The 71,929-nt window shown below is 42.9% G+C and overlaps 1 protein-coding gene, 2 long non-coding RNA genes and 1 pseudogene across 3 annotated transcripts; 2 read left to right on the top strand and 2 right to left on the bottom strand.

Annotated features, from left to right (window-relative positions):
• Window positions 1-412: 412 nt before the first annotated feature.
• On the bottom strand, window positions 413-4,824 carry LOC116599387. The gene is made up of 3 exons (XR_004289352.1): window positions 4,813-4,824; window positions 3,923-3,927; window positions 413-490 (listed from the first exon to the last, which is right to left on the bottom strand). It is a non-coding gene; the product is annotated as an uncharacterized LOC116599387 (long non-coding RNA).
• A 14,215-nt stretch (window positions 4,825-19,039) lies between these two features.
• Window positions 19,040-44,798, top strand: LOC116599386. Its single transcript, XR_004289351.1, has 3 exons — window positions 19,040-20,304; window positions 20,942-21,034; window positions 44,610-44,798. It is a non-coding gene; the product is annotated as an uncharacterized LOC116599386 (long non-coding RNA).
• A 4,684-nt stretch (window positions 44,799-49,482) lies between these two features.
• FAM181B (family with sequence similarity 181 member B) lies at window positions 49,483-51,104 on the top strand. The gene has a single exon (XM_032359627.1). It carries the CDS (start codon window positions 49,677-49,679, stop codon window positions 50,955-50,957), a length of 1,281 nt encoding a protein of 426 aa, XP_032215518.1. The 5' UTR covers window positions 49,483-49,676; the 3' UTR covers window positions 50,958-51,104.
• A 12,691-nt stretch (window positions 51,105-63,795) lies between these two features.
• LOC116599729 lies at window positions 63,796-64,335 on the bottom strand (annotated as a pseudogene).
• Between the last annotated feature and the right edge of the window lie 7,594 nt (window positions 64,336-71,929).

Here is a 71,929-nt window from a genome sequence, read left to right on the forward strand (position 1 = left end):
TGTTTTTATGGTTTGTGTTTTAATTGATTATTAAGATATCATGATCTTTAAATATTTTTCCCTTGGAGAAATGTCTGTTTGGGGTTATTTTCTTTGTTTGTTTGGTCCTTCGTTAATCAGGTTATTTGGTTTTTTGCTATTGATTTGTAAAAGTTTCTTAAAATTTTAAATGTTACCCCTTATCAGATGTATGTAGATATTTTCTCCTGTCCATAGGCTGCCTTTTCATTTTGTGGATTGTTTCTTTTGCTGTGCAGAAACTTCTTGTTTGTTTGTTTCTTTGATGTAGTCCCATCTGTTGATTTTTGCTTTTATTGCTTGCGCTTTTGGTGTCATAACAAAAAAATCATTGCCAAGGCCAATCCCAAGAAACTTTTCTCCTGTATTTTCTTCAAGGAATTTTATAGTTTCGGGTCTAGTGGTGATGAACTCTTTTAGCTTTTGCTCTTCTGGAAAACTCTTTTTGTGTTCTTCAATTCTGAAGAACTACCTAGCTGTAGGTATGCCAAGACCTGGCAGTATCCCAAAGGGTAAGATCAAGTTCAGCAACCAGATGAAGGCTAATTAGAAGCTGGACCCTCAGGCAGCTACTGGGCAAGTATGTATTTAACCGCTTCCAGGTTTTTGCTTGCTTCCTCAGTACTTGGCCCAGTGTATAGCCACAGGGGTGTACTCCTGCACTTGTTAAGAACTGTGTCTTTGTTTGCTTCAGTCCTGTGAGACTAGCGAATGCAAGGCCTGTTGGCTATCAAAGGCAGATGATATGGGAACACATCTCTTAGGTGGTGGCTGCAAAACTGGGCACAGGCATGAGTATACCCCATTCCAGGTTGATACTGGTGACTTGGAGCAGGCTAGAGAGAGAAAGTGGGGATGGTGTCCACTGTGGTAAATTAGAAGCCTGCCCTTAAGCAGCAGCTTTCAAAAGTATACTGATGGACTCCTTTCGGAGAAAGACTAGAAAATAGGCATTTTTGCCACTCCTTCTGTACTGATCCCTGGAGGCAAAGCTGTAGTGAGAAACTGTGCACCCATTAAGAACTGCTTCTTTGTTTACTTTAGTTCTGTGGGACTTGTGAATGCCATCCCTGCTGGCTTTCAGAGCTAGGTGTTTTGGAGACCCATCACTCAGGAGTCTTAAAAGTTAGAGCACTAAAAATGGGATTCAAACGCTGTGGACTTTAGGGAGAAGCCAGGACTTGGAATTTCCTTCCCAGTAGCATGGCACTGCCCGGGAGGTGGAGTCTACAATGAGAGTGTGTCTCAGCCCTTCTTACCTGTTTCAATGTGGGCATTTTTTCGTCTGCCTGATGTGTAAGAGTTGCTCAGCTAGTTTCTGCATTTCTTTCAGAAGAAATTGCTCTGACTAGCTGTATATTCAGTGTGTCTGTGCGAGGAGGGGAGCTCAAAAGCCCCTCTGTTGCTATCTTGGTCAATCTCCTGAATGTCCTAAAGGTTTAAAAAAAAAATGGTGGGTGATGTGAGGGGAAACATGTATATATGTATTTTGACTGGAAGGTGAAGTGGTGTGTGTGTGTGTGTTAGGGGAAGGGGAAGAGGAAGGTGGTGGGTATGTATAAAAGATTTCCTTTTTATTCAGAGAGTTGTTGTGATCATAATAATGTTTTTACCATACTATGGAAACTGTTAAGTGCTATTGAAACGTAGTCACTGTTAGTGCTCGGAACAATATAATCCAGGCTCTTGGAGGTGGCATCACTTTGAGCCAAGCACTAGGATTTTCTCCTCTAACCCCTTCAAGCTTTGTTTCCTCTGTACTACCTTCACAGGGCTTTTCTTGGCTTAGAAGTAGATGGGGCATACAGAAATTATACCTCTTACCTGAGGACTAGTTACTGTTTATCTTGAGAACATGTATGAAATGGATTGCATCTGCTTGGCTCTTGGGTTGCTGGGCTGCCATAATAAAATACTCCAGACTGGGTGCTTTAAAGAACAGGAATTGATTTTCTTACATTTCTAGAGGCTGAAGGTGTTAGCAGGTTTGTTTTACTCTGAGGCATCTCCTTGGCTTGCACATGGCTGCCTTCTCACTGTGTCCTACATGACTTTTCCACTGTGTGCACATCCCTGCTGGCTTTTTATGTGTCCAAATTTCCTCTTCTTGGAAGGCTACTAGTCAGATTGGATTAGGGTGTTCCCTTTAAGTACTTTTACTTTTTATTTTATTTATTATTATTTTTAAGTAGGCTCCTTGCCCAACATGGGACTTGAACTCATGACCCTGAGATTGAGAGTCACATACCCTACTGACTGAGCCACAGGTGTCCTTTAACTTCCTCTTTAAAGGCTCTGTCTCCAAATGCAGTCATATTCTGAGATCACTCAGGTTATGACTTCAACATATGAATTTTTAAGAGAAAAAATTCAGCTCATAGAAAACTATATGAAAGAGTAAGATTTCTTTCTGTCTTTGTAATCTCTTTGTGGATTGATGGCCCCTGATATGCATCATATTCTGGTTCAATGCTTTTTCAATAATAAAAAGTACTGAGGTGGGAACCATGGTCAAAGTTTGAGGTCTGGCTCCCATGGAAAGAGCTGTATGAGTCATTTCCTGTTTGAGGCCTTGCTTTCCCAATCTTGATGGGCAAGTGGGGGGTGGTTTTTGGTTGGGATTCAAGTGGTTTCTTCAAATTCTATTTCCTATGGAAATGAAAGCTCTCAATTCTTTTTCTGATGAAATGCATTGATGATAGTGGTTTGGGGAGAGTAGGGGTGGGGGAAAAGCCCAGAGCAAAAACAGCCTATAGGAGCACAATCTCTGAAAGACAGCTCTTCCAATTGCCTCCAGACCCCTATTGAAATATCTGGGTAAATGAAGTTCTTCTCATTAGCATTCTTCAAGGGGCTCTAAGACTCGTGCAGATTACCCTGGGTCTAAGACTCACTAGCTGTCAGATGGACATAAGTTGATCTCCTCTAAACCAGTTTCCTATTTTCTATCCCTTTTTGACAGAGCACAGAGGGGCAGCACTTTTTTTGTGGGCGGGGGGGTGGGGGGGTGGTTCTGATGCCTTATTCTTACTCTTTCGGTCTCCCTACTGGGTCAAGTATTCATTTGTGCCCTCCTTCATCCAATGCCATGCAGTACATGGAGGACATATGATGAAAAAGAGAAGTACAATGCCAAGAAGCTGCTTTGCATAGCAGTTACCTAACCTTGGGTTCTGGAGCCAGAATGGTTGTGTTCAAATACAAACTGCTACTTTGTGGTTGTGTGACATTGGGCAAACTATTAAGCCTCTCTGAGCTTCTGTTCCTCATTTAAGAAAAGTGGGATGCTAGATAGAACTTACCTTATGGTTTATTATGAGGACCAAAAGAGTTCATTTATGTTACACGCTTAGAACAGTGCCTGACACATAATACGTGTATAAAAGACATCTAACTCACTAAGATGAACCTCAACAATCAGGTTATACAATTTATAAATAAGGAACAATCCATTTTGGGGGAGGCGGTTATTCTACACACTGTAAAGTACTAGAATATTTATATAAATATATACCAGGATATTTAGTAAAGACTTTTCTTAGTAATACTGAAATGGTGAAAAAGAAAGAACAGCTCTATCTATAATGTGCAACTCAGCCTTGTTTCTTATGAGATTAAGTTGGAACATCACCATCTTCCTGCGACCAAGCCCACCTCAGTCATCTTTGACTTCTTCCACTGCCCTCAACCCATGTCCAATCCATTGAAAAGTTCAATCACTTCTGTCATCTGCCTATCCCATCTCTTACAGAATCTCTACTCATACAGCCCATAGTAACTGCCTGATGTCCTTTCACTGATCCTCCCCCTCAGATGGTCTCCCAGCTTCCTTTACTTGGTGAATTGTTACTTGATTTTCAACACTCAGATTGAATTTGGTTCTTTGTTAAATCTGTGCTGAAACTTTCCCTTGAGGGTTACTATCCTGTGTACACTCTACTTCATACTTACCTTTTGTGCACACCTTTTGTAGCCTTTATTATATCACCAAGTGCAATGGACTGAATGTTTGTATTCCCCCACCCACAATTCATGAAATCCTAACCCCCAGTGTGATGCTGTTAGGAAGGTGGGGCCTTTGGTCATGAGAGTGAAGATCCTGTGAACAGGAGCACAGCAAGAAGGTGGTGGCCTGCAACCCAGAAGAGGGCTCTCACCAGAATCTAACGGTGCTAACACCCTGACTTTGGACTTCCAGTCTGCAGAGCTGTGAGAAATAAATTTCTATTGTTTGTAAGTTGCCAGTCTATGCTAATTTGTTACAGCAGCCACAGCTGACTAAGACACTATAGGACTACTTGTTTTTCATATTTGTTGTTTTCCCTAAACTGAAGGGATCCAGACAGGGACTAACTGCCTTTCCCCTTTCTTAACTGTCATTTACTGATTAACTTCTATGTACCAAACACATACTATATAGGAGTTTTACCTATGTTTTCTCATTTCATCGCTCCCTCACCAACTTCTGGAAATAGATATTAGGAAATCCATGTTAGAGGTGAGTTTCCAAGAGCAGAGAATTTAAATGACTTGCTAAGCTGTGATTTGAATGTTTCCTCTCTACATTCTGTATCACCATCCAGCTCCATGACCAGGTGTGTGGCAGATGTTCAATGGTGAGTTATGGACTAAAATTCCTGAATGTTTTAGACACTGCCATTTGAGGAATCCTTCTGTAGCCTAATGTTGCGTCTGTTACACACAAACCCTGATCAGGCCTCTGTTACCACACTCATCACTCTGAATTGTGATCTTTCACCAGACCAATCAGTTTTCAAAGCCTGTTGAGTGGACCAGGTAGATTATGCTTCTCCTCTGGTGAGAGTGAGCAGGGCAGGAATGGGGGGCTGCCCTGCTGAGCCAGTTCAGGAAGAAATGCTCCCAGAGCACCCAGGGCTGAGGCAGTTAATTTGCCCCAGTGGTGAGGAGGAAATTTCTTGTAAAAGCTAGCTCCCCTCAGAACAATGTGGCCTTTTATTTTTTAGCTTTGGAATGGAGCCTAGCTGTCCATGGAAACAAAGAGAGGAGAGAATCACTGAACCAGTCTTGCACATAAAAAACTGACCATGTCTGTCTTTGAAGTCTCCTTTATGTCATTTAGAAAACTTTGGATTATAGGGGTGTTTTTTCCTCCTTTTCTTCCTCAGTTCCTCACCCACCCCAATTTTTTTTTTTTTCCAGAGAAAAGAGAGAACTGGGTGTAAGGGAACCTTTCTTTGAAACAGGGCAGAAGTCATTAATTAAGGCCCCCATTCATTCCTGCTGACACTTGCTCATCAATCAGATTTCCTCTTAGCATTCTGATGACCCTGCTGACCTGGGGTCCTCCATACTGTCTGCCAGACAGAATTGAAACTCAGACCACACACCAGAACAGAGGGAGTGGGCTCTGGCTCCTGGCTTCCTGAGATTGAGGAAAAAGAGTCTGGGGACAAAGCTGGCTGGTCAGGAGCTCTTCTGAGTTGAGGTAAAGGTAAACAGAGAAGATATTTTCTTTGCGGAAGCAAGTGTTGCTCACTTCACTGAAGCAGTGATCTATAGTTGCCCTTCCTTTTCTTCCCCTCACCCAGGGCCAGCCATGGAGCTCGGAGCCCAGCCAGCTGAGCCCGGGAAACCAGGCTAGCAGTTCCCCTTTGCCAACTCGGCACTGCTCAAAGAAGTTAACAACTCTAAGCCTTCTCTCAGGAAAGTACAAGGAGCTGTTCTGGAGATGACAGTGGCATTTGAGGGGAGAGGGGTAGTCAGCCTGAGGTGTAGGACCTTTATTTGATTACTTGTTCATCGTTAACTCATTCAGTTACCGTTTACCTAGCACCCAGTATGTAGTAGGTGTCATGGTAGGTGCTGAGAAGAAGCAGATGCACTCTTTATCCTCATGGAGTTTATAGTCTAGTTGGGAATATACCCGGGACTTCTCTTCAGGAAAAATTAGGGTTAGGCAGACTCACGGTTGTTAGGTGCAATTAAAATTCAATGAATCTTTATGGGTCTCCTTGTAGGTATTAGGCATATGGCTAGGAGCTGGGAATACCAAAAATTAAAAAGAAAAAGAAAATGCCCCTAACCCAGGTCCTCAAGTAATTAACAGAGTAGGCAACAACAGACTGGTAAACAAGCTCATTAGTATTCAGTGTGAGAAGTGTTGTGGTGCATACAGGATTCGGAGAAGAGAAAATAGTTTACTCTATGGAGTTCCTTGGTTCTTATTCTAAAGGAGATGGGAACCCCTAAAGGGTTTTGAGCAGAGGAGTGACAAAATCCGACACATTTGTAAAAGCTTGGAGGTTAGAATAGGAGTTAAGGGACATTGGTTAGGAGGTTTATTGCAATAAACCAGGTTTAGTATCTTGGGCCAAAGAGGTAATGATGTGGGTATGGAGAAGTGGTTGGATTTTATTAATTTTTTTTAATCTTTAAAAAAATTTTGTTTTTATTTTTTATTATTTTTAAGATTTTATTTATTTATTTGACAGAGAGAGAGAGATTACAAGTAGGCAGAGAGGCAGGCAGGGAGAGAAGGGGAAGCAGACTCCCCGCTGAGCAGAGAGCCTGATATGGGTTTTCATCCCAGGACCCTGAGATCATGACCTGAGCTGAAGGCAGAAGCTTAACCCACTGAGCCATCCAGGTACCCCTAAAATTTTTTTAAAAAAGATTTTGTCAGAGAGAGAGCATGCACAAGCAGGGGGAGAGGCAGGCAGAGGAAGAAGCAGGCTCTCCTCTGAGCAGGGAGCCTGATGTGGGACTCGATCCCAGGAGCCTGGAATTATCATCTGGGCCGAAGGCAGACGCTTAATTGACGGAGCCACCCAGACGTCCCAAGAGGTTGGATTTTAGATGCTTTCAAAATACAGTCAGCAGAATTGACTTTAGGTAGGAGCAAAGACCGTTCATTCACAGTAATAGGAGAGGATGTAGAGAATATAGGCACAGACATGTGTGAGGGCTAATGGGATGATGCAGAATTGGAAGTTCTAAGTGACTGTTTCTATTTCTTCTGAGAAAGGGGAAACAATGATCAAAGAAGGAGTGGCAATTTAAAGAGAGGAAACTATATGAAATACTTCCATAAGAAAGCCAGAGAGTGACTAGATCAGGGAGATGATTCCCGAGTAGTTCCAAGAGTCTGCTCCAGTTTAGGAGTCATGAAAATAAAGTCAGTCAGCACAGCTGTTGTGTACCTCCAGCCAGGTTCAGCTTGTCAGAAGAGGCTGGGAGAAGTAGAAGTGAAGAGGTGGCTCCCACTGAGATTGGAGTTTTCAAGGTGAGTACAATGAAGCAAGAAAGGGAAAAGAAAGGTGAAGGTGCGCGTAAGGAGAAACTATTATGACTGAGTGTAGACTCTGAGCTGGGTAAAGTGAGGAGTGAAGCCACAGAAGGGTGCTCGAGTGGGCAATAGTGAAAAAGAGTGGAATCTATAGATTGCAGATTACTGTGTGGTCAGAAATTTCTTGGACTTGGAATACCATGACTGGAAAAATAAGAAGTGGTGGTGATCAGAACGTGGCATGTTTGAAACTGAGACTAGATAAATGCCATTATTGATAGTAAGCTGTAGGATAAGACTAGGCGAATGAGTGGCTAGGTTGAACTGTAGGATAATATCATTGGAGGAGATGAGGTCAAGGAAGACCGAAACCAGGATGTCGGGATAAACATCTATATGATTATTGAAATTATGTCTCAATGAAATTATTGAATTATAACTGAGTAAGAATAAAAGTGAAATACACTCTCCAAGAAATAAGGAGACTTGACTTAGAGGTCAGTAGGTGACAGTGACCAAGAGTGGGTAGTGGGCAGTATGGTATGGTGACATGATTTAAAACTAGGAGTTTTAGGGGAGATGCAGGGGGCATTGTAATAGGCAAGGAGAATCCCCCGCGCCCGGGCTCCATAGTCCAAGGAATTTGGAGATTGAAAAAAAAAACAAACAACCACTTGAGATGGTTGCTGGGGAAGCAATGTCCTCCCAGAAGAGTCAGATTTCTGTTAGAACAAGAAGGCAAAGGGAAAGTATAAGATTGAGGATGTAAGGGGGTGCCTGGGTGGCTCAGTGGGTTAAAGCCTCTGCCTTCAGCTCAGGTCATGATTCCAGCATCCTGGGATCGAGCCTGCATCGGGATCTCTGCTCTGCAGGGAGCCTGCTTCCTTCTCTCTCTGCCTCTCTCTCTGCCTACTTGTGATCTCTGTCTGTCAAATAAATAAATAAAATCTTAAAAAAAAAAAAAAAAGATTGAGGTTGTAAGGGTTTTGCTGATGACCGGCTTTGATTTCCTGGGGGATACAGTGCTTTGAAGGGTTTCCCAAGGTATCTCCTGAGGTCAGTGACATCACAAAAGAGGATATAGAGAACCAAGTGGGAATGAGAGCCCGGAGGATGAGGGTGTCCAGACTCCTTTTGATGTCTGACTCCAGTAGGTATAAAGGGCATATGAGATTAACTCTGATGGTCTCAAGGCAGATGGTAGTATGAGGCTATGGGTGTCGAGCTGGGGGAGGAGAGAGAGGTGAGGGCTCCATCAGGAGCAAAGAATTCTGAGAGAGGTAGCCTCATCTGGATTAACCCAGACTCCACGACAATTTTCCCATATAGCATAAGGTGCTCTGAGGCTTCCTCCTGACTCTACTGGTGGATTTCTTTTTTTCCTAGTGAAACTGGGCAGCGATCACTTGTATAAAACTGTTTGTGTTGGCATTATATAATCTAGTCCTGCCTTAACTTCCCTTTTAAACTGGGGTCTGGGGAAATGGTCTACCTGGCCTACCCCTAAATTGGTTCTAGGAATAATGAATAACTCAGTGCTATGAATTGTGTAAGACTGAAGATTCACAGACCTGTATCTCTGAAGCAAATAATACATTATGTGTAAATAAATAAATAAATAAATGTGAAAAATGAATGACTCAGTTTGGGTGAAGATAATCACTGGATTATTAATAGACCATTTGTGATAGGATAGAAGTCAGGGAGGACATCTTCCATTCTGAGATGTCTGGCAAGACATCAGGGAGTAGCAAGTCATTGAATGTTGGTGATTTCCTTGGGCCAGGGCTGCCAGGAGTGTAAATGCTTTTCTGCAAGGTATACTGAGGATCACACTTTTTAGGCCACTCAGATGAATTTTAATATAAGTTTTATTGTCTTGTGGCTTCTTACTCAGTGACTCGATGTCATTGTCTTTCATTGGAAGGCCAAATGCCATCTAAAGCCAAGATTTTATTTATTTGAGAGAGAGAGAGTGAGCAACAGAACACAGGCTGCAGGAGAGGCAGAGGAGAGAGAGAAGCAGTTTCCCTGCTCAGGAGCCTGATGTGACACAGGGCTCGTCTCCCAGGACCTTGGGATCACGAGCTGAGGACCTTGGGATCACGACCAGGACCTTGGGATCATGACCCCAACCCTAACCCTAACCCTAACCGACTGAGCTGCCAAGGCTCCCCAAGCTGGGCACTTTAGACAGTATGTCACTTAAACTTAACCTTGAATAGGTGTATGCTATTGGCCCTATGTTACACAAAAACTTAGGACAAAGAGACTTGGAGAATAATAGTGTGTCTCATGTCACATAACTGGTAAAAGGCAACACTGGACCCCCAGCCTGTCTGCGTTCAGAGTCTTGTGTTACCTTGCAGCTGCTGTGGTGATCCAATGAGTCTGTTGTCCCAGGCAGCGCTGAAGTTGCTGACTCCTTTGGTCCCACTGGGCAAACATGGTTATACACAGGAAAGAACAGAAGCGAGGGGATGGCAGGATGATGATACACTCAGAGACCAGATAGACTCCAGAGAGTCTTTAGATAGCTTGATAATCACATATACAGTGCATTACACTTCCTAAGGCTCATCCCGTTTCTTAGCCCTCCTCCACGAAAACCTGGAAGTGGGTGTTCATATTATCCTCCTTCTATAGACGGAGGAACCAGGTCTTCAATCACATAAGTTTCCAGAAGGCACATAATGAAAGAGTGGAATGGAGACCTTCAGCCTGTTCTTTTTATTCCCAGAGAGACACACATCATAAGACTCAGCCTTCCTATTTAGACAGAAAGACAGTGGCAAAACATTGTTACCTTCCTTTCTTCTTCCCTGCAAGTGGGATGCAGGCCCCTTGGCCTTCCTCAGGTCCTTATTCTCTGACTGGCCGTGGCCTTTTTGTGTCTGACTGCTGTTCAGGACAAGTGGAGTCTGAATTTTTGACGAGTGATAAATGGCAACAGTTTATGTCCCTCTCTCCAGTCTGAGGGCTGGCCAGTGCTGCAGCTGGGAAGCAGTTGCCCGAGCTGGGGTGCAGTGGGAGAGGGGGACTCTCAAAATGTCTGGCCATAGGTGGATGCGGTGATGCAGCCTTCTGTTTCCAGAGCCTTGAAAGAAGATCCAGCATGAATGCAGACATCTCTGACCAGCTGGCTTGGCACCTTTTCCCCTTTGGTTCTGAAGAGTCAGAGAAGATGAGGGATAAGGGACAAATGCTTTCCTGCTGACTAGAGACCTCGCTTGAATGTCTGAATAAAATGGCTTCCATATTTAAAAAAAAACAAACAAACAAACACAAAACTCTAAATGAATTGTGAACAGAAGAACTGATGCGTCTCTTATCAGTCTGCTGCCTGTTGACTTTGGCTGGGAGATAATCACCATGGTTAATGAGGATCCTGGCAGCCAGTTATTACTCATTCCTGACCATTCTCATTCACCATTGTTTCGGCATATAATACCCTGAAAGAATATGAAATCCCAGTGCTCTGCTGCGTTGTGGTTTCTTTATGAACCACAACCTCCTCATCCTTTCCGCAGCTCTCTCTCCCTTCCTGCTCCCTTCCCCCCACTCCTACCAACTGCGAGGGACTGAGCAGGCCTTCCAGACCTATCGTCCCTCCAACTGCAGGAGCTCTGCTACTATCTGCCTTATGAAATGACTTACTCCAAAGTGTTTCTCTGGGAAATAGTTGAAAATCACATGCTCTCAGAGGTTCATGATGACCAGCTACAACCTCTGACAGGAGTGAGGCAATTGCATGTAGGCTTCCTATTCTCCATCCATTGTATAAGTAAGAGCAAATTATTGTGAGTGTGTGTTAACTGTCCTCTCCCTATCCTGGCACCAGAATGCAGGTGGAGAAATCCCAGCACATCTTGTTTGTACAAGTGTCCAGTTGCTGATCGAATTAATTTTTTTTAGTCAGGCCCGAGACTCTGAAGGCCGAACTGATTTTCCTGGCAAGGAATTGAGTCACCAGTCTCAAGTTCACTTAGTCTTGGTCCAAATTTCGTTTGGTCCTGGGGTCGTTTTGAAGCTCCACAGGTTGACAGTGTCCACATAGTTCTGTTCCTTTAACCGACCAGGGCCACTGACTCAAATGCATGGCAGGAGCAGCAGGCAATCCTGGTCTCTAGAATGAATCTGGACATCACCATGGGCTTATTTAACTCTCATTGACCCCTTGGCTCTCTTCAGTTGACATACTATCTTGAACTCGTTTTTCTGTTACAACATTGGCACTTTCCTTTAAGGTGTATACAATTAAAAGTCACTCTCTGGGTCCATAAATTGCAACTGGGCACAAAAGTGTTTCCTTGCCCAAACCCCTACTCCCACCAGATCTTGGGGGACAAATTCTAAGGCAGGCTCCTGCCTGAATTTTTGTCAAGGAAGAGAAACAGGAATGTGCACATTTAAGGAAAGTCCAGAGGAGAGAGCAAGATCTGTTAGGAATGGGAAATTGAGTTTGTACATAAGTCATGAATCATTACCAGGCTCTGAGGCGGGTAATGAAGACCCAGCTTTTTAAAAAAAAATTTTTAATTTAAATTCAATGTAATTAACATATAGTATATTAATAGTTTCAGGGGTAGAATTTAATGACTCATCAGTTGCATATAACAGGTGGTGCTGATTATATCATGTGCCCTTCTTAATGTCCATCACCCAATTACCCCCTCCTTCACCCCCTCCCCTCAGTTTGATTCCTAGAGTTAAGAGTCTTTTACAGTTTGCCTCTCTCTCTGATTTCATCTTATTTTATTTTTTCTCCCATCCCCTAAGTTCTCTGTTTCTTCTTAAAGTCCACATATGAGTGAAATCATATGGTATCTGAAAGACTCAGCTCTTATCTTCATGGTGCTCACAGGCCAATGCAGGAAGCAGCTTCCAAAGCAAATAATTCTAATACATTTTGTTCAATGTTATCATGGATTTTGTATCAAAAACCAAAGGAAGGAGAGAATAAGTGGTAGACTGTAAGCTCTATGAGAGCAAAGATCCTTTGTATCTTATTCACTGCTATTTGTCTAGAACTCAGCATCATATCTGGGACATGATAGTATTTTATATATATTCGTTAATTGAATTGATTCATTTATACCAGGTATATCCAATGGTTTGGTTGATTCATTCAATTATTTAATCATTCATTTAATCATATTTACTTCTTAAATACTGTTAGCTATTTTTAAGTAGCAAGGCAACTGATCACCACTTAATCTGAATGTGAAGTTATTCTTAAATAACAGTAGGATGAATTTTGATTAAATAGAAATGACAGTTATGACTTTGGACACATCTAGCCTTTACTGGACTGTCACTGTGTGCTAACTCCTCACAAGGTACATGTGTCATTTGTCACAGACAGATAAGGATATAGAATTTTACAGAGCTGAAATAACTTGCCCAGCTCATGTAATGGGGTTCAAATCCAGGCCTGAATGCCTGACTCCAAAGGCTATGATAATTGCCTACGTGACACTGCCTCTACTAGACTGTGTGGGACCTTAACAGCAGGCCCTAGAGAAGTGGATGGAGCTGGATTTAGGCTGGGCTAGGGGCTGTATACTCTGTAAATCTGATCCCTAAGGGAATGGCCAAGAGTCCAAGGGGTTGCGATGAACTTGGTTTGATCTGAGCTGGTATTAGGAGGCAAAGACTTTTATCTGGAAACAGGGCAGGGCATGACTCGGTCCTAGGTAGTGACGATACTTAGAATATTACAAGGAAGGAGGAGGGATATGGCAGCTGGGATTTGATATAGGACTATAGTTAGCCGCAGATTGGAAGATAATGGTGAGAAGAGGCTTCTCAGCAAAGGTTGGGAGGGCCTTGGAACCCAGGTGAAGCAAGGCTGGATTCAGGAAACTAAAGCATAAACTAGGAAACTGTTTGCTGAATTGCCCTGAATGTGCTTTTTGGAACCTACCTCTCATTTCTTCTTTTTGTTGATACTTTTAACACAGCAGCAGTGTGGTTCAGTGAAAAGAGTCTTAGACTTGGGGCTCCTTTCTTTCTACTTGCTGGCTTTGAATGTTTTGTCAAGTGGCCACATCTCTTTGGATTTCATTTTTCTTTTTTTAAACGTGGATTTTTTTAACACCGGCTTCACTTAGAGGTTAACAGGATGATATGAGGGATAGGTTGTGTTTGGATGCTGAGGCTTTGTATCCACGAAGTTTTATTCTTATGTGTTACATTTCCCATGAAACTGGGCTTGAAACTGTGAGAAGACAATAGGCTGGAAAGCAGAAGTTGGAATGGTACATGTCTGTGATTATAGGGAATGTGGCATCGATTAAAAATAGACTGCAGCTTTCTTCGGAAGAGGTAATGGGACTTAATGGAAAGAAACAAGAAATGCTCGTAAAACAGCTCTTTATGCACAAAGGAGCCAGTTGTTGCCTTGTTGCTAAGGTCCCAATTGTTTCCTGGCTGTGTTTTGTGTGTCTGTGTCAGGCCATTCTGTGGGTTCCTTTCAAGAACTGGGTGATATTGGCCTGCAGATAATTAGATCAGTGTCATCACTTTCACTACCCCCTTTTTATTCTGCTGGGACCATTTGCATGAAAATAAAAGTGGGTGCTATTTCTTTTCCATTAACAAGTCTTGATTTCTTACTGGGATATAATTTGGGGGACTCATCACATATAGCAGCTTTGGAAAAAAGTCCCAAGTCACTATGTAAGTGACCTTGCTTTAAAGAGGCTTCTAAGACCCAGTGTTCAGCTAAGCCTTCCACTTCCCAAACTGACCCTTCAAAATCTTCCCCTTGTGATACAGAAGATCTTCATCTGGGGTTAATCAGGGTGCAGCTTGTGTAAGAGAAACTTTTAGGAAAACATTCTGTAGTGAAATTGGTTCTGAAGTTCATAAACATGTGTGTTTCTGTAGGTTTTTCCTCAGCTTAGGGTTTTTCAAAGAGCTAGACCTAAAAGAAACCTCCATTTGCAACAATAAAGTTCAGGAGGAAGATTACATATTTGTCATTAATTTGTTGTAAAGCAATGGAGGCATGGTCGAAAGGATTGATTTAGGTGTCAATCAGAATCAGATTTAAACATTAGTTCTCCCTTATATTAATTGTGTGATCTTGATAACCTTGTTTTCTTGTTCTGTAAAGGCAGTAACAAATCTACCTTGCTACTCATGGTCATATATTAAGATGTGAATTATATGGCAAAGGCCTACTAGTGTAAGAAGCACTATTTGTTGCTCATTAAATGTTAATTCCATTCCTCTTTCCTCTTCCTTTCCTCATATCCCTTAGCAATTGATAAAAAGATAATGGTATCATTTCTGCACCAGTCTTCCTGGATCCACTGTTTTTACACATGAACTGTTTCCAGAGCATGTGAAATCCATGATATAGGCAATTTCTTTTGATGGTTACTTTTCCAGTGGTAAGGAAAAGAAGGGGGGAAAAGAGGGAAATTTTTTGAGCCATTTATGAGGCTAACTTTATTCTTAGGTCAGGATAGCTATGTGAGATATCAGTTGTTTGTTTGTCTGTGCCCCTCCCCCGCCCCCATTTTCTTCCCCAGATAAGCAGATAGCCAATCTTCGTGCTTCTTGCTTCAGGATTTGTGGTAAGATAGAGAGCAGGGGATATTGACATCCTCCTTCCCTGGCTCTTGTTTTCCAAAAGTCCAAGCTTTCAGGAAGGGATCTTGTTATGTGCTCCCCGAGAGGTAGAGGGAGGGAGGTAGCCCTTTGAGATGCAGCAAGGCAAAGAAGAGAGGTTCCAGGAGTCTGAGAAAGGGATAAAGATTTGTGGGTCCCTTGAACAATGACCCTCTGCCCCTTGGCATTCTCTCCCCACCACTCCTGACGGGATAGATGTAAAACTTCAGTGGAGTTTCTAGCCTTGCCCAAGGTTCAAGGCTATAATTAATTAAAAAATAATAGGAGGTAACACTTACATACTGTGTGTCAGGTACTTTTGAAAATGTTACATATTGGCTAAGTATTATCATTCTCCCCATTTTATAGATGAGGAAACTGAAGGTCAGCTTGGAAGGAGTAGAGACAGGGTTTGAACCTAGGAAGTCTATCACCTGAGTCCATTTTTCTTTTTTTTTTTAAAGATTTTATTTATTTGACAGAGAGAGATCACAAGTAGGCAGAGAGGCAGGCAGAGAGAGAGAGGAGGAAGCAGGCTCCCTGCTAAGCAGAGAGCCCGATGTGGGACTCGATCCCAGGACCCTGAGATCATGACCCGAGCCGAAGGCAGCGGCTTAACCCACTGAGCCACCCAGGCGCCCCCTGAGTCCATTTTTCTAACCATTTTTCTCACATCTGGAAAGAACAGAGACTCTGGCTTGAATGGGCCTGCAGATTTTGTGAGACTGTGTCTTAATGAGAGTGACCTATGACTGTTGAATGGAGAATTTATCCTAAAGTTTTAATGCTCTTTTAGACCTCAGAATCTTCCAATACCTGGCAAAAATGTATCCCTGGAGATGACTGAGATTAAATTTTCTCTCTGTAAAGCTGGGGGGAAGTTTGGTGTTGAAGTTAAAATTATTTAGAGAAAATAAAGAAATATAGGGGTTTTTATTTGTTTCTTTTTGTTTTTGTTTTTTTTGTTGTTGTTGCTAAAATTCTTATCTGCTAAACTTTGATTCCAAAATCTGGCAAAAGGAGTATAAAAGAGTACTTGTATCATCTTAAAATATTAACATCAATAAAAACTTGCTCCTAGGGCGCCTGGGTGGCTCAGTGGGTTAAAGCCTCTGCCTTCGGCTCGGGTTGTGATCCCAGGGTCCTGGGATCCAGCCCCACATAGGCTCTCTGCTCAGCAGGGAGCCTGCTTCCCCCCCTCCCCCCGCCTGCCTCTCTGCCTACTTGTGATCTCTGTCTGTCAAATAAATAAATAAAATCTTTAAAAAAAAAAAAAACTTGCTCCTATACATCTCATGTGCCATGAGATGTATATCTTATTTAATCCTTGTGTGGAAAGAATTAACTTTAGGGAAATTAAGTAAGTAGTTGAAGCTCAGATAGCCATTAAGTTGTGGGGTTAGGATTCAGATCAAGGATGATCTGATTTCAAAGCCAATGTTCTTTTCTAGTGTGAAGCACTGTAATGCCTCCATACTGCTGCCACTGCATAGAAATGTCTTTTTTTTTTTTAAGATTTTATTTATTCATTTTGAGAGAAAGAGAGAATGAGCAGGGAGAGAAGCAGAGGGAGAGGGAGAAGCAGGTTCCCTACTGAGCCAGGAGCCCAATGTGGTACTCGATCCCAGGAGCCCAGGCTTATGACCCGAGCTGAAGGCAGACGTTTAACCAAATGAGCCACCCAGGTACCCCTAGAAATGTCTTTAATAAAATAATTGGGTTTAATTTATGACCGTATTAAATGATGAATGTGTCATACAAAATGTAGTTTAATTGTAGAAGTATTAGGCAAATCCAGTAATAGGAAAGGTGATAAAGTAATATATTATAATAATAATAGAAAATAAATGTAATATATTATCACCTGTAAATCACCTTGATAAAAGTTAAGACATTATTAAAAAAGAATTATACACCATGGCCAAATGGAATTTATTCCAGGTGTGCAAGTGTGGTTGAACATTCAAAAAAATATTGATATGATTCATCACATCAATAGGCTAAAGAAAAAGTATGATTATATCATAGATGCAGAAATAAAAATTTCCAATGAAGTCCAACACTCATGCATAATAATAGAAACTCTCAGCAAACTACAAATAGAGGGAACTTCAAGTCTGGGAACAAGATAAGAATGTCCCTTCTGAGGGTGCCTGGGTGGCTCAGTAGGTTAAAGCCTCTATCTTAGGCTCAGGTCATGATCTCAGGGTCCTGGGATCGAGCCCCATATCGGGCTCTCTGCTCAGCGGGGAGCCTGCTTCCCCCCCCATCTCTCTCTGCCTGCCTCTCTGCCTACTTGTGATCTCTGTCTTTAAATAAATAAATAAAATCTAAAAAAAAAAAAGAATGTCCCTTCTCACCACTTCTATTCTATGTTGTACTGGAAGTCCTAGCTAATGCAATAAAATAAGAAAAGGAAATAAAAAGTAGACAGGTTGAGAAGGAAGAAATGAAACTATCTTTCTTTGAGATGATGAAATTGTCTATTTAGAAAACCCTAAAAAATCCCCAAAATACTACTGGAACTAATAAGTGATTACAGGTTAATATAACAAAGGTTAATATGTAATAGTCAATCACTTTGGGGGCACCTGGGTGGCTCAGTGGGTTAAGCCTCTGCCTTCAGCTCTGTTCATGATCACAGGGTCCTTGGATGGAGTCCTGCATCAGGCTCTCTGCTCAGCAGGGAGCCAGCTTACCCCTCCCCCTCTGCCTGCCTCTCTGCCTACTTGTGATCTCTCTCTCTCTCTCTGTCAAATAAATAAATAAATAAATAAATAAATCTTAAAAAAAAAAAAGTCAATTACTTTCTTATATTGCCAGCAATGCACAATTGGAATTTGAGATAAAAAAGTAACGCCTTCGGGACACCTGAGTGGCTCAGTCAGTTAAGTCGCTGCCTTCGGTTGGGGTCATGATCCCGGGGTCCTGGGATGGAGTCCCACATCGGGCTCCTTGTCCATTAGGGAGCCTGCTTCTCTCTCTGCCTCTGCCTGCCACTCTGCCTGTTTGTGCTCTCTCTCTCTGACAAATAAATAAAATCTTTAAAAAAAAAAAAAAAATAACACCCTCTACATCAACACCAAAAAATCAAAATACATAAGTTATAAACATAAACCTAATAAGTAAAATGTCTACATGAGGAAAACTGTAAATCTCTGATGAAAGAAATCAAAGAAAGTCTAAATAAATGGAAAAACATTCCATGTTCATAGATAGGAAGTATTACTATTAAGATGTCAGATCTTCCCAACTTGGTTTATAGATTCAGTGTAATTCCAATCAAAATCCCAGTGAGTTATGTTGTGGATAAAGGGATTCCCAAGTTTATATGTGAAGGCAAAAGAACCAGGATAGTCAACACAATACTGAAAAAGAACAAAGAGCATTGACATTATCTAACTTCAAGACTTACTATAAAGCCATAGTAATTAAGACACTGGCAGAATAATAAACAAACACTTCAGTGGAATAGGACAGAAATCTCAGAAACAGATCCATCCAAATAGAGTCTTTGACAAAGAAGCAAAGGCAAATCAATGGAGAAAGGATAGTCTTTTTAACAAACAGGCCTGAAACAACTGGTCATCCACATGCAAAAACATGAATCTAAATGCAAACCTTACACCTTTCACAAAAATTAACTCAAAATGGATCACTGACTTAAATATGGTACACAAAGCTATACAACTTCTAGAAGGTAACATAGGAGCACTAAAACTCAGAATGCCCTAGGCAAACTGGGAAAAGCATCCCATCAGTTAAAAGTGACTTAGATAAAGAATAGGACTTGATGGCACAAGTAAGTTATATGATTCAGACATTCATGTATCTACTGTTCCTTTGTCAACTTTCCTTAAGCCCATTCCATGGCCTCATGGGGAATTTTCTGTGAACATTTGATTAAGGAAGAAAATTCTAGCCTGGAAGAAAATGTATGGTTCCAAAAAAAAAAAGAAAATGTATGGTTCCACATGTTTTACTGACTCCAGCCAGTAATATACTATAGGAGCAAAAGAACCCAGTTTTGTAGAAGTCTGTTTTTTTCCCCAACCATTCTGATGCTTGCTCAAGGTTGTACATGGGTTTAACAACATTAACAACATGGGGTCCCTCCCCCATTCCATAGAAGACTGAACTACCTGTGATCACATCTGGAAGCCCAACTTGCCAACAGCAAAGGCAAGTGCAATACCCTAGGAGTACCAACCAGCCACCTGGTAACAAGTTGATTTCAATCTTTCAGTTATCGACAGAACAAATTTTCTCACTTGAGTAGTCATTCTGAGTATGGATTAGCTTTTCTTCTCAAATGCTTCTGCCAACCCCGTCTTATAGAATGCCTTATTTGTCATCACAGTATCTCACATTTCATTACTTTTATCCAAGGAAATAATTATTGCCCGCAGAGGGGATGAAGCTATGGGCTCTAGCTTATAGTATTCACTGTTTTTGTTGTGGGATCATGTTGCCTACTATTCAGAAATAGCTGGCTTTGTAGGGTAGTAGATTGGTCCAGTTACATTAGTTGGGAAATAGTTCTTTTGGAGGTTGGATGCTATTCTACAATGTGGAACATGTGCTAATCTAGCAACCAATATACAATTCTGTTTATCTTATAGCTAGAATACACTGGGCTAGAAATTAAGGAGGTAAAGTGTGAATTGCTCCTTTTACTACCCAAAAAAATTCAACATATTTTCTTTCCATCTTTATATATTTGGTCTCTGCTTATTTTAGAGGGCTTAATGCATAAAGAAAGAATGTTTTTGTTAGGAGACATGCAATAGTTCCATTGAATTGGAAGTTGAGACTGTCACCTGGCAATGTTGGTCTCCTCATGTCACTGATCTAATGTACAAAGAAGGGTGTCTGTGGTGGCTGAGGTGGTTGATCCTAATTTCCAAGAGAAAATTAGATTGCTGCTGCACAATGGGGCAAAGAGAACTGTCTGGAAATCAGGGTACTCTCTAGGTGCACTATTGTGACCCAATAAAGTCAGGACTGCTAAAGCTTCAGACCCTTTAAAAATGAAGATTTGGGTTATTTCACAAGCTTGTGAACCTTGATCAATTGAGGTGATAGCTGAAGGAAAGAGGAACAAGTCAGTGAAATAACAAAGTGTAAAACTCAACTATGGCATTGAGATCATTTATAGAAATGAGAACTATAGAAGATAGTATTCTACCCCTTGCTTCTATGTGTATTTTTGTATATGTTAACTATTTTCCTTACTCTTTTTCTCTATTATTTTACATAGGAATTGTTCATTGGGATTAACCTGACAAATTGATATTTAGATTACAAGATATACAGGTGGAATTTGACCAACTAAAACAGAAGTTAACTTCATCCTGGGATGGATATGGTGACTGTTGGGATCTGTCTCTCCTTTTCAGGTGACAGTGTCTTCCTTTCTATAAATGTTAGTTGCGTCTTGTTAGGAGGTAGTCTGAAGTTGTTACTGTTGTTATATGGAAGTTTAGTTATGGGTAAAGGAGTGTGACTGATACTAAGCAGGCTAAGAGTTATATGGTGCATCTCTTTTACTTATCTCTTGTCTTATAGACCTAAGCCCACTATTCTATATTCTGTTCTGAGATCTGGAGGGTGGGACTCTGCAAAATACTTTTCCCAAATTTCCTTGCTATCTGGCTTCCTGCAGTAGGTGGTGTCAATGCGAGACCCTGGTGGGAAGATGGAAAGAGAGAAGAGAGGGGTAGGACGTCCTGCTTTCAGCTCCTGTTGGTGTCCTTCCAGCATCAGGGGACAGCATTTTATGACACTCCTAGTACCAGCTGTACCATGCCCCCTCAGTTTGAACACCAGCTATGTGAAGGCCACTCCTCCACAACCCCAAATTCTGGTAATCCTATCTATTCCCTTTGTTTTTTTCAGTCCCAAGGATGGCCTGCTGCTTCCTTAGGTTACTAATATTTGGCTTCCCTCGCGCGTCCCTTTTGGCTCTTTCATTCAGTTTTCCAACATCACTATAAGCAACTCCTTATATTAAATTCCTGTGTTTAAATTTCCTAGGGTGATTTGTTTTTTCATGATGTGGCCCTGGCTGATGTAAAAAGGATCCAATGGGGAGAGGTGTTTCCTAGTATTAAGAACCGAGTAGGAAAGGTAAGTGGATGATCACAGCAGGCTAACATGAGATAACCATGAATGGCTCAGACATTTTACAAATGAAGATTTGGGTTACCTTACCAAATAAATAACACTGACTAGGTAAGGTGCTAACTGAAGCAAAAGGATCATGGAACATGGAAGAAGGTCATTATAAATACCAACTATTGCCTAGTGACCACTTAGAGAAATGAGAATTGTGGTCGTTATGCATATTGCTTTGTCATGAATAAACTTGTATTTATTAGCCAATTTCCTTTATTCCACTCTTCTTTTCTGTTACTACTTTATATAAGGTATATTGGTGGTGCTTAATTTTATAATTTGGTTCATTAGATTATCAAGATGGGATTGTGGCTGAGGAAGAGAAAAAGATTGTCATCACTAGATGAATACTGAGAGTGGTGGGGCTTTGGGTGTAAACGCTTTTTTTGGATAGAGAATAAGTGCATGTTCATTTGTATGAGGGGTAGCTATATTACATTATGTTATATTGTAGTTGCTATTTTGTTGATTGGAGATTTAAACATGGTAGAAACTGTGTGTCAATATTATGTCCACAAAGGGGTGGAATGCACTATACGTTGTTTACTGGAATTTAGCAGTTGTTTCTACCTCTTCTATGTTCTCAGCCTCTCCTTATATTGCAGATTTTGGAAAGGTAAAAACTTCATTTCACAGACTCACTTGTTAGTAGAATCCTGAATGTAATTTAGGCTTTTCCAATGAGGCACATTTGTGTTAGATTTGGAAGATGGAAGACAGATGGAGGCCATTCTTATTGGGCAGTGGCAGCTGACGTATGGACTTCAGCTGGCAAGAGTTTTTGCAGCAGCCAGATTCCACGTCCTATTGTTCAGCCAACAGCTTTGTGACAGCTGCATTTGTTTCCTTGTTTTCTGAACTTTGGGTAGCAGAAATAATTTCCTGACTATGAACCCTAGTGGTGTTGTGACCTTAATGTGTAGTACTGGCTCCTTGACTTCAAGCCTTGTAATGCCCTTTAAAAAATATTTATGTATGTATGTATGTATGTATGTTTTATTTAAGAGTGAGTGCATGAGCGGTGGGGAGGGACAAAAGGAGAGGGAGAGAATCCTTGAGCCGATTCCCCACTTGGGCATGGAACTCAACAGAGGGCTCTATCCCAGGACCGTGAAATCATGAATGACCTGAGCTGAAACCAAGAGTTGGCTGCTCAACCAATGGAGCCACCCAGGTATTCCCCATTTTAATGATTTTTAAAAAACAGCTTATAGTACACCGGAATCACCAGAGAATAAATCCTTGAACTTGAACATACATCAGTAGAAATCTACAGTGAAATACAAAGAAAACGAAGAAAATAAAACAGAGCATCTGGAGATACAGGGCAATAAAAAATAAGTCTAGCACATTTGTGATTAGAGTCCAACAAGGAAAAGAAATCAGAAGAAATATTTGAAGAGATAATGGTTAAGAAATTTCTATCTCAATTTCTGTTCATCAAGTAAACTACCTTCAACTCTTAGCTATTTCTCCTTCACTGTCCCTGTACATTTTTCATTAATATGCTTAAAATATGTTTATTTTGCAGTTAGAGATATTTTTAACAGATTTATTGAGATATAATTCACATGCCATAGAATTCTTCCATTTAAAGTGTGTGATTCAATGATTTTTGGTGTATTTACAGTGAGTATCACCATATCAATTTTGATCCTTTTTATTAGTTCAAAAAGAAATCCCACATGCCTTAGCCTTCTCCCCTTCTATTAGGGTTTTCCAGAGAAACAGAATGAGTAAGAGGTGTTTCTGTGTTTCTGTGTGTGTGTGTGTGTGTGTGTGTGTGTGTGTGTGTGTGCATGCGCGCGCATGCACTTATTTTACAAAATTGGTTCACACGGTTTTGAGGGCTCACAGGTCTGGTTTGCTGGGATGAGCAGCAAACTGAAAATTTCAGCAGGAGTCATTGTTGAGGTCTTGAGTTCAGAGACATTCTGGAGGCAGAGTTTTTTCCTTGTAATTGTAATGTCATTGTAAATGACTTCAGTGTATTCTTTTAAGAACTTCAGTAGATTGGGTCAGGCCCACTTACATTATAGAGGGTAAACTGCTTTACTTTACTCAAAGTCTACTGATTTAAATGTTGAACACATCTTAAAATGCCTTTAGAGCAACATCTAGACTTTCACCAAGCAACCAGGTACTATAACCTAGCCAAGTTGACACATGGACTTGTGATAATGAGATACAAATGTGGATTCCTTGTAACAAATGTACCACTCTGGTAAATGATATTAATAGTAGGAGGCTGGGGAGAGAGGGAGTGTATGGAAATGCTTTGTATCTTTTTTCTAATGAGCAAAGGGTTTAAGTAAACATTTCTCCAAAGAACATATACAAATGTACAATAATCATATAAAAATGCTAAACATCATTAGCCATTAGCCATCATTAAGCCAAGACTCTAATGAGATACCACTTAACACTCACAGAATGGCTATAATCCAGAAGATAGAAAATAAGTATTTTTGGTGAGGATGTAGGAGAATTTGAGCTCTGATATATAGCTGGGGTGGCGGGGAATGTAAAGGAGTATAGCTGCTTTGGAAAACAGTCTGGCAATTCCTCAAACTACTTCCTCAGAGTTACCACACATTCCAATAAATTTAGTCGCTTTTGGGGTCACTTGGTAAAGGTAGCACACCCAAATGAGAAATAGGTTGACTCCAAAATCAAAAAAGGCACACTAGGCATTACGCCTGTATTTTTGTTGTACGAGTGACCAGATACAGCACTTTCTCCTTAATCTAAGAAGGAATAGCTGTACATGTCCCACACCATTGGACCTCTAGAAATTTCACTGAGGTAGAAGGCCTCTGAATTTTTGTTGGGTTAATTTACCAGTCTCTGACACACAAATATATGACCAATAAGTCTAGAGATGTCACTCCTTCGCTCAGTAGATTTAATCAGCATATTGTCATCTCAGTATAATGGATGCAGTGTGATATATTGTAGAAGAGAAAGATGGTCAGAGTCCCTGCACACTAAATTATGATACATGGCTGGACATTTAGTATACCTCTGAGGTAAGATGGTAAAGGTATATTGCTGGTCTTGACAGCTGAAAGTAAACTGCTTCTTGTTCTAATTCAGAGATTAAGTATAGTATAAGGAGATATGTATGGGTGCCAAGTTGACAAGGGATGGCTGACAATGGTTAATATTATGTGTCAACAAATGTAAAGAGGTGCTCACTCTCTCATACTTAGGGTTACTTGTATGAACTGAGAGTGAGTACCTCCTTCAATTTTGTGCCCTGAGCACTTTGCTCGCCTCACCCATGTCCAGGCCTACTCCTCCTACCTCCAACGTCTCCAATTCCTTCCTAGTTCTATGTGTATGTTCAGGTCAGAAAAGAGGCCCCCATGATCCAGTAGCTATCCCTTTCAGACGTTGTCCCCAGGACTTTGGGAGGGTGGAAATAGCCAACCACGTATATATAAGTCAAGCCATCTCCATCTGCCCAAACTTATCTCCAGTCCTCCAACTCTGTTCTCTTTCTCTTTTAAGGAACATTTCAAATCCAAGGGCCCTGTGAACCCAGTGGTTCTGCCCTGATCTGACCTGCTTCCTCCTTCCCACTCAAAGCACTACTAGCATGCGGGTAAGCTGATCCCATTCCCTGTCCTCCCAGCTGGCGTACCTGTACAAAGGTGGAAGGCACCAGCCTAGGGAAGCCATAGAGCAGTATTTGGAGCTAAATAATAGCTAATAAAGAGACTTATGGTAGAGGTTTGGAAATGGGTAGGGTCTATTTGTGTTGGACTGAGTTGGGCTCCTATCTAGCCCAGGAGTGGAGACCCCTATCCTTTGTAGGCAAGACTTCAGAGCCTCAGTTTCCTGCCCCATACCTTGGAGTTTAGTCCATAGCAATAACTCTTTAGCAGGAACATGTATGCAGAAAAATGAGTTTAGAACCTTAAATCTCTTTCTTTCTCTACCCAGTTCTTGGCCCAGATCCTCACTTCCATGTGGAGGTCACTAAGTCCAGAGAAATCCAATTAGAGTGCAAGTCTGAAGGCTTGTTCCTTCAGCCAAAGGTCCAGTGAATGGACTTGCAGGGAGGGAAAATTCCTGGTGTGACTGAGTCTCAGATCCAGAACAAAAGTGTGCTGTTCCATGTAACAACATCACTGCTCCTCAGAGAACCTTCTCAGAAAAATCTAACATCTTCTATCTGGAACCCAGTATTGAATCAGGAAAAGGAAGAACAATTGTCCATAGCTGGTCAGTTTTCTCTTTCCTCTCACTGTGCCCCCCAAAATGGGCTTTTATGCTCATACGCCTGACAGTGGCAACTCTAACCTGCTACCTTGGGTTTGGCTGAATTTTTCTCATGTTAGATTTAGATTATGTATTTTAGGCAGGAATATCTCAGAAATAATTCTGTATTCTTAATGTATTCCATCTCAGTAGAGTGTGATTTCAATTTCTCCCATTACTGATAATGTTTATTTTGATCATTTGACTAATGTGGTAACTTCCAAGCTTTTTTACTGCGTAAATTTATTCTTTTTTTTTTTTAAGATTTTATTTATTTCACAGGGAGAGAGAGATCACAAGTAGGCAGAGAGGCAAGCAGAGAGAGAGGGGGAAGCAGGCTCCCTGCTGAGCAGAGAGCCCAATGCGGGGCTCAATCCCAGGACCCTGGGATCCTGACCTGAGCTGAAAGCAGAGGCGTAACCCACTGAGCCACCCAGGCACCCCTAAATTTACTCTTTTCTAAGTTATATATAATACATACTTTGTGGGGAGATACTTTAAAGCTATGTAAATTTTCAATTTCTTACCAGATTTTAATTTATCCATTTATCTAAATATATCTGTTTGGACTCATTGTTTTCAGTTTTATTCAATGGTTTATAAACCATTATGATCATTATTAATCTTGATGCTCAAATTGTTTTCTGTTTGGTCAGTGGGAACCCCTTCAAGCTTGCTTCTGGGTCCTTTCGACAGATCTCCATTCGTTCATGGAGCATTTCCTTTCCCTGGCACAAAGAGATATTCTAGACTTATTTTATTTTCCCTCCTCAATACTAGAATCAACTAATTATCCAAGGAGTCTGAGTGCAAAGTATGTTTATTGCTATTGGCCTGTGGCTGCTCCCAGTTCCTCCCAGTAGACAGGATTAGGGAACACACATTTATGTCTATATTTATTTTTATATTTATCTACATGTATTAAAACCCATAAGTTTACATCAAAGCCTCCAGTTCTAATCCAATACCACGGGGCTACTTTTAGCCCCGCTCCCCTTTAAATACTTGAAACTCTCTTCTCTGACAGTAAGAATCCTGGCTCTCAATCCTTAATATATTTAATTTTTGATCAGCCCCCCTATATAAAACCAATTTCTCATCTCTGTCTTTTCTCCTTGTCCTACATGAATGCCTTCCTCAGTCCTCTCCAATATTCTCTGCTGAGCCTTTCATCCATATGGATGCCTTCTTCTCTTATTTGAGCTCTGAGATGTCATACCCCATTCCTCACTGTGCTCTGGCTCTGACACTCAACAGGGAGCTCCCTTCCATGGACCCCTCCCCGCTTCCATACATCAGACTGACAAATGGGTTGATATGCCTTCACTGCTTGGGGATGGAGGCACCTTACAGTGGGCCACTTCAGTTCTTCTACACCCCACTCTGTCCCACTACCTGCACAGATGTTGACTCTGTTCTGCCTCTCCTGGCTGCCTTAGAACTAAATTATTCAGGACAAGAAAAGTAGGGCAAGAAAGAGATAGGAAGAAGGAATGGGAGAGGAAAGAATGCTGTGATTCTCCCTCCTCTTTTTATTCAGTAGATCCGTTAGTGTATTAATCATAGATAAATTCCTGGTCTGAAAATTCCAGTATCCCTGCCATCTATGAGTCTGGTTCTGTTGCCTGCTCTGTCTCTTCAAACTCTTTTTGCCTTTTAGTATGCCTTGTAAATTTTCTTGATAGTTGAACATTATGTACTGGGTAAAAGGAAGTACATATGACTCAGTAATGGGGTGGTGAGGTGTGGGGAGTGGGGAAGCATTTTATAGACCTGTGATTAGGGTTCAGTCTTTCTGTGGACTATGAACTTTGCAAGTGCTTTTCAGGGTTGTTGTTGTTGTTGTTGTTGTTGTTTTTCCCCTCCCCTCAAGTGGGACAAGATGGCTTGTGTGAGCTGGAATCAGATATTTCCCTTTCTCCAGGGAGGTCAGGCTCTGCTTAGTTTTTCCTGAGGGCAGACCTGGTTCAGAACAGAATGCTCTGGCATAGTTCAAGGTGGTTCTTTTTCTCCTGACCTTGCTAGAAGCACAAGGGGAATTTTTCTTCATTATTTACTTTGAGAACTGGTAGAGCTCCAGTAACTGAAACGTACAAAATTTGGGGGAATCCCATGATGACAGGGTCCCCTGAAGTTTTTATTTCTCGGGTTTCTACACTGAGTCCCCAGCATTTTGCAATCACAGTTCAGTTTATCTTACTACAGCACTGGTCCCATGGATGTTTCTGCTCTAGTAAGTTAGATTCTCTGTATTTGCCTTTCCTTCCAGTTTTGGGGGTTTGCCCTGTGACCTTATTTTTCTCATGGATTTAAGAAGAGTTGTTGATCTTTCAGATTCACCTTTTTTACTTATTTGAATGGGGTAGCAACTCCTTATACTTAGGACACAGAAATCTCTTAGCTTTCTGATTATAGCTCTTAGTGAAATTATTTGGTTTCTAAAACAATAAATCTAATTATTTTCCCAAAATGATGTATTTTAAATATGTGAAGAAAGCTATTATGTTGTTTCTAATTTTCCTTGGGCTAGCATCCTCCTTTCCTTGTCTCACATTCCTTTGTTTTTTTCTTCTTCCTTATCTTCCTTTCCCTCCTCTTTCTTTTATTCCCTTGTCAAATAGTTATTAAACGTCTACCTGTCATACTTCCTATTAGGCACTGAGAATAACTTCTTTCCTTTCCTCAGAAGAATTATGCACTGGTAGTGGAAAAAAAAGCACATAAGATTTTATAAATGTTCTAAATCTTACAGAAGTATACCTCCTTCTTTGTTTTGATTTTGATCACCATTGCTTCCCTACTCATTTTCCTTCAGATAAGCTGTAACGTAGTAACATTCTCCTTAATTTGTAATCTGTCTACAGTCAAATCTGTGCAGATTCAGAAAATTCTCTTATCTCTCTCTTTAAGCTAAATACCTATTGAATAATTTAATGTTTGCTTATGACTGGGACAGTGTGTTTGACTGATGCCACATGTAAAAGTTGGACTGATCTAATATGTATTTTCTAATGGGTATTTACTCCATTGCTAAATGTCAAAATGTGATCAGGGCACACAATCCACACAGGATGGCATAGCCTTTTTGGAGTCTGGAGATCTTTAACGGAAAGTGAATGAAACGTTTTGTTTATTCTGATGCAAGTGTAGACCCTAGTCACCATCAAGGCTCACAGTGGCCAAGGTCCATCTTAGAATTTATTCAGATAGGCAGAAGTTTTATTATGAATCTAGAATTTCATGGTGTGGAGAGCCCATGATTTAAATTGGTTGACGTGACTCATTAGCAGTAGATGGACAAAAAATAAAACAATACTATTTACTGAGTCACCATTGTTACTATTGAAAATGAATACATGCACAGATTTATTTTTTTCAACTTCAGAAAATTCTCAAGGTGGCTTTGAATCATCTAATGTAGAATCCTAAAAAATTTAAATTGATGGCTTAGATTTCAAATGAAAAAGTAGGTTTCAGAAAGAGAGCATATAACTTCTTAAAAAGGAAGTTTTGCCTTTTCTATACAGCTTTGCAACTGAAAATCTGTGTTTGGATTCCAGTGACCCTGAACAATAAGGGTGGAAGTGGGCCTTTATTTATTTCACATTGCCTTTCAGGTTTCTCTTTAAATTCCCTGTGATGAGTGACTGTCGTTTTTTGATGGTCAAACGATGCTTAACGATGAAAACAAGAGAAGGCCTTGACTAGGGTAGTGAAGCCTGTAACATACCCACAAGCAGATTCTATATAAAGATTTGAAAGCAGGGAGGATAGGGAAGCCTGTTAAGAAGCATTCCCAGCTCACAGCAGCTTAGTGGAGAAAAGCTAAGATCACCGTATGGTTAATCTATCTGCCAAAGCACAGTGGCTTTTGCTTCTTGTACCTGACAGTTATTGGAAACTGTAACATTCCAGGATGTGTTAGTAGACCTTCTCTCTCACCACGCAAGAAGTTATGTAACTCAGAAAAAGAAGTCGAAGAGAAGGTTCTCTGGAGCACTAAGGCATACTTGTGGAAATCTCAGACGTGAAAGAGAGACTACTGAGTCGGATGTCAAAGCACGAGACTTAAATATGTAACTCCGAGCTGTAGTGGGAAGAGGAGCAATTGGATTCCTCCCAGAGAAATTTCTTATTCCTGAAAGAGAGCAGAAAAACGAAAAAGAATGGTTCTTGGTCCTTTGATTGTTCCAAGAATGAAGGAGAAATCCTGGTCTTAAAATACTTTAAACATCTTAAACAAACAAACAACACTTCTTGTGGCATATTCCTTCTCAAAATGAGATCATTCCTTTGCACCATTTCAGAGCTCGAGACACACTTTGCGATGGTGAACAGAAAGCACCACTATCTCAAGCCCGCATTCTGAGCTTTTATGTCTCAGTGCCTGTCACAAGGAAGCTTCCTGGACATTTTAAACTTTTTAAAAACTTCAGTTCAATAAAAATGAAGATTTTCCTTTTAGGTCACCATTTCTTCTGGCAGACTGAGTCTAAAATGCACTTTATTTCCCTTTAATTTAACAGCTCCAGCAGCTTTTCCAGTTAAATCGACTGTTCATTATTGAGCCCCATTTATGAAGGGGCTGTGCAGTGCAGTTTAATGAATCCTTGGCACAAAGCTCCCTTTCAGGACTGGGAAAGAATAGGGGCTGTTCAGGCCCTGTAGGGCTGTATGTCAAAGCCAGTCCATAATGCCTGTCAGCCAAGGGCAGAAATTCCCACTGATATAAGAATGTGCAAGAAATCAACTTTCACCACCGATGAGCAGATTAAGACACGATCAGGAAATGAGACTGTAGGTTTAGAACAGTGACACCTGTTTGAACAGAGGGATTTTCCCATCCCTTGATCACTGTGTGCCTGGAGTGGGGGCTGGTAGAAGCAGCCACACAGCCGAGGCCTCAAAGCCTTCCAGAGTCTTCTGAGAGGGGAAGGAAAGACCAAAAGACCTTTGTGGGTAGGGGCACCTTTGGGCTAGGTCTTGTGCTAAGTACTTTCACATTTTTTTTTTTTCTACTTTAATCCTCATAAGAAGCCTCTGAGGATTATTTACATGTAGCAGGAAAGGAAACTAAGGCTCACGGGGATTTCATTTCTGGTTCAAGGTTACACTGTTAATTAGCCACCAAATGGCAATGAGAGGATGGAAGGTAAGCCTTCTGGCTCCCAATTGTGTGTCTTTTCTAGTGCTCTGGAGTGAGGCTCATCAGTAGATTTGGTCCTTTGGACATAGCCAAGTTTTCTGGTCATTAGGAATAGTTAAAAAATTTTAATTTCATGGGATTTACACAGATGGCCTACTAGGTGCCAGGCAGATGTGACATACATTGGGATTTCAGGCAGATGAACCACAGCATGGAAGTTTGAGGAATGGGCGTTATGGGCTTCCTAGAGTGCTAGACAGGCCTGGGTTTGGATCCTAGCTCCGATGATACATAACTTGCATACCTTTCAGATCTGGGAAACCTTGGGAAGGTCCCTCTCACTAAACCTAGGCTCTGCTGCTCTTTCCTCACCTCTCCCCCAGCCACCCAGTGGTCAAGGGATGGTGGTTCTGGTGACACTGGTATGCTGACTACTCTCCTGAGGCTAACATGGTCCAGATGATTTCTGCAGAAAGGAGTCCAGGATGCCTTTGTGTAGATACCATGAGATCCCTTAATTATCAAAATGGCTGTGCGGATTGTTTGTGTTTGTTTATTATTATAGGCAGGCTGTAAACCCAGCGTGGAGCCCAAGGCAAGGCTTGATCCCAGGACCCTGAGATTGAGACCTGAGGTGAGATCAAGAGTCAGACGCTTAACCCACTGAGCACCCAGATGCCCCATGTGGATTGGTTTTCTTTCAACATCATGGAGCAGATCAAGCCTGATGAAGTATAATTTTTAAAAAGGTAAAATCTTTAAAAAAAAAAAAAAGGTAAAATCATGACTCTCAGGCAAATATAAATGAACCTATTTAACTCATGAATTAGCAAAGGAACCATTAAAGATGTTATGATTGGTTCAAATAACATTTAAAAGATCAGGTATATACTATTGCAATATTAGGGTAAGTTTATTGGCTTACATAAGAACTGAGCTATAAATCTTTGTGATTCCATGAATAGAAATTTTTTGCATATCTACTAGGCAAAACTCTACCAGGTAATAAGAAATTTTACCGAATCTGGAATCTTCAACTATTGGCAAATGGTGAGAAAAATTAAATTCATTACTCTAGACAATCTCTGGGTGGTCTTTGTGCCTGCATAACACTGAAAGAATGCGAGACTCACTTTTAAGCCTCATTTCTAAGTTTTTCATGATTCTGATAAGCCTTATATCTTATAGACAAGTAAATCTGGACCCACCTAGAGAGAGGAAATGATTTTCCCACATCATAGTGAGTCTTTGGCAAAGCCAGAACTAAAACCCAGGTATCCTCTCTCCCTAAAAGTGTTGTCCCACTTTACTATTGTGGAACGGCATTAACAACCCTCTCCTCCACTGGAGACCAGAGAAGGAAAGGACTCGAACCTTTCAGATTGCAAAGAGTGAAAAGGCACGTGTTTTCTAGGGCTGCTTTTAAATTAAGATCATTTAAATTTTGGAACAGGAAATAAATGCTAACTGATCCATTTTATTAAGATACAAACTAAGAAGTTTATTTTGGGGTTTACTTCTTACTAACAGCACTGAGGTAGTTTGGTTCCTCAGATAGGGATCCCTGGAAACAGACTTGATATGGAGTTATGTGCTGAAGGCTTATTGAGGGAAGACTCTCTTCCCCATCCATAGAGAAGAAAGGAAGTCAAGGTTGGGCAGAAGCGGACCTGCTATCAGCCTCAGCTGATCTTTTGGAAAGCTCTGGATCTAGGGTGGTCCTTCACACTTGACTCAAATTGAAGCGCAGTGGTGGGAGGGGCGGGGTTATCATTAGTTTCTGGTACACCTGGGAAAGAATATGACCTTGGGCAAGGCAGTTTCCCTCAGCTGTGGGCAATGCTTGGTGAGAGTTGTCAGCCATTAGCAGACAGTAAAGTCAGCAGCTGGGGGATGGGTTCATCAGTTCCCAGAAGCGATCTGGGCATAGGATCATGATTTCCACTATGTCTGATTTCTATTACAAGGTTAGCTGTAGTAAAAAGATTTTGACTCAAGGGCCAAAACTGATGCATTAGTAATGTCAAGAGTACTATGCTAAGAAATTTCTAAGTTCATCTGGGCTGGGTGGAAGGAATGTGAGGATTGATTAGTGATGTCTGTAGGACAGTGATTGATGATGTCTTGATTCTTCTTGCATTTAATGCTGGTATAGGGTAGGGTGACAACACCATGCAATCTCCCTAGAACCATCTTGGTTTATGTCTTTGCTTCCAGTGCAATTATTAATAACTAATGCTACTTTTTATTCTCAAAAATGTACTTCCTTGGAAAATCAATGTTATGGTCATCCTAAGAAAGTTCTCAATCTTGCCATTCCTGCTCTCTCTTCTGAAAAGTGCTCCCCTCTCTCTGGACCCTATTTGCGACAAATAGCCTAGTATCATCAGTATGTTTAGACTTTCAAAAACTGGCAGAGAGGGTTTTCTGTAGCAACTTCTGCTTCTGCTTAGCAACACAAAACTCTCCTGAGGCACAGGTACAAACACCCTAGCAACCTTTTTAGAATAGGCAAAGAGTTGGTAGAGGATGGAGATGTGAGGCATAGCACAGGGAGAATAAAACAAATTACAACCATGGAAAATTATTCTGCTACATGGTGGAGCAGAACTTTGTAGATATAGCTGCGATCTGGCCTGGCTAAAGGCATGTTGAACCTGCATTTAAAATCAGAGATTTTTTTAGGGACACCTGGGTGGCTCAGTTGGTTAAGCAGCTGCCTTCGGCTCAGGTCATGATCCCAGCGTCCTGGGATCGAGTCCCACATCGGGATCCTTGCTCCGCAGGGAGCCTGCTTCTCCCTCTGACTCTGCCTTCTACTCTGACTGCCTGTGCTCGCTCTCGCTCGCTCTCTCTCTGACAAATAAATAAATAAAAAATAAATAAAATCAGAGATTTTTTTAAAATGGTTTTTAAGATTTATTTATTTAGGAACACCTGGTTGGCTTAGGTCATGATCCCAGATTCCTGGGATCAAGTACCACATTGGGCTTCTTGCTCAGCAGGGAGCTGCTGTCTGCCGCTCCCCCTTGCTTGTGTGCTCTCTTTCTCTCTGACAAATAAATAAAGTTTTTTTAAAAAAATATTTATTTATTTATTTATTTGAGAGAGAGCATGTGCAGCAGGGGCAGAGGAGGAGGCAGAGGGATAGGGAGAGAGAATCTCAAGCAGAATGTACTAAGTGCAGAGCCTGATGCAAGTCTCAATCTCAGGACCCTGAGATCACAACTTGAGCAGAAATCAAGAGTCAGATGCTTAGCAACTGCACCACCCAGGTGCCCCTAAAATCAGAGCTTCTTAAGTCTGGAAGGGAATGGAGAGATCATCTATCCATTTTATAGATGGGAGTTAGGCCAAGGTTACACTCTAAGTATTTGTAAAGCTGGGATCAGGACACTGGTTCCTTAAATCTCCTCTCTAGGGCTTCTTCTACTGGACCAGCTTCTGTTCGCCGAGGAGTCTGTAGCAATGACAACAACATGGAGGCAGCAATTTGGCCTCGGATAAAAGAGAAAGATCGCTCTCAGACCTGGGATGACTTGGCACAGGGACTGGCAAGAACAATTGCTGTATGCAAGAGCATAGGCATTATTTTTCCTCTGTAAATAGAGCATGGCATCAGGTTGGGGGCCAGAGTCTTCTCTGGTGCCAGGAAAGTGACAAACGCTAAAAACTGCTATCACGGACAAGGCAGTGTGCCACATGCCATGGAACACAAGGATAAATAAGTTCCTCTGCTCGAAAATCTCCAGTGGTTCTCTCTGTTTTCATCAGATCAAGTCTAAGCTCCTCTGCACAGGCATCTGAGGCACGCTTTTTGATCTTATCTCCCTCTGCTCCCTGCCTCACACCTTATATTCCAGCTGCATGGTGCTACCACAACTTCTCTGATGCTGCCTCGCAGTTTTATACCTCCATGTCCTGTCCCATGAGGACTCTTTTAGGATGCTCTTCCCCCCACCTTCTTGAAGAATTATAGTTACTGAAACTCCTTGTCCTTTATGGCACAACTCAGTGGCGTCTTCTTTATGGAGCCTTCTTCCCCTTCTTTGCTCCAGTAACCATCTGCTTGTGCCTCTATGCAAACACTGTCCTTAGGACAGATGGCATTTCTCCATGCCTAGAGCATGGTGTACCTAGGATACTGCGGGTGCTCAGCAAATGTCTGCTGAATGAATAAACTGACATGACAGTTGGACTCAGATAAATTGTTGGGAATATGGCTGTCTTCTTAGGACCAGGACTTAATTATGTGTCTTTTGGTGCTTAGGATGGCGCCTAGCACATAGTGGGTCCCAAAAGCTATTTCCTGAGTGACAGGGCTCGTCAAGTACACCAATAGCGGATCCCCAGCAGACTGGGCATGGGGATGGTATTTTTAGATTTGAAGCTAAACACTGTCCATACCAGCTCTTTGACTATTGGCAGGCTACCTAAGCTCTGTGACTTTAGGTGCCTTCAGTGAAATGGGCATGATATTAACTATCTGAGAGGGTTATTGTGAACAATGAACAAGGAACAATGAAGGTCCCTGCTATGCTTCAGATATACAGTTGATGGCTCATAAATGCTGGGTGAGTGAATGGATGAATGAAGAAAAAAGTGCCATCAAAGACATTGAGGTAAAGTGTCAGGAAAGCAGGAGGGAAGGAGATAGAGCAGCCTGAATCGGTGGTAACAAAAACCTGGGCGGCCTTTTTGAGAAAGTTAACAATCGAAAGCAGAATAGGTTTCAGAAAGGGCAATGGGATTAGTGATACCCTGGTTCTGCCATAGAGAAATATAATCTAGTGTGTTCTCTGCCACCCCAAATAATATGCCTGATGAAAGTCACTTTAATAATGATGAGGAAAGACCAAGCATAATGTAGTAAAACAATCCTTAATTAAGAGAACCTTAATTCAGGTTCTCTTTTTGTAAAAGTGATTTTGAGGAGTTGGGGGAGGGAGACTGAAAGGTAGGTATGGAATTCTAAGACTTGAAATCTCCCCCTTAATTCATTTCCTCCTTGATGCTGTCAGGAAATGCTTTCCAGAAAGAACAGGCAGGTTTAATGCAATTACGTTGTGTTGGCCCTCCCCAGCTTGGCCATGTGCTAGGCAACTCCAGCTGGCCTCACACAAGAGAAAACAAACTTCAGCTGCCCCTTAGGCCATTGTTTTAGCACTGTGCAGAGAGGGGTTCCAGCGGCTGATCCGAGCTGCTTAAGCTGTTTAATTGAATGAATTCAACCTCATATAATAGGATCTAGGTCTTTAAGCATTTCTGTCTGGCATACCGGATATTGGGCTGAGGGCTGCTCAAGTTACTCAGGCTTGCTGAGACCCTGAGTGTCTCTGGTGTCCACACTCGCCACATTCTGGTGTAAACCTCGGTCGACTCAGGCGAGCCTTATGTTGTGCCCTGATGGATATGCTCCACACTGATCCAACGTAAGTCTCTAAGAGGGGTATGCACAATCAGGTATTTGAATGAAGTCTGAACAAAAGAAGATTCCACATTCAGGGGCTTGTTAATTTTTCTCACTTTTTTTTTTTTCATAACAGGAATCAGCATGCATACATGCCACCCATTTTTTAAAGATATAATTCATATGCCACAAAAATTCACCCTTTTGAAGTACATGATTCAGTGGGTTTTAGTATATTAAACAAAGCTATGCAACCATCACCACTAATTCCAGAACATTTTTATCATCCCAAAAAGAAAACCCGTAACCATTAATACACATCACCAATTTTAAGTAAATGAAATGAAGTTTTAAAAAATGAAGAAACAGCTTTAAAAAGTAATAAAAAGGTGGGGGAATGGGGTAACTGGGTGATGGATATTAAGGAGGGCACTGGGTATTATATAGGACTGATGAATCACTGATCTCTACCTCTGAAACTAATAATACATTATATTAATTTTTTAAAAAGTAATGAACTCATATGCAGACTTTCACCAATGTGACTATATCCAGATCATTAACAGATTCCTTCAGCTATAGGGTCAGATTCTAATACTAGGTAATTTTTAAAATTCTCTATTTACCCTAAATTAAAAAATTCTAACTCCCAATTATAGCTTATTGGGAATGACAGCCAATGTTTGTTGGTTCTGTTAGAGAGTTCTGGATATTTGGATCAAACAAGGCATCTTCTCCATTATAAGTGGGGGTTTTTGGGTGTTGGGCAGAGATCCCTCCATCTCAGTAAGTGTAGATGCCTAGGCATCTCCGGGGGTAGATTAAAATTGGTCTAAACAAAGGAAGGTAATATCCTTTTCCTTGGTCATTGAGTAGTATAAGGGTAAGCATATAATCTAGTTTTGGCTAATGAGATGTTTTTCTGGGAAGGGCTTCCCTTTATGTATAAAATCATAAGGCCTTCTGAGGAAAAGGCCCTTTGCCCTTTTCGAATAGTGGTGTGATTTGGAAATGAATCAGCTGTCTTGCAACCGTGAAGCACCCACGTTAAGGATGACAACTGACACATTAGGAAAAAGGGAGCAGAGGAATAAGTCTGGGATCACAGTGGTAACAACAGCTGAACCAGTGCAGAAATTTGCTCACATTAGGATCTCTTTCTCTTATCTAACTATCTATCTATCTATCATCTACCTCCCTATCTACCTATTTAGTTTTCTATGACTATCAGCCCAATTGTAAAGACCTAGAGATTACAAAAAGATTTTTAACTCAACATCCCATCAGATGTTAATTTTACAACTATAACATACTTGAATATTTTAATTTGTGAAATAACAGTGCATGGACTTCCAGTTTTAATTTTAGCTGCATTTAGTTCTAGAAAGTACTTTTCAATACTCCATTGCAGTATGTTGATATAGTTTTGAAATATTTCTCCAAAATGAGCTTTAATTTCTTTCTTGGGTAAGTGAAGAAAATCATCACCTAAAAGGGAAAAATCAGGCTGCTTTAAACCACAGTTTTATTTCTAAAAATCCTGTTATCTTATCCTCAACATAAAATAGTCTTGATATCTCAGCTTGAAATTACTGATTAGGCCTGGCTATTCAGGATACTGAAAATATTGCCAAGGTAAGGCACTTGAGAAATATCGTTGCGCATTATAGTATAATAATTTCTATTTGGAATAAAGTAATTGTGAAAAGCTCATGTAGAATTACTTTTTAAATTTAGATTTTAATGTGTTATTAAAATAAATATGTGCATGGTTTATAAAGGAAAAATATTACTACAATTTTCTTCTCATTATCCCTATTTCCAACCCTCACTTTAAACATTCTTTTTATTTTTTTTTTAAATATCTTATTTATTTATTTGACAGAGATCACAAGTAGGCAGAGAGAGGGGGGAAGCAGGCTCCCTGCTCAGCAGAGAGCCCGATGCGGGGCTTAATCCCAGGACCCTGGGATCATGACCTGAGCCGAAGGCAAAGGCTTTAACCCACTGAGCCACCAGGCACCCCTAAACATTCTTTTTAAAGATTTTATTTATTTATTTGAGAGGGAGAGAGAGGAAGAAAGAGAGTGAGCATAAGCAAGGTGAGGGGCAGAGGGAGAAGCAGGCTCTCTGCTGAGCAGAGCCTGATGCGGGGCTCCATCCGGGGACTCCAGGATAATGACCTCAGTTGAAGGCAGATGCTTAATGACTGAGCCACCCAGGTGCCCTCTCACTTTAAACATTCAAAAACTATTTCTTCTTTCTATTTTTACCCACATATTTCAAAAGAGTCTTATGTGACAGACAGGGAGATACACTGCCCAGATCCCTCTTCAGGAAAGGACTCATTGCCTAGCTGATGCCAGTATGGTGAGCTGGCAGTGTTCAGGGGTTAGCTTGCTCAGGCTTCCTCCTCTTCTAAGCTGATCACACTCACACGGAGGTGACCCCTTCAGATGACGACTGCACAAAGTGCTGATGCAAAGGCCTATCTACTTCTGCCTAGTGTATTTCTCCTTTCATGAGTCGTCTTAGCAGCAGACATCTCCTGCAGTTTTGCAGAGACTTCTGTCAGATCACCAAACTGTCTGAGGCCCTTCCTGCTGGGCTTGGCTTCCTCTTTGCTTTCCTTTCAGAGGTCTCAGATCTGCATTGGAGTCTGATGGCTCCCCTTGTCCAGTTCTGCTTTCTCTTCCTTTTATCTTTTGTGTTGCCCCTCAAAAGGCCACCTTCCCTGAAACTATTGCTTACAGAACACTTACACCTTTTCCACCTGTGGGGTGCTACCCCTCTAAGTTTCCCAGTCCTTTCATATAGTTCCAGCACAAAGTTGGGTTAAATTCATTTTCAATGATGATTCTATGATATTATATAAGTATTCTTCCCAGTTCATGTATATTTTACTGAAATCTCTTGTGCAGTTTTCTGTTTTACCTGAAGTTAATGACTGCCTTCTTTGGTGGTGGGAGGGGTAACTTAGTTTTCTATGTACATTTCACTACTTCTTCCCTTAAGGCAGTAACAGAAGGATAACAGCTTCTTAAATTTAGAATGCTTTCGATTGCAAGTAGCATCATGCCCAACTAAGAGTAGAAGAGGTTTATTGTCTCAGTCTTATTTTTAAATTTTTATTATTTATTTGAGACAGAGTACAGAGGGAGAGGAAGAAGAAGCAGCAGACTCCCAGTCGAGCAGAGAGCCCCGAGATCAAGACCTGAGCCAAAGGCAGATGCTTAACCTACTGAGTCACCAAGGCGCCCCTATTATCTCACTCTTAAAGAAGACTGTATGTTTAAAAAAAAAAAAAGGCGGGGGAGGGGGGAGGTGGCAGGTGGCTCAGTTAGCTAAGCATCTGCCTTCAATTCAGTCATGATCCAGGGGTTCTGGGATTGAGTTCTGCACTGGGCTCCTTGTCCAGTGGGGAGTCTGCTTCTCCTTCTGCTCCTCCCCCCTTTGTGCGCTCTCTCTCTCTCTCTCTCTCAAAAACGAATAAGTAAAATCTTAAAATTAAAAAAGAAGTCTATAGATTGGAGTTTGAGGATTGGTTAATTCAGTGACATTATAATGTCATTGAGGATCCAGGTGCTTTTCACATTTCCGGTCTGCCAACCTCACTCAGCAGGTTGATTTTTGCTTTTTAGGCTTTCCCCCTCATGGTTCTAAGATGTCTGCCTATAGCTCCAAGTATCCCTTATATATGAACAAAGGCAGGGTGGGGAACATTTCTTCCTCTCTCTTTCTATTCTCTCCTTTTATCTGTCTTTTTATACGTAGGTAAAGGGGGACTCTCCTAGAATTCTAAGAGTAGTTTCTCCTAATGTCCCATTGGCCAAGATTGGATCTCAAGCCATGCTATAGTTGAAAGGGAGATGCAATTGTCTGTCATACTCAGCTTCCGCAGGAGTAAGTAGGCTCTGTCAGCTAAGAATAGGTGTGGGGTATTGAAAGGAGCGAAGGTATCTGCCACCTCCCACCATCATGGTCAAAACCCCAAGTATATTGATCACTTTCATTTATTTTTCTTGTAGTCATCCCCTCCTTCTCCAGAAATTCTCCATTCTCCTGTTTCAATTTGGACAAATTATCATCACTTGGCCTGCTCTGTGGTTATTATTGTGATACTTCTCTTGGTTATCATCCAGGGAATTCCATTTGATTCTATCTCATGATGGATCCCCTGTTTTCTGGATACTCTTTTCTTCTATCTTTTTCATGAAGCACATTATTCAGTGATTCCCTGAGAAAAGTTTCTTGAGGGACTATAATACTTGAGGGACTATAATACTTGAGGGACTGTAATACTATAAGGTATTACATGTCTGAATATGTTGCTGTTCTACACTCACGCTTGAGTGATCACTGGGTTTGGTATAGAATTCTAAGTAGGAAATAATTTTCTCTAAGATTTTTAAGGTCATTGCTCTGTTGTTTTCCAGGCTTCAGTGTTATTAATGAGAGGTTTGATTTTTTTTTTAATTTTTTTTTTGGGGGGAAAGAGAGCGAGAGTGCAAACAGTGAAGGGGGGTGGTGCAGAGGGAGAGGCAAGAGAATCTTAAACAGACTCTGCAGGCTCAGCACAGAGCTTAGTGTGGGGCTGTATCTCACAACCATGAAATCATGACCTGAGCTGAAATCACAAAACCTTAACTGACTGAGCTACCCAGGAGACTCTAGGTCTGATGTTATTCTGATTCCATTTTTATTTTTATTTTTTGTACATGATGTTTATTTTTCCCTAGGTTCCTTTATTCTTTGATATTCTAAAAATCTGTAATGTGCTTTGGTGTGGGTCTTTCTTTTCATGAAGTTTGCTAGGCATTTAGTTGGTTCTTTTAATTTGGAAATGCATATCTTTCAGTTCTACAAAATTTCCTTGTTTTATTTATTTAATTATTTAATTTATTTTTTCAGTGTTCCAAGATTCATTGTTTCTGCACCACACCCAGTGCTCCATGCAATACATGCCTTCCTGAATACGCACCACCAGGCTCACCTAACCTCCCACCTTCCTCCCCTACTTCTTGTTTTATTTCTTTGATACTACTTTCTTCTCCATTTTGTCTATTCTCTGTTCTGAAATTCCTTTAGGCTTAATGTTGAACATCTCTTTGGCTTTTGTTCTCTCTAGGAGATTTCCTCAACTTTATCTTCCAATTGTTCTATTGACTTTTTAAAATGTATTACCACAAATTTCTAAGAGCTTGTCCTTGTTTTTGATTCCTTTCCCTTTTTTTGGTATCATTAACTCTTGATTCATGATTCCAGTATTTTCTCATATCTTTAACCTTATTTTATATCTTTTAATTATAATTCATATGGAAGTTTTCCTTTATTCTTTGCCTTGTCAGTTTCCTCTAGGATTCTCATTCCCCACAGCTTTTTGTTCTTGTTTTTGTTTTGTTTGTCTCTGCCATCCATGTTGAAGACATAGCCAAAATATTTGATGAACATTGGATGACAGTTCGTTTTTAAGAGTGGATACCTAAAAAGCTTATTGGAAATCTATCCAATTTTTTTCATGTGCTATTAACCCTTCAGAGAAGAGTACTCCAATTTTTCTGACTGAGGAGTAGATAACCTGCTGCAAACATTCTGAAACCAACTTAAAATGTTGAGAGTCATTATTCATAATGTGGGGCTTCATTTAATCCCTCATTGTTCACTCTCCATTGCACAAGGAATCCCCTAGACTGGAAACATACTGGGTCCAAATCCATAGGACATAAAAACCTTGTTTCCAAATCCAATTAGAAGAGAGGTTGTTTTGTGACTGCATGAGATTGGGAAAGGATCTTAGAAACTAACTGCTTCTTACACAGGCTTTCAGCCAATTCCTATTTTCAGTCTCCCTTCTCACTCATGCTTTCTCAAAATCGGAAGCTTTACTGGATCCTGTGGCCCAAATCAGCTAGTTTCCAAATTTCTTCTTCCTTTTTCTTTCCTTTTGCAGTGTTTTATAAATTATTCCACTCGGAGATACATTAATGCCAGCATATACATTTTATATTTTCATTTGTCTTGTTCACTATATATAATAAACAATGTTCTTTATATTTTTCTCACTAATTTAGTACTACAAAAACTTCTTTGAAGCCATTGATCTACTTTCACAGATTTGAGATCCAGACATGTACTATATTAACGAAGAGAATGAAAATATAACTAACAAAAACTGTAATGTGTAAATCACATAAAAATGAAGTGAAAAGCACACCTGTTAACCAAACGGTCACATAATTTAGCTGTAACAAACATATGCAGTCCTTGTAATACATGTGTAACCACTAGGATATGATTATAAAGAATAAATTGTGATTTCTATGAAAGTCATAATTAATTTTTAATTTAAAATTTATGGAATATGTACACAGAATAGCTTCAGCTTTTTCCCTTGAAATCAACTGGGGATCAGCTGAGCAATCATTGATGACAAGCAGGGAGTGGAGGGTACAGTTTAGGAAACATCAACTTAGTGATCGTCTAGGGTAGGAGAATCTAATGTTGATTTTAGGTATGTACTATTTGCTGCCCTGGTTTAGCAATATCTTGGACAGCTAATAGCATTTTTTAAAAAAGTGGACAAAGAGAGACTAGTAGGATGCTTCCCTGTTTGCAGAGTGTTTTCATACCCTTTATCACATTTGAAGTGGGCAAGGCAGAAATTATCTTCCTCAAGAAATATTTCCAAGGTGCTCAATTAGAGTGAAGGCTTTCTGTTTAGTTGCTTTGTTAGGATTTACTGGTGTGTGGGGCTGTTCTTCCACAGTGAGCTATTATTTAGCAAATAGCCAATGAAACTTGTTTCCTAACAAACCATCCCAAAATTTACTGGCTTAAAACCAAAACTTATTATTTCATAACAGTTGTATTGGTTGGCAATATGAATGGTTCTTTTGCAGGTGTTTCCTGGAACCATTCCTGTGACTTTAGTTGTCTGATGATTTGACTGGGTTTGGAGGGTGCAGAATGGCCTCACTGGCATGTCTCGCAGTAGTGCTGGCTGTCCTCAGGGGTAACTTGATTCGCCTGGGATTGTTCACAGTGTGGGGCCTCAGGGTTCCAAGAATATGAAAGCGGAAACTGCCAAATCTCTTAAGTTGGAAATTACAAAGGCTGGAACATGTGTACTGTCTCAAGTACAGATTCGAAGGTGTAGAGAAATAAACTATGGGAAGAGTTCCAGTATCATACTGCAAAGGGGTTTGGATCCAGGGATCAGTGATTCACTGGGGCCATTCTTCCCCCCCACCCCTTTTATTAAGTAGATTGGGAAGTGGAGACCTGACACGAGATCAAGAGGCAGACACTTAACCCACCTGTCCAGGCACCCTGGGGCCATTCTTATAATAATCCACCAACAACTATTGCATATGAAGATCGTTCACTCCATTTTACATTTTCCTCTTCATGAGAACCCTTGAAAGAAATACCTAACTGGCTCTAGTACGAAGGATCCTTCTATTTTTCCTAAGCAATTCATAAGTATACTGGTATTATGAAAGGAGCCCCAGACCAGTAGTTAGTAAATCTTGGTTTTATATTGAAGCTATTCATTGTAGCACTGTTTGTAATATAAAAGGCCTGGAAAAACCCCAGCTAAGTTAATCATAAGAACACTGTTTGAATAAACTGAGGAGATCCACTCAGTGAAATATTAGACAACTGTAAAAGAAAATAAATGAAGATATATTATTGTTGAGTGAAAGAAACAAGGTAGAGGAAAGCATATATAATAAAAATATGATTATCTAACAAAGAATAAACCCAAACAAAACAACAATAATGATTACTTATAGGAAGAGGGGAGAAAATAGGATAGAGGGGCTACAGTGGAAGCTAGCCCTCCCTGAATATTTCTTTGGTGTCATTTTAACTTTGAAACCATGTAAGTTTTTGAAAATTATGAAACAAAGATTTATAAAGTGATTTTTATATAAAGCAAAGTGAAACAAATGAACCTACCTTTTTATTGAATTGGTGGCCTAGCCACATAGGATTTTTGTTTTTTTAAATTTTATTTATTTGTCAGAGAGAGAGTGAGAGCTTACAAGCTCTCACTTGTGAGAGGGGGGAGCAGCAAGCAAAGGGAAAAGCAGGTTCCCCGCTGAGCAAGGAACCTGACATGGAACTTGATCCCAGGACCCCGGGATCCTAACTTGAGTCAAAGGCAGACGCTTTAGCCACTGAGCCACCCAGGCATCCCCACACAGGAATTTTTTTTTTAAGATTTTATTTATTTATTTGACAGACAGAGATCACAAGTAGACAGACAGGCAGGCAGGTGGGGAGGGGGAAGCAGGCTCCCCGCTGAGCAGAGAGCCCGATGCAGGGCTCCATCCCAGAACCCTGGGACCATGACCTGAGCCAAAGGCAGAGGCTTAACCCACTGAGCCACCCAGGTGCCCCCCACCCCACGTAGGATTTTTTTGAGGTGAATTTAAAACATAGTAATTGGACTGTTTCTCACTAGTGGGATATGTTTGGAGGATAAAAGGATGGCAAAAAAAAAAAAAAAGAAGGAAAAAGAATTGTTTGTAGTAATTATGTTATTAGTAAGAATATTGGCATTGTTATTATGAAAGTATTATACATATTGTAGCAGTATTCTATTGTTCTATCCTATTCTATTGTTGTGGATGCATACTACAGAATAAAAAAAAGAACATGAATCTGATCAAGACTCAACATCTACTTCCCATTTATAGGAAACAGGGCCAGAGAAACATGTTAAATGACATTGTGGAAATGGATGCAACTAAGTAAATTAGAATGTGGGAGAGATGACAAGACAATGACCAATTTCTTCAATAAACCAATTGCAGAGAAGACCAAAAAATGGAGGCAATAAAGATGAAAAGAGATCAAGAAGCGTACCAAACAATTCTTTGCTATTTCTTCCATTGAGGGTTGGATTCTAATCCCCCCCAACTTGAATCTGAGCTGGCCTTAGTGACTAGCTTGACCAGTAGAATATCGTGAAAATGACATCCTGAGAGTTCTGGGACTATTTCATAAAAAGCCTGGGAATTGCCAGATGGGGCCACTTGCAGCATTGTCTCTGCGATTCCTGAGCCTCCATGTAGGAAGTCTGAGTACTCTTCGATCGGTATGTTGCAGAGGCCAGAACATGCAGGCACAGGAGCAGTCATGTGAAGGACACCATCTTGGATCTTCCAGACCAGCCATAGTCGATGTGGAATGGACCAGAAGGACCACTCAGCCAAGGACTGCTCAAATTACTAATCCTCAATATGGTGCGATGCAATAAAATGTTGTTTGTTTTTAGTTACTCAGTTTTGGAGTAGTTTGCGCTACAATTATAGATAACCAGAATAACATCTAATATTTTAAGATGGACATTAAGATCTAGTGTTAATAGAATGTTTGTTTCTAGGAGTTTGTAGGAGGTTTGTAGGAGGAAAGGATGAGAAAGAAAACAAGAAATACTTTTTGGGTGTGCACAATTTGTGAGGTAATGTTATTTCATGATGAAAATGATAATGTAGTAAATACTGTGGTGAAACAGAGGAATTGATTTATTTTACTTGAGGTTTCAAAAATAGCTATAGGAAATCGGTAAGGGGGGAGAAGAGAGAAAGAGGAGAGATGCATAATTATTTTTCCCTTTATGAATGTGCATTCCTGACATCTCTGAGGACTAAGATTGTCCTGCAGGGAGTATGATTAAAGTTACAAAGAGGGAAACAAAATAAGTAAATCAGCTCTTGGTCCTGCTGCTATATTTACCCACAAGAAAGGAGGCAGCTCTCAGGTGGGCTTTTGTCTAAGTAATGTCCTGAAATCCAAGTGTAAAAGAACAATATGAAATCTCAATTCTCCCAAACGGTTTGGGGTAGTTCAGCCCTTGAGCCCCTGGGGGGCTTGGTTCCCAAGGAGACTAATCCCCCTTGCTTAGCATTAGGTATCACTGGGGCAAAAGAGCTCTACTTCAGAGCTGTGCAGGGAGGCCCTCGTGCATGCTGGAGCTGGGTCCCTCTGCCCCATAGGAAGTGAAATGTATTGATGTCAAAGCCATTCAAGTGAGTGTGCTCACTCTGGGTGTAGAAGGAGGGGCCGATGGGCCTGGCAGGGGCTGGCCACTGACCGCTGAAACTAATTTCATCCCAGAAAGAGCTCTTCCCAAAGGAAAGGAGATCAAGGGGGAAAGCATCTCAGACCATGAAGTGGGGTCTCCATGTAAAATTTAGTTGGATATAGTCAATCTAATGATTTATTTTGGCCTCAGGTACTAGTTATTTCAAGTAGAAGTTGTTCTTTGTTGCTTTATTATCTATAGTTTTCCATAAACACCCTTACTTTCATATGACCACGACTCTGCCCAGGCTGTTCCCACAGATACAGCTTGCTTGCTCGGTATGCCCAAATGCATCATTTAAGTCTTAGCTCAAATGCTACCTTCTGGTAGCATTTGGTACCTTTCTTGATCTCTTTTAATCTTTATTTCCATTTTTTGTTTTCTCTGCTTCATGTATAACAATTCCCATTTTTTTTCAGATCAGGCTTCCCTGACTTTTCTAAGCAGACTTGAGGGTCCTCTGATCCCATCAACTATTGCACCTTGAAGTTACTTCACTGAGACACGTATTGCATCGTATTACAATGACTTGTTTGTGAATCAGGCCACAGAACTTCTAAGCCACAAATATCTTATATGTGGATATAGAGCTTTACGGTTGACAAAGAACTTCCTTTTGCATTAGCTCATTGATTTTCACAATAGCTTTATCAGATCGGTTCACACTGTTATTTCCATATTATAGATGGGTACATTGGACTTTTCTATAATCAGTTGGCTAATAAAAGGCAGGACTGGACTCCAGTGTTCATCTCAGGCTCTAATTTCAGCTCTCCTTCTGCTACATTGTATTGCCTTTTTCTAAGTTTCTATAGCCAGCAAGTGGAGCTGCCCTCTTGCATTTGAAAATAGTCACTTTGTTGGGGGAAAGGGCAGATGATGCTGATTTTATAGAGTGATGTGTTGGTAAGAAATTGGTGAGGCCTAAGGAATCAAAAAAGTGGATATTTCTTGAGCTGCTGTTTTATACCGGGAACTTACACATAACCAACTCACAAAATCTTTGAGGAGTTGAAAAGACTCAGAGGTATTATTTTCCTGTTATATCATATATTTTGCACATAGAGTCTGAGAACAGTTATAACCATTCCCATTTTTTTCAGATCAAAAAACTGAGCCTTGAGAAGACAAACTGACTTGTCCAAGGACTTTTTCCTAGTAAGTGGCATGCCAGAATTTGAACCTGGTCTCATCTAATTCCAAATCAGCTCTGAGCTTAACATTCTAATGATCTGGAAATGAAATGACTTCTACATATGACACCTTTTATATTCTACTTATGTTGAATATGATTATGTTAGGGCTTAGTTAACTCTCTGAAGATTAAGAGAAATTTTTCAGACTAAAAGTAACAGTTAAATATAAAGCCCTGTGCTGTCTGTGTCTGGGGATTTGTACTGCTCAGTTAAAAGAAGGTGAAAAAAAGAGTGCTCTTAGCTGCCAGAGCTGGAGGCCTATGGAATGGTCCTGTCAAAAAGGGGAAGGTAAGTACTGACATCCACATCTGACGGGTGAGAAATATAATTCACACAACTTTCTTAGTGCAAATGTCACCAAGAGTAAAACAGATAGTCTAATGATGGAAGACAAAATCCTGCGTGTAAGTTTAATGAAAGATACATTATACCTGAACCACCTTAATTAAAAAATAATAAAAAGTTTGATTCAGCTCTGTTGGCTTGGGAAGTGTCTACTTCATCTCCTAAATGGAGAGTGCTCACCTGGCTTCTCTTTGGTCAGTCTGTGCCTTTAGGGTGCTCAAAAACCATCTTGCTACATCCTGAAAAATAAAACTTAAGAAAGTTTTAATTGGAAAGCAAAAAAAAAAAAAAAAAAAAAGGTTTATAAGAGACCATCTGGATCTCCCTGAGGCAGACTCTGCATCTGAACTATCATAACTTAATTATTTCTTTTTAAAGATTTATTCGTTTATTTTGGGGAAGAGGGAGAGAGAGAGAAGCTCAAGCAGAGTCCCTGCTGAGCGAGGAGCACACTCTCACAACCCTGAGATAATGAACGGAGCTGAAATCAAGAGTCCGTTGCTTAACCAACTGAGCCACCCAGGCGCCCCATCATAACTTATTTAGAGATTACCGTGTCACACACCTTATATGTCTTTTCTATCGCTGCATCTTGATATATGTGATTTCATTGAATACTCATGAACACCCTGTGACAGAAAAGACACATGAGGGAATACAGTCACTTTTTTGTGTCTTAGAGAAGTGAGGGGGAATACTCACACAGGGTATGCATGAGTCAACAGAGAAGGATTTTTCACAGGATGTTTCCTTTAAATATGACAGGTGCCCCCAAGAGGTGGGCAACCTTACCTGCATTTACTATGAGTAAATTAAGGCAGAGAGAGGTTGGCTGGTTTGGCCAAAGCCATGTACTTATCAGAATATGGATTTTAACCCAAATCACAGAGCTACTGAGTGGCAGAGCTACGACAGAATGGGGAACAGACCCATCTTCTCTGAATCATCTTCCATGGTCTACTATATTGCTCAGTTTCTCTATTCCATGCCCGGGTGAAACTGGGTCCAAGTGAACTTCATGGCTATCATTGAAATGCAACAGAAGTTCCAGGAGGACAACTTAAATGGGATGTGAGTAGGGGAGAGGTTCCCATCCATACTTTGTCCTAAGACGCTGAAAGTTTTATACACACACAGGATTTGTGTGCTCTCTCAAGCACCAGCTGGCTTAGGGCTTAGGGCTCCATTCTCCTTTGCCTCCTGCTCTCTATTTACAATATTAAAAGATGAGCCAAGTGTATGCTTCAGTTTACTAGGGGCTAACTGTTACTTCTAGTAATAGAAGAGTATAATAGAAATAGGGTAGAAGAAAGAGCACCGGTCTCGAGAGTCCCGCAGAAAACTCCAGTTAGACTTCTTCGGAGCAGGTCTACGGCTTGAAGAGACAGCAGTTTTCTTCTCTCAACACATAGATGAGGAGCGGGCCAAGAGACAGCACAGGTTCTGTCAAGGACTCAGGAATGGCTTCGGAGTTGAAATGGACTGGATGCGGCTTAGGCCAATTCACCAAACGTCTCTGAGGCTGTTTCTTCATTTGTTAGATGGTGATAAGAATATGCACTTACTATTAATAAGACGTACTGTTAAAAAGTTAATGTGATAATGTACACACAGAGCCTGGCATAAGCAAGCCCCCAGGAGCTGGTGACTACTGTTGTTACCAGAGCAGGGGGCTGAACCCACCTCTCCGGACTCTTGCCTTCTCAGCCTCAGGGAGAGTCTCCCGCGCCAGAGCGTGATGGCACAGGAACTGGAGTTTGAGAACAGGCCGTCTTATCCTCGGCTCTTGCTGCTGCAGCTGGCCAACAGAAACGTCGCAGGGAAACGAAGGGGTTAAAGTTATGAGCTTGAGAAAGCCCAGAAAGTTAGAAAAACGACCCCCTAACCCCCGCCCCCGGCCTGGCTAAGTAAGCCCCTCCCCTCCGCCACCGGGGCGGTAGCCTCGCACTCCCTCCCTCCGCCCCTCGCTTACAAGACCTAATGAGCTCCCCCGCGAGGCCGAGCGCCGAGCCCGGCCCAGAGAGAGGACGCTGCGCCGCGCGCGCCGCGCGGGTGCGGGAGCCGGGCCTGGGTCGCGGGCGGGAATCGGCCGGGGGCTCACCCGCCGCGCGGCGGGCCGCTCGGAAGTCGCGGCGATGGCGGTGCAGGCGGCGCTCCTCAGCACGCACCCGTTCGTCCCCTTCGGCTTCGGGGGCTCCCCGGACGGGCTGGGGGGCGCCTTCGGAGCCCTGGACAAGGGTTGCTGTTTCGAGGATGATGAGACCGGGACACCAGCGGGCGCGCTGCTGGCGGGCGCCGAGGGCGGGGACGTGCGCGAGGCCACCCGCGACCTGCTCAGCTTCATCGACTCGGCGTCCAGCAACATCAAGCTGGCACTGGACAAGCCCGGCAAGTCGAAGCGGAAGGTGAACCACCGCAAGTACCTGCAGAAGCAGATCAAGCGCTGCAGCGGCCTCATGGGCACCGCGGCCCCCGGCCCGCCCTCTCCAGGCGCTGCGGATACACCGGCCAAGCGGCCGCTTGCCGCCCCGGGCGCCCAGACCGTCGCGGTCCCGCCCCACGGCAAGGCGGCTCCTCGGCGGGAGGCGTCGCAGGCCGCGGCTGCCGCCAGCCTGCAGAGCCGGAGCCTCGCCGCGCTCTTCGACTCGCTGCGCCACGTCCCCGGGGGCGACGAGCGGGCCGGGGGTTCGGTGGCGGCGCGGGTGGCCGGGCTCGGTGGAGCGGGCGCTGGGGGCTCGGGAGGGGACGCGGCCGGCTCCGCGGGAGGTACGGCAGTCCCCGGCGCCAGGAAGGTCCCGTTGCGAGCCCGCAACCTGCCCCCGTCCTTCTTCACCGAGCCGTCCAGGGCGGGCGGCAGCGGCTGCGGCCCGTCGGGGCCCGGCGTGAGCTTGGGCGATTTGGAGAAGGGCGCGGAAGCCGTGGAGTTCTTCGAGCTGCTGGGTCCCGACTACGGCGCCGGCACCGAGGCGAGTGTCTTGCTCGCCGCGGAGCCTCTCGATGTTTTTCCCACGGGAGCTGCCGTCTTGCGGGGTCCCCCGGAGCTGGAGCCAGGTCTCTTTGAGCCGCCACCGGCGATGGTGGGGAGCCTACTGTACTCCGAGTCCTGGAGCGCCCCAGGCTGCCCTCCGACCAAGAAACCGCCGCTGGCCGCCCCCCGCGGCGGCTTGACCTTGAACGAGCCCTTGCGCCCCCTGTACCCCACTGCGGCGGACTCTCCCGGCGGCGAGGATGCGCCCGGCCTCTTGGCGTCTTTCGCCCCCTTCTTCTCAGACTGCGCACTGCCCCCGCCACCGCCGCCGCATCAGGTGTCCTACGATTACAGCGCGGGCTACAGCCGCACGGCTTACTCCAGCCTCTGGAGACCGGACGGGGTTTGGGAAGGGGCGCCCGGGGAGGAGGGGGCGCACCGGGACTGAGGGAGAGGTGCCGTTGCGGGTTTTGAGACTGCTGTGGGGAGCTCCCGCCTCCGGGTTTCTCCTATGCCTAAGAACGCTGGAAAGTGCACGTGGAGATGAAACGGGGTTTTAAAATATTCAATTAATAAAAGAAACTTAAGAAAAAGATGAAGAGCAGTTGGGGGTTGTTTTAATTATAGCTTCAAGTGTTGAAAGAAAGAAAGAAAGAAAGAAAGCCATAAAAAAAGCCGTTGGTAGGTTCTTACTGGACCCGGCAACCAAGAAACCAAGCTGGGCTTTGGGAAATGGGGTGGGCATGGTGGAAGGGGCAAGCGGTGGCTTCTGTAGCCACCGGACACTTCTCCAACTTTTCAGCGAAAGGTCAGTGTGTTTAGTTTAATTGCCCCTTCCCAACAGTGCTCTGGTCCCTCCCTTTCCTTCCCCTTTGAGTGCATTATTAATTAAAGCCTATATTGAAAAGCCTGGAGCGAAGATACGTTATTGATTGGGGTGTTTTCTTAGAGGATGGTTTTCGCTTTGGTCTTCTTGCCTTGCTGTGTTATTGAGGACAGGAGGCCAGTGGTCCACCGCTGACCTCTGCTGTGTTGGTCCTTGTGCGGGGGACTCTTCTCTGACACTGGAAGTGTTCTGCTCTCTTCTTCCCATCTCATTATCCTTCTTCCATTTCTTAACACTCTTACCAGTGCTGTTGCTTACTTTCCTTCTGTTTCTCTGGTCTCTTGTTGCTCTCGCGATATTCAGATATATATATATCTGATCTCTTGTTGCTCTCGCGAGATATATATATATATATATATATTTTTTTTTTTTTTTCCTGTCAGCTTTTCTTGATGTAGGAGGCTTAAATTTGGCAAACCTGGGGGTCCGTTTCTCTCCTTTTCCCATTCTTCAACCACTTTGCTAAGGTGGCACTGGGCAAGTTATAACCTCTTTGTATCTAAGTTTCCTTATAAGAGAGGAAGGGCATAATATTCCTTCTCTTATCATTTCTTCATAGCTTGCTGGGTAGCTCTGAGGGGAAATATATAAAACTTGGGGCTGCTTAACTGGTTCTGCACATATACCTATTTTATATACACTTGTCAATAGTTTGTACATACCAAAGCCATTAGAGTTGTGAGTCTCGTGCTCTCTTTGGGCTGATGCCTGGTGATTGCCCTTTCCCCTACAAGCTGTAAACGCTGTCTCCCCTTTCTCCTCCTGTTCCACTCGCCACCCCAGTTCCTCCTTGCTTGGTTTCTGTCCCCCTGGTGTCCTCACTCCCTATACCCGCACTTTCCCAATGGAAGGGAATAGTGAGGGTACGAGTTTCCTAAGGAGTCTCTGTTCCCTAAATAACAGGTTTGATTAATGGAATCTGAAGAAGCTCGGAAGGGTCTGATCTGTCATTTGAGAGACGTTTGGGGGAAAAGTCAGATAAATGTTTTAACCGGCCATGATGTAGCGGAACACATGACATCATCAGCATGGTTGAGGGACAGAGCACGAAAGACTGGGTGGGGAGTGAGCAGCTGGAAAGAAAAGAAGGAGCCCTTTAGTTCTGCAGACCTGCCATGAAAATGCATGAAGGCCAACATTCAGGAAGTGTAAGGAGATGTCATTTACTGATTAATGACATTGCAAAGAGAGCTGCCTTGGTTCAAGGCAGATTCTAAGAATATCTACATGAGTGAAAGTAGAAACCCCCGTGTTACTACAAAAGACGTTAAAATCCAGATTAATGTTTGTACAAATCTAAGTGCTGTGATATTTTCAGAAAGGAATTTGTCAAGAAACAAATGGGTATCAAGTCATGGCAGACAGCTTTAAGGGCTATTACTGAGTCTCTTTACTCTGTATAAAACCTTTCTTCAGTTAGCACCACAGGAAATATAGCAATGAGTCTTGTTAATGATGAGAACTTTTCCAATTCCAGAAACTTGGTGTCTCTCTGATTTCTTTCAAAGTGATAAAAAGTGATTAATTCCACTGTGTTGGCAGAATATTATTCAACTGTCATTTAATTTCTCTGAACTACTTTGTGAGGACTATTGTCCAGGGTAGAATTTCACAGGAGGAAAACATTAACAACCCTGTGACAATTACTAAGGCTGGCAGTCACTGCAATGTTTCTTTCTTTCTTTCTTTCTTTTTTTTTTTTTTTTTAAGATTTTACCCATTTATTTGACAGAGATCACAAGTAGGAAGAGAGGCAGGCAGAGAGAGGGGGGGAAGCAGGCTCCCCGCTGAGCAGAGAGCCCCATGTGGGGCTCAATCCCAGGACCCTGGGATCATGACCGAGCCAAAGGCAGAGGCTTTAACCCGCTGAGCCACCCGGACGCCTCGCAATGTTTCTTTCTTAATTTCTTCTTTCTTTTTACCGAGTTCAGTAAAACAAACTGTCCTTCTCCCACTATTTTTGCATGCCTTTCATGAACAATGATAATACCAACACTGTGTGTTTCCATGTGCTGGCCCTGAGCTTCTAAACAGTGCCATGAGGTAGGTGCTCTTATTATCCCCGTTTGAAAAGAGGGCCTCAGACAGGTTAAGTAACTTGTTAAAAGCAAGTAATGGGCCCAAGATCCAGATCTGCAAGTACCCTAACAGTGAGACCTGCTGCTGCTTGCAAGGCTCTGATGTGCTTTGCTTGTGTGTATGGTTCCCAGTCCCCTGCGTTCTGCTACCATAAAGCGTTCTCAACCTCACCGCTATTGACATTTTGCACAAGATAATTCATTGTTATGCAGGCTGTCCTGAGCATAATAGAATGTTTAGCAGCATCCCTGGCCTCTACCCACTAGATAACAATAACACTCCCCTAGTCACGACAAGAACATCTCCATTACCACGTGTCCCCTGAGGGGCAAGATGGCTGCCAGTTGAGAACCACTACGCTAGACAAGTATAGAAACAGCATCTGTGGGATGCCTGGTACTTTCACAGCTATGGTCTCATTTAATTCTTTCAAAGTCCTGTGCTGAGGTGTTGTTACTATCCTCGTTATAGGTGAAAAGAAGGCTGAAGGGAGGGGTTAGATCAATCAACTTAGCTATATCTTATCTGTGCAACTTAAGCGAGGTGGACACGTACTTGATGGTATTGAGACACAGTCTTCCCCATGGCAAAAATGGATAACAATCTTCACAACGAGTTATAGTGGGGATTTGGCATAGGGAAAGTGTAAATACCCACCAAGAGGGAAGGTCTGGTTTCTAGTAGCAGGCCTCCATGGCTGGGCATTGCGTCAAGATTCCAACCCACCCTGTTATCCAGGATGCCGAGAACGTGTGCTTGGTCACTACGTAGGCTCCAAATTGCCCCATGTCTGATTCCTCTTCTCCCCACATGGCCTTCCCTGCTGAGCACCTGTGTGTCTGACCATGGTCATGCCACCTGCTGTAATACCATAAGTAGCAGCCGTTAATAATAGTCCTGCCAAGGGCTGATGGTATTGTTACCTCCTCTCGTATGTCATTTTCTAGTGCAGCTTGTTAGAAAGAATTTTTGTCTCTTGTTTGGCCACCTGAGGGGTTGTGGACTTTTTGTTTGTTTGTTTGTTTTTGTTTTTGTTTTTTTAGGTACAATGGTAGATACTTTTAAAGATCAGAAATATTAAAAAAAAGATCAGAAATATAATACACTTGTAATTTTATGACTTTGGACAAGCTACTGATCTTAACCTAGTTGGTACTAGTAAGTACACTATATGCTGCATATTCATGATTCCCCACCTCAGCCCCTGGTGCCTGGAATGTGTTGGAGTGTCTTCCTGCATCCTTTAAATAGCTGTCCTAAGCCTTTGCTCATCTCCATTCAAGCCTCTGTCCTAGCCCTCTCCTCACTCCCACATCCCAACAAGATGGAGAGCATCTGTTGTCATCTCCCTCTATTTCCCAGCCCTTCTTTCACGGTTTTTCTCTCCAGCAGGCAGGACCTTCTCCTGCCTTTGAGGCTCAGCATGCTTCCCCTTCCCCCTTCATGAGAACAAAATGTTGCTGCATCACATCTTTAGTCATCTGTGTCTTCAGCCTCTCCCTCACTTGTACCTCTCCTCCTAGAAATAAACCTTTCGTATGGTTTAAAAATAAGAACGAGGAAGAATAAAGAAGTGGAAACTCTCCTCTAGATATTACTCTATCTTCTGCTCTTTAGAGTTGAGTCTTTCAGGAAAAGAATCCATGCTTTTTGCCTCCACCCCACCTACTTGTTTAAACCTTGCCTATTTGGGGTTCTAACCACCCCAGTTTGTGTGGGGACTGTCTTGTCTTGGTTTTAGCCCTGAAAGTTCCAAGAAGCCCCTCGGTCCTGGGCAAAGTGGTACAGATGGTCGCTCTACTTCTGTCTAGTGTTTCCCAAATTGCTCTCACAGAAGTCCCAGTCACCAACCATGGGGTCTTCAGCCTTCAGCTTCTTTGGCCTCTGAGCTGCATCTCAAGAACTGGGCTCCACTTTGCTAAAGCTTTCCTCCTTGGGTTTGTAGCATATGATTTTCTTTTGGTTTTCTCCTAACTTCCTGGCCATGCCCGCTTCTTACTGGAACTCCCATCCACTCTGTGCCCCTGGCTCCTCCCATTTCCGCCCTTTCCTCTTCATACTCCACACCTTCTTGCCCAGGGATGGTGGCCTTCCGCCATCCCAAGGCTCCAGCCGAGGACCCCCAAATCTAGGCCTGCTTGGCTTCTTTCGTCCATCCTAGACCCATTTCCCCACCTATTTCCTAGACAACTACACTTGGAGGGCTCATAAGCTCTTCCAATTGTACGTCCGAAATTGAGCACATACATAACCGGAGTAGCCCACCGTCAGCCTGGCCAGACTGTTCTTGCAGCAGCTCTCATCCTAACCAAGCAGTTATCTGAGCGTGGTCCGTTCTAGCTTCTAAGTCAGTAAGTCTCAAATACTGTTTTTCATCACCTTGAGAAAAACCCCATCTTATGTTATGTCTCAATATATCCATTCCCTACTTATGTAAGCTCATATCTGTATAAACACTCGCACATTTAGTAATTCAGATATTATTAGATTATTATCTATATTAATATTCAATTATCTATTTTAATAGATCATTGAAAACAATATTTTACAAAGCGCAGATTCTTACTAGGAGCTATGTGAAACACTGATATTTTCTTTTCTATTTAATAAAACCTGGCTATTATCCACTCTATGGTTTTTATGACTCACTAATGAGCTAGGCCTGCTGTTTGAAGGATGTTATTCTAAACCACTCTTGTGTGTCTTCTCCACACTCTTTTGCCAATGTCGCTTCCTTAGTTTGGGCTCTCATCACCTCCCACCTAACCTAGCGTAAGGATCTCCCAATGACTCTCTTGTCTATGAAGTCACGATCCTTTAATCCATCTTTACCATCGCCCCCGAGCTATTATTTCTAAAAAACCACTTTAGTGCCATCATCGCCTTCTTCAAATTCTTTCAGTAGCTCCCTGTCACTTCCAAGGTGAAATTCAAAGTCCTCAGCTTAAACATGTAGCTCCCGCCAGCCTCTCTGGTCTCACTTACCAGTCCTTTATACTACCTGTAGGCTCCAAATTGCCCCATGTCTGATTCTTCTTCTCCCCACATGGCCTTCCCTGCTGAGCACCTGTGTGTCTGACCATGGTCATGCCACCTGCTGTAATACCATAAATAGCAGCCGTTAATAATAGTCCTGCCAAGGGCTGATGGTATTGTTGCCTCCTCTCGTATTTCAGGAATTTAGTGCTAATTATAGATAGTTGCTTGAATACTCCACATCCATATCACTTCCATGAATTTATTCCTGCCCTACTTATACCTAGATTGTACTCCTCATTTTCTCTGCTTGCTAATTTCTGCTAAACCTATTATTCTCAGCTGAAGTCTTGACTTCTTTAGCTTCCCTAGATCAATTAAGCACCTCTACACTGGGATCATCTATGATGCTCCCAAACCCCAGGCTTATCTTCTTATAGCAATTAATTACACTGTTATGACAGTTGTTATTCCTCTGCTTCCTCTATTGGGAACCTCTGCACTCTTATCACTTTCTGGAATTTGGCAATAGTAACATGTAATAAATGATTACTGGATGAAGTTTATAGTGCTTTAGAGATGAAAAAGAAACTTCCCATTCATCCACACATTTGGCCCTCCCCAAACCTGCCAATTGCCCATATGATCATATGACACTATTTGGTAAGAACTTACTGTGCAAAGAAAGCCCCTTTCCGTGAGCACTCTAGTTGTGGCAGGAATTATGTGTATGGAATAACAACCATGTTAGTAATTTTATCAAACCAAAGAGTAGAGCTGTTTTGTCCAGAGCAGTGCATTTGGTGGCAGGCATTAAGGATATTGTAACATGCTTTCAGTCATTTGTCACATGTATAGGGTGTGACCAGAATTTTCTTCTGTGAGATGAGCAATAACTAGAAACCCTGTTCTTTTTTTTTTTTTTTAAAGATTTAATTTATTTATTTGTCAGAGAGCGAGCACAGGCAGACAGAGAGGCAGGCAGAGGCAGAGGGAGAAACAGGCCCCCTGCTGAGCAAGGAGCCCAACGTGGGACTCTATCCCAGGACTCCGGGATCATGACCCGAGCCGAAGGCAGCCGCTTAACCAACTGAGCCACCCAGGTGTCCCTAGAAACCCTGTTCTTAATGAGCCTACCGGTGAGCAGTTGACACAACGAAATGTTCAGTGTCAATAAGGAAGTGAAGAAACAAAGCAACATAATCTAAGAGATGTCACAAAGTACTTGACAGTTTTGTTCCTAAGTGAAGGGCATAGGCAGTTGTTCTTTCCCCCACTTTCAAAAGGTGATATTCCTAGGGGCACCTGGGGCTCAGTTGGTTAAGCAGCCAACTCTCGATTTTGGCTCAGGTCATAATCTTAGGTTCCTGGGATGGCCAGTGCTCAATAGGGAGTCTGCTTGAGGATCCTCTCTCTCTGCCCCTCCCCAACCCTGTGCTCTCTCTCAAATCTTTTTTAAAAAAAGGTAATGTTCCTACAAACATATTCCAAATGAGAAAAATCATTTTTATTTTCCAATGGAACGTAAAGGGTTGGGAGGGAGGAGAAAGAAAGAGAATGGATATGTGGCTAGACTCCTGGCAAGCGGCTCAAGATCCACTTACTACCCATAATAAATATTATGGGTTGAATTGTGTCCCCTCACTAAGATTTGTCGAAGTCTTAACTCCCAGACCCTCAGAATGTGACCTTATTTGGAAAAAAAGGTCTTTACAGAGGTAATGCAGTTAAAATGGGGTCACTAGGGTGGGAGCTATTCAAATACGACTGACATCTTTATAAAAAGGAGAACTTGGGACACATAGATACAGACAGAGGAAGATAGCATGTGATGACATGAAGAGGAAAGAAGCTGTGTGACTGCACTGATGCATGTGCAAGCTAAGGAGAACCAAGGACTATACATCAAACACCAGGAGCTTGAAGAGGCAAGGAAGGATCTTCCTCTAGCAACTTCAGAGACAGTGTGTCCGTACCAACACCTTGATGTCACAGCTCTAGACCCCGGAGCGGCGAGATAATAAATTTCTGTTCCATTAAGCTTCCCAGTTTATGGTACTTTCTCACAACAGCCCTAGGAAACTGATAAAATAATGACCACTGCGGCAACTAAAAATTAATCCTATTCTTTGTGCCACACGAAGTGGTTTTTTGTGCTTGAAACAAGACGTAGGTAAGCAAACCACAGGTATTTATTTATTTCAGGGAATTCTAGGAAAGGGACTCAGTACAGATACAATAAAAACCCTAGAAGCTGTCCACAATTTGAAGGAGGGGCTCTCAGTAGCCAAAAATGCTAAAGTGGCGGGAGCAGTTCGGTTCAAGTCCGGGGTGGCCGGAGGGAGGCGCACCCGGCGCAGTGTTGCGGCTGAGTATTTGCCATCCCAGGCCCTTGTTGAACCTCATCGCATACAGCTGCGCTCAGCGTCTGGACCAGTAAGATCCAACCCTGGCAGCGCCTCCGGAACCTGCTCCTCACCAAGAGGCACGTCTACTGGCCGGGTTGGTACCCCCTGGTGGGGGGGAAGCCGGCAAGCCTGCTCAAGGGGGGCAGCCTTTGGTCTAAACTCCTTGGTGCGTGCTTGATGGGTATGGCACGGTTTTCAGCCTGTCTCCCACTCAAGCTCCGCGGAGTCTGGAGCTCTGTTAGGAAGCCCGGCCCACTTAGCTGGGGCTGGTACCCTTTCTCTTTGTTCAACCTCAAGCTTGTGAGTGCAGGCACTGTGTGTGGTACCTCTGGGGCGATCTGTGTCGGACAGGAGAGGAAAGTCCCGCGCATGCGCAGTGTCTGAGGGCGCTGAGCTTGACCTCCGGGACTACCTGTCTCACATATAGGGTCTCAAACATTTATCCTGGGAACGAATTGCTAGCCCTCTTTGCTACTGGCAAGACTCTGTCCTTCCTTGCTACCAGATTCTCTGCACTTCCAACCTCTGCTTTAAGTAGAATCAAAGATGCCTTGAGATGAGAATCCTGCCTCTTTATATGACCACCAGTCATTGAATTTGACAACCCTGAAGACTCACCTGCCCTTCTCATCCTGTTCTGCCCCTGGCATATACCGGCTCCAAGTCACCCTTGCCTTCAGCACCTCTTGACTATGCTGCTGTTTCTCTTTGACTACATCACCCCTTTCCCAGGCCCGCATAGCACGCCACCTAGAGGACATCCCTGGGCCTGCAGTTTTCCCTGTGGGACGAGAGAACCCAAGGTGGACATCTCGCTTCCCCAGCATTCTGGGATGCTGCCCAAGAGGCCCACTTTGGACTTAAGTTAGAGCTCAGTTAGCAGTTCCACCCAGTTTGGGTTCCCAGCCAATGGGCTATCGCAGCTGTAGATGTTATTCTATGGTCTTTCCCAGATAGGGTGGCAAGCTAGCAGCTCTGTCCAACTACTGAGCTTAGCTTCCAGCCCTGCTCAATGAGAGAGCCTGGCCAGAGGTGTTGGGCAGTCTTGGAGCTGAGTTTACCAACTGCTTGGGCAGGGAGCCAAGCCACCAGCCCTACCTAACTGCAGAGCACAGCTTGTAGCCTCACCCATCCAGGGAGCCTGGGCACCAACCTTGCCCAGTCTCTGCCCAGCCTAGGTTGATTGCTAAGCATAGTCTGCAGCCTCATCCCATGAAGAATCTTGACTAGCAACCTCACCCAACAGGAGAGCATAGCCAGCAGCCTGCATGGAATCCAGTCTGTGGTCCCAGCCAACTACAGGTACAACCTATGGCCCTTCTTGAGCATGCAGTCTAGTCAGCCACATTTTATGAGGCCAGCATTACCCACATACCAAAACCAGATAATGACACTAAAAGAAAAGAAAATTATAGGCCAACATCCCTAAAGAACATAAATGCAAAAAATCCTCATTAGCAAATTGAAGTCACCAGTATATTACAAGGATCATATACCATGAACAAGTGGGATTTATTCCAGGAATGTAAGGATGGTTCAAGATATGCAAATCAATAAATGTGATAAACCACATTAACAAAATGAGGGATAAAAATCATATGATCATTTAATAGATGCAGAAAAAGCATTTGGAAAAATTCAACATCCTCTTATGATGAAAACTCTCAACAGACTAGGTATAGAGGGAAACATACCTGAACATAATAAAGGTGATATATGTTGAACCCACAGCTAACATCATACTCAACAGTGAAAAGCTAAAAGCTTTTCCTTTAAGATCAGGAACAACACAAGGATGCCCACTTTCCCCACTCCTGTTCAACATATTACTGGAGGTCTCAGCTAGAGCAATCAGGCAAGAAAAAGAAAGAAAAGATATTAAATCAGAAAAGAAGTAAAATTCTTTCTATTTGCAGATGAAATATATATATATATATATATATATATATATATATATATATAGCCCTAAAGTCTCCACCAAAAAAACCTGTTAAAACTAATAAACAAAGTCTATAAAACTACAGGGTGCAAAATCAACATATGAAAATCAGTTGTTTCTATACATTAACAGTGAACTATCCATCTAAAAAAGAAAATAATCTCATTTATAATAGCATAAAAAAGAATAAAATACATAGGAATAAAATTAACCAAGGAGATGAAAGATATGTACAGGGGAAACTATAAGACTTTGATGAAAGAAATTGAAGAGGATACAAATAAATGGAAAGATACCCTGTATTCATGAGCCAGAAGAATTAATATTGTTAAAATGTCTATACTACTCAAGACAATTTACAAATTTAATGCAATCCCTATCAAATTTTCAATGGCATTTTTTACAGAAATAGAATCTGAATCAAACGAAAAAACTTCTGCACAGAAAAAAAATCAACACAGTAAAAAAGCAACTATGGAATGGGAGAAAATATTTGCAAGCAATACATCTGGTAAGGGGTAAATATCCAAAATATGTAAGGAACTCCAAGAAGTCAATAACAAAACAATGAATAACTCAATTTAAAAATGGGCAAAAGACCTGAACACATATTTCTCCAGACACACAAGTGGCCAACAGGTATGTGAAAAGGAGCTCAACACCACTAAACATCAGGGAAATGGATATCAAAACTATAGTGAAATACCTCACATCCATTAGAATGGCTAGTGTTCAAGGGGAAGGCCTTTAGGGGTGATGAGGTCCTTAGAGTGGAGCTCTTATGAATGGGGGTCATGCCTTTATCAGAAAAGTCCAGAGAGCTAGCTCACTCTTTCAGTCATGTGAAGACACAAAAAGAAGACAGCTGTCCATAAACCAGGAGAAACACCTTCACCAAGGACACGACCTCACTGGCACCCTGATCTTGGACTTTCAGCCTCTAGAACTATGAGAAATAAATGTCTGTTGTTTGAGCCACCCAGTCTGTGGACTTTGGTCCACAAGCCCGAGCCGACTAAGACTGGGGCTCCTTACTTTTCAGGGGGAGCAGCTCCCTTGATGTTTCTAATTTATTTCTTGTTCCTGTCTGCCCTAGTCCCTGCCCACCTTCTGGTACGACCCACTGGGGGTGGGTCCTGGCTACACAAGTCAGGTGGTCTGAATGTTGAGGGACATTTTTGGAGCCTCCTTAGTCCGACAGAGCTGACCGTTCCTGCCTTTCTCTTTTAGTTGTGTGCCCTTGGGCAGATTACCAAACCAGAACCTCAGTTTTTCCCTCTGTTGCATGGCAATGATGATATCACATGGTGCTGTGGGTATGTCACAGAGACCCTAGCATTGTACAAAGATCCCTTCTAAAGGGCAACTATTATGGTTGCCGTTATTGCCCAAAGAGACCTCAGCAGAGAGCTGGGACTTCCCAGTCCCCTCCCTTCTCTGCATCCAGTGAGGAAGGGCTCTGGATGCCCCTAGATTTTCATCTCAGGGTGTGAAAGGTCATGGGAAGTTCTGGCACTGAGAAGGGCCCATCCCCCCACCATGACTCCATCGGTGACGAACCAGTCCCCTCGCATGAGCTGGTTCATAGAGGAGCGATGGCAGAGTGAGGCTTCACGCTGAAGATCAGACAAAGGGCTCCCGACAGCAGCAGGAGGGAGTGTGCGTCTTTTCAGCTCTGTGTGGCTGGCCTTTCTCCTGGCAGGGAGCAGGCCCCCGCCTGAGGGCCCGTGGTGGACGGTCAGTGCTGTTCCCAGGGGGCCCCTGGACGCCCGAAGCCTGGGTGCAGAAAGCTGCTCAGAATCTGATCTCTTAATCAATTCTGTCCATAACAACAGGACTTCAATGCAGGGCAGGGGATAAAATGGCCGAGAGAAACTCGGGACGCATTTGAACAGTAGCCCAGAACTCAGGCAGAATCTGAATCACCTTGGCACAGGCCTGGGTCTCGGCTGCTGCCAGAACATTGTAAGAAAAGCCTCTCTTGCCCACACAATGGCCTGAGGGAACAGGAAGAGGGGTGGCCTGACTTTATTACTAGCCTCTCTAGGAGCAGGGCCACGACTCCGTGCACGGGCCTTACCTTTGCTCCTGTGCGAGCGCACACCTAGTGCTGAGAGCAAGCTGGAAGACGGTGGGAGATGGGAAAAAGCCCAATGTGATGAGAGTGGTGGCCCTGGCGTTGCCACACTGTGCTCAGCACAGACCAGGCTGACCTGTGCCGAACTCTGCAGCTGTCTTTCCCCAGGGATGCCACTGGAAGAGGAATGGGACTTTTCCAAGTGTTGGTTTTCTCACCCGGAGAGTAGGAGTTCGAATTTCCTTGCTTTCCAAGGTCGGTATGATGATTAGAAATCACAGATATAGCTACTGGCAAAGGGCCAGGCAAGGGTGAGTATTGTTATTTCTAACACTTGGAGGAAAACAACCCTGTTACTCATAAGCGTGGAGTGAGTCAGGCCCTTGACCATTTTTGAGAGAGTGTTCTCTTCATTGATCAAATGGGAGCGCTGCTGTCTCCGCACGGTGGTCGTAAGAAGAACTAAATACCAACAGTCTCCACCGTAGTGTCTCTCACGTGCGAGGCACCGGTAACTATTAGCAGGATCTGAAAATCCTGTGGTCAGAGAACACAATCCCCTCTTTAGCTGTGAACTTTTTTCTGTTTCATCTGGAGTCTGAGGAAGGTCCAAGTCCTGTTGGGTATTCAGTGATTTCCCTGCTCTACCACTAATACTTGTAGCTGAGTTTTAGGTCAGTTCGATGTTCTTCCTTCCTTCCTTCCTTCTTTCTTTCCTTCTTGTTTAGTTTTTATTTCATAATCATAAACTTAATTCTGCAGTGCAGCTGGACTTTGAGGGGAGTAAGAACGTGGGACCCATAGAGGTGCGGGGAGAGCTCAAGGACTATGGGATATTTCGAGCAGATGGGGGTGAGGGGTGCCCTCCTGAGCCGCAGAAGGAATGGTCTGCTAGTTAAGGTAAAACACAAGTCAGATGCATCAGGTTTGTCCACAGTTAGTGATGGCGATCTTCTCGCTGGTCTTGAGCTTCCTGCACCCAAAGCCCTCCATGCCTTGCACAATATTCGTGCCCTCTTTCACTTTACCTGAGACCACACGCTCGCCACCCAACCCTGAGTCAGCTGTGTGGATGAAAACCTGGGAGCTAGTTGTGCTAGGGCCAGCAGTTGCCGTGGACAAGATGCCAGGAGCCATATGCTTCAGGATGAAATTCTCATCACCAGTTTTCTCCCCATAGATGGACTTGCTTCCAGGGCCGTTAATGGCCATGAAGGCACCGCCCTGGCACAGAAACCCTGGAATCATCCTGTGAAAGCAGGAACTTTTAGAACCAAATCTTTCTCCTCAGTGTTCAGAGTGCAAAAGTTCTCTGCTGTCTTTGGAATTTGCAAACAGCTCCAAGGAGACACGGCCCAAGGGCTCGCTGATCAAGGCGATGTCAAAGAACACAGTGGGGTTGACCGGGGCTGGGTGGTGTGAGGGGTTCTGGGGTGGCGGGGTCTGCAAGGCCACCATCATTTTTTCTGAGTGAGATTTTTATTTCCTTTCGGCTAAGGTACAATTTTCAAACATAGGAACAAATTGTGAACTTGTCTTAGAGCGTAGAACTGTCCTCCATCCTGGCTGATCCTCAGAACCACCGGGGTTGAGGGGAGGGCTTGAAAAACAGCCCAGCTCCACCGACACTTGCTGAGGTGGCGGGGGCAGCTGGGCCACGGCTGGAGCTCAGTTTGAGAACCACTGCTCTGTGCCACATGCTTCTTAGAGAGACAGTGGAAGCCTGGCTGCCTGTTCTATTACCTGCTTTTTCCTCAGCCGCTGTTAACAGCTTTCTTGTTTTCCTTTTTTTGGTATTCACATAGTTGACAAAAGCTTCAACTAAAGCATGTAAAAGGCAGGGCTAATCTCAACATCGGCCAAAATTACAGGGTCATATCTGATGGAAGAGAAGAAAAAGGTCTTTTCTAAACATCTAAGAAGAACATAAATATTTATACTCAGTGTGGCAGCGAGTGCAGAGAATCAGCCCTTTTGGCCAATAGTAGTCTTTTGTGTTAAGGTTTAAAAACGCCTCTTTTATGAGGAAATCTAGAAATGTGAATCATAGTTGTAGCCCTGCCAAAATGGGCAGGTTGATTAACCCCCGCCTAAGCTCAGTTTTTTCCTCTCTGAAGAGAATACAGTAATGACCTTACTTGTCCTGCTTACTTTCTTATGTGGTAGTAAAGAGCAATGGAGTCCAAGCATTGGCCGTGATTTACAGAATGCAGTGGAAGAGGTCACAAGTTCTGCATCTGCCCCCAATGCCTTGTGATCCTGGGCAAGTTAATTTTCACTGTAGTCCCTTAGTTTCCCCAACTGCAGAGTGGGACCAGTAATGCCTAATGCTGACCTTGGTGGGACGTGGGGACAGGGTAGAGGGTGTTTGTGTAAGTGTTTGAAAAGCCAAGGACCTGCATTACACTCCCCAGTAGTGTTATAGTCTTCACTTCACAGATGAGGGAATGGAGTTAGTGTGAGGTGACAAGCCTTGAGCATTCAGGGCAGCCCTGGAACTCTGGCCAGGCCTGGAGGGCTCGATGTCTCTGCCTCCTGCAGACGTCTTCTACGTCCTGCTTAACAGCACTGACTTCTCTTTACTCTTGGTTGCTAATCTTTCTCAGGAGAAGGCAGGCCCAGACCCACTCTTTGGGTAAGGCCAGGAAGAATAAGGCCATTTATATCTCCGTTGGGAGGACTGGATAATCTTTTTATCCTGCTTCACTGAAAAGCATCCCAGATGGAAACTTGGGAAATCCAAAGGCTTAAAGTGCCACCTAGTGGCAACACTGGTGAATGACTCCATCTTTTGTCGGTAGCTTCATTGGCACGGAGGTAAAAGGAACAGATTTGTTTTCTTCCTCTCTTAAAATTTGTCCACCCTGGCAACAGCCAAACGGAAACTGTTGTAGTTCTCCACCTTCTCTGCTTGTAGACCAGACTGCAGAGCCATGCTGGGTGCGCACTGGGAAGCTCTGCAGGCCTCAGCTGCTCCAAAGTTAAGCTTTCCACTCCTGGCTTGCTGTTAGATGTGTTCACATGACCGAGTTTTAGGTGGTGGAATGTGGGTGGAAACAGTATGTTTCCCTTGTAGGTCAGGCTCATTACACTTCCCATGTATGATCCTCCGTGCTTTTTGTCCTTCTGCGGTTTGATGCAGATGGATAGGCAGTATGGGAACGCATGCCTAGCTGTGTGGCGTTGATTAGCAAAGGCAGTCGCTCGTCCAACTGGTCTCCCCTCTGCCCACCCCCGGTGGGCCATCACTGTGGCTCCTACTGACAGGCAGTGTGGGAGACGGTCCACTGTCACTGGGCATCTCCGCTGTGACGGTTAGGGAATCCCTGCAGGGCCATGCTGGGGTTTGTGTGGGAGTCACTACCATGACCATTTCTCCTCGTCTTGGGTCTGAGAAAACCAAGGATCTTTGTGCCATTAAAATTCCCCCAAAACGGACTTCAATTAAAAAAAATTATTTATTTGAGAGAGAGAGCAAGTGCGAGAGAGAGAGAGAGAGAGAGAGAGCGAGCATGCACGAAGGGTGAGGGGCAGAGGAAGAGGGAGAAGTAGGCTCCCTGCTCAGAACCCCAAGGAGCCTGATGCAGGACTCAATTCCCAAGATCTTGAGATCATGACCTGAGCCAAAAGGCAGACATTTAACCAGTTGAGCCACCCAGGGGCCCCCTGACCTCAGTCTTTGTTCTGCATAGACTTATCCAGCAAGGGTAATGCAGGTGTGGCCACATAGACTTAGGGCAACCATTCCGCAGCAGAACCTTCATATCAAGGCTTGAGCAGACATACTGGCTCTACCTGCACCAGCACTTGCTAGTTCTTTATTTTTTTATAAACATATAACGTATTATTAGCCCCAGGCGTACAGGTACTCTCCCCAGTGTCCATAACCCCACTACCCTCTCCCTACCCACCTCCCCCCAGCAACCCTCAGTTTGTTTTGTGAGATTGAGTCTCTTTTTAAAAATTATTATTAATTTTAAAATTTTTAATAAACATATAATGTATTATTAGCCCCAGGGGTACAGGTCTGTGAATTGCCAGGTTTAATACTTCACAGCACTCACCATATCACACACCCTCCCCAATGTCCATAACCCCACCACCCTCTCCCTACCCCTGTCCGCCCCCGCCACCCTCAGTTTGTTTTATGACAGTAAGAGTCTCTTATGGTTTGTCTTCCTCCCAATCCCATCTTGTTTCATTTATTCCTCTCCTACCCCCCAAACACCACATGTTGCCTCTCAACTTCCTCATATCAGGGAGATCATATGATAATTTTCTTTCTCTGATTGACTTACTTTGCTCAGCATAATACCCTCTAGTTCCATCCATGTCGTCGCAAATGGCAAGATTTCATTTCTTTTGATGGCTGCATAGTATTCTATTGTATATATATATATCACATCTTCTTTATCCATTCATCTATTGATGGACATTTAGGTTCTTTCCATAGTTTGGCTATTGTGGACATTGCTGCTAAAAACATTCAGGTGCATGTGCCCCTTCGGATCACTACATTTGAATCTTTAGGGTAAAAACCCAGTAGTGCAATGGCTGGGTCGTAAGGTAGCTCTATTTTCAACTTTTTGAGGAACCTCCATGCTGTTTTCCAGAGTGGCTGCACCAGCTTGCTTCCCACCAACAGTGTAGGAGGGTTCTCCTTTCTCCGCATCCTCGCCAGCATCTGTTATTTCCTGACTTGTTAATTTTAGCCATTCTGACTGGTGTGAGGTGTTCTACTGCCTGATCCAGCCAGGTGTCCTGGGACACATAGTTTAATTAATTAACTACACAATAAATAAATTGGAAGAGGGTGCTCTGATAAATGATATAAAGGTAGGGTACGTGTGTGAATGTGTGAAAGGAACATCAGTCTGGACTAGTCTGAGAAAGTTGTCTGTTACCTGGGAGATGCCGGGCTCGTCAGAAGCCAGTTTGCCTGAGGGTCTCAGGAGGCCTAAAAAGGACCTTGCCTTGAAGGGGGAAAGTTCTGGATAAAGGAGACCCCACCAGGAAGGCTTGTGTGGCTGGTTGGGAGAGGTAAGTTTGAGTAAGTGTGGTGCCTACTATTTCAGTTTGTTTCCTCATTCAGTCACCATTGGTTGTGGGTCCGAGTTTTTGGAAAGTGGAGCAGAGGGGTGGGAAGAGGAGCGACACGGAGGCACTCATACGGTGGTAGCTTGGCTTCACTCCAGAGCACAGGTTAGACATGTCTTGGGAATTCTTAGATTCTGGAAATTATTTTGTAGAAGTTGAGGTTCGCGTACACAAGTCGCGGCGGGAAAGAGTGGAGTTTGGATTCTGATCATTACTATGACTCCAACCTCACTCATAGCAGAATTTGAAGCTTGGGGCTCTATAGGACCCATGCAAATTTCAAGGGTATTCTTCCATCACTTGGAGCATTTTAGATTCTGGGTTATACCAAAATATACCAGGTGCTGGGTTGGCACTAATTTTATGTGACATCATTTGTGTTTGGCTCACAATTTGGAAGGGGACACATAAAGCTCCAATGCAAGGGTGACCTTGAACAAGAATTTTGTGGGACGGTCCAGGTCACCAGTGACTTCACAGTTTTGCAACCCTGGGAGGAGGAACTGAGATCTTTATTATTGATGTGGTTAAATCATGGCAGGAAAGACTCAATGAAAATTAATCTTACATGCTTGAACCTTAAGAAATGAATAACGGCAGCCATCTTCCCATTAAAAAGGAAGGCAGAGGACACTGGTCTTGTCTTTTTTTTTTTTTTAACCCTGAGATAGTGATCCCCATGTTGTTTTGACAGAAACAGTTCCATTCTGGAATCTACTTCAATGAGTTTTAATCCTCTAATTAAATCACTCTTCTGGATTATCCAAATACATGTTCTGGGATGAAATATTTTACAAGATTTTCCTTTAATGAACCCCACTGGGATCTAGCGGAAGCCTAATTAGTTCTCTTAATTAGTGTGTTCTGTACGAGGAGGCTCAAGCCAACTGCTGATACTAGCGTCCTCACTCTGCTCAGAGCTCCAGCCCCCGGATTTTGGCAGTTACCACTTACCCAGACAGATGGTGGATGGGCCCATGCTCCCAGTGACTGCGCACCCAGAAGAAGAGGACAAATGCGTGCTCCATTCAAGAATATGAATTACCTCTCCAGAAAGTAGCTTTATGAATTAAATGAGGTTTGCTTCCAGTTTTTGTAGCCACAAGGACATAAGTCTGGGTCACTTATCCAAAGCTTATTTGCATAAGAGTGTGATATCAGTGAAATACCTTAGACCACCTCTGATCATGGGTTTTACAGCCTGTTCATCGTCTCAGGCACAGTTCATTTACCAGCTCCACGTCAAGGCACCTTGGACCTTCACTCCAATGGGTAACATAACATCATGAAAAGACTGTGGGTTTTAAAGCAGCACTTAAATTTGTATCCTATTTCCACTTACAATCAGCTTTGCTAACTTTATGCTAACTTACTGCTGCACAAATTCCTTCATTTTTCGAACCTCACTCTCCTGAGCTATAGAAAGGGGAGAAAATATACTCAGTGGTGTTATTGTGAGGATAAAAATCTGATAAACTAAACAATAAATACTAAGCAGAAAATATTTCTTCAACTGTGCTCTTCAAAGCATGTGACTTATATCTCTACCTAGCATTTACTTCATTCTGTCTTGTATTGCACATAGTTTTAAAACTAGCATGTGCAGGCTAGGCATGCCATAGTGTGTAACTCACCCAGGCATGCAATGTTTCGACACAGTAGAAGTTTACTTCTTGCTCTTGCTCTTGCTTCGGAGGTCCATGGAAGCTGATTGGTTCTATGTAATAGAGGAAGATGTGGCTGGGAAAATTTGGATTACAAGGCACATAAAGATTTAAGACATTAAGCAAATATCAGACTAAGGGTAGAGGTGTGTCCCCCCCCACCACACACACACTCAAGCCCTTTCTTTTAGCTAGTCTCAAGGTAACTAGCCTCATCATGAAAGGGAGAGAGAAGCATGGAGACTAGCTAGAAAAGAAAACAAACTTCAGAACTGTGTCTAGGAAAGAAATGAGCTTGTGGTAATTGACACATAAAACTGACTGAAAGCAAACTGTATCCAGTCCAACTGTGTACATATCTGTCTTGCTAGAATGCAGGTTCTTTAAGAGCGGCAATGTTGCTTAATATTCTCTGCATCTTCTTTGACAGTACCTGGCAATTCATAAATGCTGTATTGGGTTGAAGCTCATGGATCCTCTGAGTAAGGGGCACGTTAGTACTGGAGACTTAAATGCCAGTGTTTGGACCCTGCCAGGTGGGAGGGGTGGCTAGAAGCACCTTGAGGCTAGTGATAAGAAATGGGTCAAGGTAGAGTCTCAGAGCTGCTACAACTAAGGAGGCTATGATGTTTATGAAATGTGCTCCTGAAAATAATTTGCTGTTTATATATCCACTATAGAGAGCAGGCGATACTCAGGGGCAGGTGTTTTGTTCCTTCCAGTGAATTGAAAACTTTGGTTCTATATTTTTGAATATAAAGGGAGGAAAATATGGAGTTTCTGGGGTAGGGGATGAGGTGAGGACAGCTGTTGGGGTGAGGGAGGGGGCAAAGAAAGGAGGAGGAACCAGTTGAGACTAGGGAAAATGGAAGCAAGTGAGCTGAAGGGTCCTTGAGGTTCTGCGGTGAAGGGCCTCAAGGAAGGTGAGAAGATGCTGACCGTCCCACTGGGGGCTGCTTCTGTGCTGTGCTATGTCAACCCCTCTCCCCGCCAGATCTCCCGCTAAGGCAAGTAGCCTACATAGACACAGGTGTGGGGAGGTATCCTTATGAACTCAGAGAAGAGGAAAGCTTCCATTCTGGCAAAAGTGGTGTCAAGTAGAGAAGTATGGAAAAGCAGGTGCCTAGAAGGGGAAGCAGTGGAGACTAGGAGGTGAAAGCCCCACTTTTCTCCCCAGAGCTCAAGGCCTTTGTGCTCCTACGGTATGTGGCATTGAGCTCATTGTGCCTTGAACCCCACAAACTGGTGGCCCCAGCTTGTCTCTTCCTCTGAGGAGAAAGTGTTCAGAACTTGAATCTCTGAGTAAGTGCTTACAGTGACAATACTTACTCCTTCTGGGTCCCAGGAGGCGAAGGGGCAGTCTTAATTACTACGTGAGCTGTGGTCCAAATACCTCTTTGGGTCCTACCCTAGTTGGGCCAAACTCCCTGCAAGTGTTACGGCCTCCTCTCACCACGACTAGAGATAGGTCACAAGGGCCTCTATGCCTACAGCTGAACAGGGCAGGGAGGATAAGCATTCTTCATCTTTTGGGCTCTAATTAGATGTCAGGATCTATTCTAGGTATTCTAGCCTTGTTAATCCTTACGGAAACTTCACAAGGAGGTATGATTATCTCCATTTTATCTATGAGTAAACGGGGCTCGGAGAGTTTAAGGGACTTGTCCTAGAATGCATGGAGGACAGAAGGCTGACTTCGATTCAGGCTATCATTTATCGCGTATAACCCTGTTCGTATTATACATGTATTTAATTAAATTAATTAATTTATTTATTTTTAAAAAAGATTTTATTTATTTATTTGACAGAGAGATCACAAGTAGGCAGAGAGGCAGGCAGAGAGAGAGGGATGCAGACTCCCTGCTAGGCAGAGAGCCCAATGTGGGGCTCGATCCCAGGACCCTGAGATCATGACCTGAGCCGAAGGCAGAGGCTTCAACCCACTGAGCCACCCAGGCGCCCCTATACATGTATTTTAGATACACAATGTGTTACATATAATATGTACATAAAACATTGTTCCAAGTGCTGAGGTTCCAGCAAACAGCAAGAAACGGTCCCTACCCTTACAGAGCTCACAGTGTAGCTGGGATCACAGGCAAGGGAAATAGGAGTTAAACATACAGAAACCAAGGAGGCACGTGCTGGGTTACTGCAGGTTTCCAGGCAGGTGTGAAGGAAGGCCAAAGGGGTCTGAAATTAAGGGAAATAACAAGAAAGTAACTCAAGTGAAGAATCTTGGGGTGGAAGTTTCGATTTTCAATCTTCATTTTTTTCATTTATGAATAAGCAAA

Source organism: Mustela erminea, chromosome 9 (assembly GCF_009829155.1).
Source record: "Mustela erminea isolate mMusErm1 chromosome 9, mMusErm1.Pri, whole genome shotgun sequence".
NCBI lineage: Eukaryota > Metazoa > Chordata > Mammalia > Carnivora > Mustelidae > Mustela > Mustela erminea.

Coding starts and splice junctions, on each gene's coding strand:
- FAM181B (XM_032359627.1), top strand. CDS start 49,677: ATGGCGGTGCAGGCGGCGCTCCTCAGCACGCACCCGTTCGTCCCCTTC.